This window comes from Melanotaenia boesemani, chromosome 4, assembly GCF_017639745.1.
Source record: "Melanotaenia boesemani isolate fMelBoe1 chromosome 4, fMelBoe1.pri, whole genome shotgun sequence".
Classification (NCBI taxonomy): domain Eukaryota; kingdom Metazoa; phylum Chordata; class Actinopteri; order Atheriniformes; family Melanotaeniidae; genus Melanotaenia; species Melanotaenia boesemani.
This window is the reverse complement of record NC_055685.1, coordinates 542,957-615,045: the sequence shown is the minus strand read 5'-3', so window position 1 is coordinate 615,045 and position 72,089 is coordinate 542,957. Positions and strand designations below refer to the sequence as shown.

The window sequence follows — 72,089 nt, the reverse complement described above, 5'->3', positions numbered from 1 at the left end:
CTGTAGGCAATGACATGCCCCAGAACAGCAAATTAAAAAAAAAAAAAAGGAGCTGGTACCACTTGTGTAATGGATAACTAACTGGGTAACTAATATTACAACATGTGACAGACTTGGACACGGTTGATGCTGTTTTCACATTTTTCCTGAGCAATAAAGTGTTTGTTCTGGTTTCCAGCCTTTGTGTTGTGGCGATCATTACCAGCTAAGTCAAGATAAAAACCTAGCAATGAAAATAAAAACAGGGGCAATGGGGTTTCATTTACATCAGAGCTGAAATAGCATGACGCTCATATTTATTTATTTACTTTTTTGATTGTTTGTTATCCGAACAGGCATGAAACCTCATTCCCTCAGCTCCTGGTCGACTGGAAGGGAGCTGAGGTTCCCAGAGACCATTGCAGTGACCTCTCTCTGACCAGACAAAGTCTTGACACCCACAGCAAGCAAACAGGTGGTGTTACTCGAGCTGACTGTCCCCTGGGAAGAACGAATGGAGGAAGTCCAGGAAACGAAGAGGGCTAATGGCCACAATAGTGGGTGGAAGGCCTGCCTTGAGCCTGTTGAAGTGGGCTGCAGGGGCTTTGCAGGCTAGTATTTACACCGAGTTCTGGGTCTCTTAGGGATTCTGGGCTGCACAGGTGAAGAGGCATCAAGAACATCCTGGAAGCTGAAAAGGCTTCATGGTGGCTCTGATCAAGGAGGGAAGGAGATGTGGAGTAGTGCGCTACTTGGGTCACCCCAGTCTGGGTCACACGGGTGAGGGTGTTTGATGTAAGTCCCGAAAAAGCATATGACCCTGACAGCACCACTGACGATGCGTTCAGGTTGGACCACAAGGTGTATTCAAGGATTGACACAGTCATGCTGACTACAATCTGCATTCTTTTAAAACTAGTTACAAAACAAGTTGGCTGCGTTTGCTTATAAACACGTTAACTATTGCTGCCAGTACCGATGATAACAACGTAACCTGCAGTACTTTGTGCATGCAACTGTGGAAATGTTTTCAAGGACAGAAGTTTGAGAGTAGTGTGGGCTGCATCCACAGCTTTTTTTCTTCATACGAGCAATGCAACCATGTTGGATTTTGAGGTTGGAATTTGTAAGATTCCTTTATCAAAAATCCAACGTGAGATTTTAGTTTAAATTGGCCACAGGAATTTTACAAGTTAAAATTTTCCAGTTCAAATTTTATGCTGTCTTCAAAGTAAGCAAGCAGACATGTGTGCCATTTCTCACACAAATGTCAGTACTCAGTGCAGCTTGTGACCATTTCACACGTTATGCTGTAAACAACAGAGCCATGGAAACGTCAAACACCTCCTTTGGCAGGCTGGTGCGGTCGGGCAGGTGAGCTGTCAGACACACACCTTGGATCAGGCATGTCAAACTGGTCCAGCAAAGGGCTGTGTGGCTGCAGGTTTTTGTTCCAGCCAGCCAAGAGCACACAGTTTGACCAATCAGCTGTCTGAAGACTGAGATCAGTTGATTGAATCAGTCAAATCTGGTGTGCTGCTGCTTGGTTGGAACAAAAACCTGCAGCCACACGGCCCTTTGCTGGACCAGTTTGACATATGTGCCTTGGATAATCGACGTGCTAGATCTGGTTTCCTTCTATCATCCAATCCTCCTTCTTGGGAAGCTTACTCCTGGTGGAGAAAACACTGATATAGAGAGCAAAGACAAAAACCATGTCCCAAACCTCATCCATACAGGATGCAGCTGTTTATCCTAACAAAGTTCTCCAACTATAATGGAAGTAAAACCTTAAACAGGCAACACTTTAAATACTGTATGTAGGAAAGAAACACAGGTGGAGTGAATTAAACGGTTAGCTCTGTGTGTGTCACAGTCTGTCCTGCCACTCCTCCATCAGCAGATCCTCCACACCTGTCCCTGATCCCTGCTCTCCAATCAACCCAACCTGTCACACCTGTCCTCCATTGACTCACCAGTCCTCATATACACCAGCACCACAGTCACTCCCTGTCGGACCTTAAACCTGCATATTCCATGGACTCACCCCTTCTCCATTCCTGGTTCCTGTCCCTCCTTCAGTCCTGTCTGAGTAAGACCTTCACCTGATGTTCCTGATGGTTAAATAAAGTATAGTTGACCTGCCCTTGTCTCTGTGGAGTCCATACGTAACAGTGTGAAACCTGATATATAGAATATCTTATAACTTTCTGTTATAATATGACAAATCACAGCTCATCCACAGAAGAATCTGCTTGTTGCTGATTTGCATTAACAGGACATTTTCAGCAAAACATCCATTCAGTGATTTGACAATTTGATTATGATGCAAGAAAAGTTCCAGTAACCAGAGCTGAGTACAGTGTAGGTGCCATGCTTATGCAGTCATTAACAATTTTTGCTTTTTGTCATCATAATATGAGGTTTATTTTTCCCGGAAGTGAATCTATAACATGCATGCTTAAAGGAGAGGCAGGGTTAAGTTTTACCAGGTAAGCTGTAAACACCACACATGGCTGAAGTGAGATGGTCAGCCTCCTACATCCAGCAGGAACAGAACAATATTATCACCCAACTGAAGTGGTGCCTGTTGTCATGAACCATGAAACCAAGAAAGTAGCTGCAAGTAAAACTAAGGTACTAAGCTGAAAGAAGCTGTCAATGAAATGATAAACGGTTTAAACTGTATGTTCAGATTTGATTTCTTATTATAGAAAAATACAACATCTTATAGTTTAATTTCCTTTTAGACACTTGTATGGCAGCCTGTTGGTCTGACACTTTAATCAGGACCGAAGTTAATGCATGGACGATAGTTAATAAATTTAATCTTAGGCTGGCTTACACCAGAAGACTTTTAAAAGATTTGCACAAACTACCAGCTCACATCTAAAGACAAATGTTTAGAGTCTTAAGTCTCAGCCTGAGATTTGACTGTGAATCTTTTGGAGTCACTATTTACAAAACTAGATTCTTTTAGCATTTTTTGTGACATGTTGGACGGTTGATTTGGAACAGGGCTGATCTGCACACAGCAAAGCAAACAAGGGGAGAGTTTCCCTCCAGGAGGGAATTACACAGCATCATTATTAAGCTGGGCTTTATATCTCCACCAGGTTTTACACCGACTCATCAGAATCTGGAGGATGAACGAGTTTCTAGTCTTCTCTCATCTGTTAGATCATGATACTGTAACACATAATGATCCACAGCAGACGTTTACTTCTTAATAACCATCTGCTCTTTTTTCTCTGCTTTTAAATTTTTATTTTTTATTTTTTTTGTTTCATCCGTTTTTACTGGTGTTCTGTCGGGATATGGCAAGCCAAAGGGGCCATAATTCGCCACTTTATTGATGCGTTTGTAACAAAACGGCGTTAAATACACCGTTTTGTGGTAAAAACGGCGTGATTTCCTAAAGACTTCCGTTTTTAGTCTGCGATTGTGAAAATGGTTTGGCGTGAGCCCAGCATTAGTCAAGAAAGTTTCAAGCTTAAATTTAAATGATCTTAATACTTTAGACACCAAATAATCTGATAAACTACAATAAAAACCAAGCCAACTTTATTTATAAAGCTCTGTACAACAGCAGCCACTGAACAAAGTGCTGAGCATAAAACAACTAGAAAACAATAAAACATTAAATAGTAAAAGTCAAGAAAATAAAATCATTAAAACAATAAAATCAATACAAAATAAAAAGAATACAAGAAATAAAAACAAACTCACTGGCTTCCCACTCACTGGGTGGAACACCAGTGAAAAGAGGTGAGTCTTAAGAAGGGCTTTAAAACTGGACAGAGGTGAAGCTGGTCTGACCTGCAGCTCCGGTCCCGCCACAGACCCCGTTCCCTCCGGTTCTCGGCACCTCCAGGAGCGGCTGATCCGCTGACCAGAGGGAGCGGAGGGGGAGTACGTGTGAAGCGGCTCAGAGAGGTAGGGCGGGGCAAGGTCATTTAAAGACTCAAAAACAAATAAAAGAATTTTAAAATGAACCCTAGAAAGAACAGGCAACCAGTGCAGTGTGGCTAAAACCAGCAGAGAGGCAGTTAAAAAAGGATGTGCAGTCATGCAAACATGTTAAACCAGTATAGTGACTTAAGACGGTAAACCTGCAAAACATGTAAGCATGATCACAGTGAACATGCTTGTTAATTTTGCATGTAACCCAAAGCCTTGCGGCACCAAGGTGGGGCTGTGAGCGCTTTGTTTTACTGTGAAACTATATTTACTGGCCACTATATTAGATCCGCCTGTTCAACTGCTTGTTAACGCAGCTGTTTATTCAGCCAATCACATGGCAGCAGCTCAACACATGTAGTCATGCAGACATGGTCAAGACGACTTGCTGAAGTTCAAAACGAGCATCAGAGTGACAAAGAAAGAGGATTTAAGTGACTGAACGTGGCCTGGTTGTTGGTCTGAGTATTTCTGCTGGGATTTCACACACAACTAGTGATGAGCACGTGAAGCCTCATGAAGCACTGAAGCTTTTCATCTACTTGGTTCAGTCAAGGGCAGAGCTTCTTAAACTTCATCTCTTCTACAGACCCATCTACTGGACAGAAGATTTAAATATCTTAAGCTAATATGATGGCATGACGTGGTTTATGTATACTTTATACACTCAATGGAATAAATCTAGTTTCTATTATATCAGCAAATAATTATAGTGTTTATTGTCCTGAGATTTAAACCTTTACTTTTACATGGAGAAATTGAAATAATAAAATAAGGGATGAGAGTAGTGAAAGTGCTTGTGAAAGTAGAACAATGATGTACAGTATAGTTTTAATTAAATAATTGTTTTAAATTGGGGTTAGGTTTAGTCCTTTTCTTTAATGTGAACTGAGGGGGCGACTTCACCAGCCTCCAAAAACACTATTTTGTATGGCACAGATGATCGCAGCGAGATCTGAACCACTTTTCAAACCAGTCATGTGATACAGCCAGGCAGCGAGGCTTCGGACGTAATTAATGATGTCACTCTTCTGATACTAGCCCCCATACGCTATATGGGAAATACTTCCTGGATTACTCGACACAGACTCCAAAGACTTTGTGCAGTATAGTCCATCACTACACACAACCATCTCTAGGGTTTACAGAGAATAGTCTGAAAAGAGAAAATATCCAGTGAGCAGCAGTTGAGACCAAATTGTCTTGTTGATGTTAGGGGAGAATGGGCAGACAGGTTGGAGATGATAGTGTCATGGTTTCCAGTCTGGCTCCCTGACCATGCCTTATTTAGTCACGTGTCTTATCCACCCTCTCTCTGTCCACAGCAATCAGCCACTAATTACCAAATCAGTGGCACCTGTCCTTCTCTTTACAAGCAGGAACGTCAACCCCAGTCCCACGCCAGATTTCCTGCAAACCTGTTTACAGTCAGTGACCTTCCAGCTTTCTGAATCCTGCCCTGAACGTCTTCTCTGAGCTGTTCTGGACCTGACCCTGATCTCTGCGTCTGGCTACATTGGTGTTGTGAGTTCATTGTCTCTGTGTGGCCTGGCTCTGACTGTGGATTTGTTCTCATTCTGTCTAAACTGCATTCCCCATCATTCCCTATGCCTGCTCTCCTCCAGACTCCGGCTCAAGACCTTTCTTGCTCTGGCTACCCATATCACCTCCCTGTTGCTGCGGGATCCTGTATCATATTTCTGTTTTTTTACAACTCATCTGCCAGCATTCTTAGCTACATCTCAGTTCCTGATCATCAGCCCTGTGTACCATTCCATCTGTCTATCAACCAATTAAAAGCTTATCCTTTTTATTCTGTTGTCACTGACCCTCTCTGAATCCATCAAAACACTCACATGTTACAGATAAGTAACGGTGACGAGCACAGGTTCCTACCAAGATCTGCAGAACATCATCTCTGAACACACAACACGTCCAGCCTGGAAGCAGATGGTCTACAGCAGCAGAAGACCACACCAGACCGGGTTCCTCCTGCCAGCTAAGAACAGGAAACTGAGGCTACAATTCACACACACTCACCAACACTGGACAACAGAAGATGGAGAAACGTTGCTGGTCTGATGAGTCTCCATTTCAGCTCCACATTCAGATGCCAGACTCAGAATTTGCTGGAAACATCATGAAAACATGGATCCATCCTGCCTTGGATCAACGCTTCAGGCTGCTGCTGGTGTAATGGTGGGGGAAGATTTTCTTGGTCTACTTTGGGCCCCTTAGTACCAACGTACTCAACTCAGTACTTGTACTTACAGAACACCTGTAGAAGCAAGGTGGACCTAATTAATGTAGAACATGTGTTTCTACAAAGAAAAAGAAATTTTTTTTTCAATATAGAGATGCCACATGTCAGAATCATAGATGTTTGAATGAAAACAAGCCTAAAAAGCAGGGTTCAGTATCATGCCCATGTGGTAAAACAAAGTCACTTTGATGGTGAATTTGAAGATTTAAAGAAAAAAGTGAAATTGACCTTTATGAGCTCAGAGTTGCTAATGACCAAACTAAAGAGGCAGAATAAGAATCCTGTCCAGGTTCTGGTCTTCCCAGGCTGGTGCCCCACCCTGCTCTCTCGGATTCAGTTTCCACAGAAAGATGCAACCTGAGCTGCAAGTGAATTCCTCTTTCTCTCCTCTGCTCTATTGTCCTACTGATGGTGTTATCAGATAGCACATATCTAATCTGCAGGTCAGTTAGCAGAATGGTCAGTACTTCATGATGAAATGATCATATCAGCCAGCTCTAAACTCAAGTCAGCAGAAGAGATTTTTGTCAAACCATTTGGTCTTAATGACAAATAATGGTTATTCTGTAAGGAGTAAATGCAATAATAATCTAAAGTCTTCACACAGAAACATGACCTGAGCGTGATTTATCAACACCGTCTTGCACTGCTGATGCCTCTGTTAAAACTATGTGCGGGAACTATGTAAAGCATCTAGTTTCTCTGAGTTGATAAGTTGTGCCTCACATGTTGACAACTCCACTGCTTTCATTTAAAAGGTTACAGAGTTCACATTCAGAGCAGAGCTCTTTTCTTTGGTTCCCATATTAATGAACCTGATAAGCTACCAATCAGAATGGGGGTTGCCAATGAAATTTCAGTGGGGCTCCTGATTGTCTGCTGTGTATTCTTACAGAGACCGTTGGAAGTTTTCTGTTTCTTTACAGGTGTAGCAGCCGGTTGCTGGAGCACCGAAAAGGGGGGGTAAAGGGGAAGGATCCTAGGGGCCCTTGATTGACAGGGGCCCAGAAGGGCAATTCAGCGCAATTGTAATACTAACAAAATGATCTAATACTCAATGATAAACTTACAATCACGCAAACATTTTAGTTACAATGCAGCGGTATCACTAGTTTCTTTGTTTTGGAAACATTTCTGAACACCCACCCCCCCCTCTATGGTTCCCTTAAATGGATCAGTCCACCTGCTCCATCAGCTGCTCCATCAGCGCTACAGACAGCAATGGATGGTAAGACAAAGCCGAGACTGGAGAGAGAACAGAGGGGTGGACAGTACGTCACCCAGTTCTTCCAGAGGCGAGGTGGTTGGTTAGTTCGTCTGATGGACAGGAACATCAGCTTGTTGTCTCTTCTAAACTTTGTCCATATAAGCTAGCTCACTGTGCTCCATATTAGCTCATATTCCTGAAGAAACTCTGGATTTTATTTCACTGTTTCAGTCCAATAATCAACACAGGCAAATGATTAGCAAGCTGCTAAAAACAAATCGTGCATGTTCCGAACAGACACGAGAGCAGCCGAAGCAGATGCTGCCAGAGCCCCCCTCCCCACCTGGACATGCCCCCCTCCTCGCCCCACCTGAACATGTCCCCCTCCACACGACCCCTGAACAAGTCCCCCTCCCCTCCCGGACATGCCCCCCTCCTCGCCCCACCTGAACATGTCCCCCTCCACACGACCCCTGAACAAGTCCCCCTCCCCTCCCGGACATGCCCCCCTCCTCGCCCCACCTGAACATGTCCCCCTCCACACGACCCCCGAACAAGTCCCTCTCCAAGCCCCACCTGAACATGCCCCCCTCCTCGCCCCACCTGAACATGTCCCCCTCCACACGACCCCCGAACAAGTCCCTCTCCTAGCCCCACCTGAACATGCCCCCCTCCTCGCCCCACCTGAACATGTCCCCCTCCACACGACCCCTGAACAAGTCCCCCTCCCCTCCCCGCCTAATCATGTCACCCTCCTCGCCCCTCCTGAACATGTCTCCCTCCTCCCCCTCCTGAACATGTCCCCCTCCACACCCCGCCTGAACATGCCCCCCTCCTCGCCCCACCTGAACATGCCCCCCTCCTCGCCCCACCTCAACATGTCCAGGTGGCCCCTGAGGAAGGAGGTGAGCAGCTGACTGTTGAATTAATTGATTATTGTGGAGAAAAAAACATAATATATTAAAAAAATAGTTTGTATCTTTTTTAGATCAATTTAAATGGCTGAGAAAATGCTCAGCTATCTCTGTAATGTAGGTCAGGTCAGTAGTTTGGGACTCGTCCTCCTGCTTTGCAGCAGGAACAGAGCACATTTTTAGTGCAGCAGACTTTCAATCCAACCAGAGAAATATTTACATTTTCTAGAAGATTAACTAGCAACAACCATATAGCATCATATATGTTCCCCCACTAATCTAAAGCTTCACCTGTGAGTCTACAGATGTGGAGATAAATTAGACTTCATGTGTTGCTACATGAGGGAGATGATGACGTGGAGGATTGGTAGTAAGATCAGTTTCCCTTCACATTGTTGGTGAAATCACTGAAAACACCTTTAAGTAAACAAATAGTGGGAGGCCACCGGAAATAATGATTGAGATGCTGTTATACATGACATTACATAACTGGAGATATTATATAATAGAACAGCTGATAGAATAGAAAGCTGGACTTCAGGACTTGATAAGTTATTTTCCAGGGAGAAAACTCCATGTTGGGCTCTTGGTGAAAAACGCTGAGTAAGGACAGTGATGGTGAATGAGATTACAAGCATGACTCAGCAATAGTGAACCTTTACCACTCATTGATATCTTATTACACAAAGTTCTACCTTTTAAAATGTGATTATTTATTTTTAAAGATGCTCCCAGCCGTTGTTTGGCTGTAAATCTCCACAGTGGTTTGCTTGTGACCGTTTTACACTCATGTAAAACAATAAACCATGTGAGGTCCTAGTTTCTGTTTCTGAGCCTCATTTATTTTACCATTTGCTTCTGGTTTTATCTATTTATTTATTTTTATTTATTTATTTATTGTTGCCTTTTATTTAGTGATAATGTTCAATAATAATGCTCACAATACAATAAATCCTAAAAAGGAGCGGCCATTTTGTTTTTGATGGTTTTGCTGAGATTTGATTTGCTTCTCCACAGACTATAAATGCATTTCATTTTCATGCAAGAGGTTATTTTGTTTTTAAGTTTTGTATTTTAAGTAATTGATCTTGAGATAATTGTTTAAGTATTTAAAAAAAGAGAGATGGGTTTTTAAATATAAAGTATCAGTCTTGGAGAAAATAACTGAATCTAAATTAACTTTTCCTTTTCACAAATATATGTATGATGATAAAAATATCATTAAAATGGCTAATTTTATGTATTACAGTATCAAAATGTGAAAGGGGGCGGGCACTTCAATTTCTTTTCATGGAGCCCAAAATCCCTGGCTGCGCCCCTGGCTGGTGGTCCCATGTATTCTGTTTGTGATTGTTTTCTATCTTTTGTATCTTAGGCCCTGTTTTCAGCACAAAGCTGAGATCATAAAACATAAAGGTTTTGCTTAAGAGGATAAAACAACCACCTGGGTCTGTCCTTACAAAGTTTTACTGCCTTCTAGAGGCCTGGCATGCACACTACATTGTTTCTTGTCCTGTTTGCATTTTCTCTGCAGAGATAGTTTTCATTCTGTATTTAAATGTTTTTTCTTTAATATGCAAAGCAAACGTTTTTACATTTTGCATGGAAACGTGCTGTAAACAGGGCCTTTGTCTCCTCTGCCCACTTTTTACTCTCCTTTTCTCTTCAGTTTACTCTCCTGTCTGATGTCCTTCTGTCAGGTCCAGCCTTAATATGTAAATGCAGCAAGCAAAGAAAAAAGTTAAAATAAATAAGCTCACCACAACACAGCAGCCAGACCATCATTCTGCTCGCTGGACAGGACAAGGAAAAAAAAAAAAAAAAGAGAAAAGAAAAGAAATTTTAGAGGTGGCCTCATTTTTCCACACCTGTCATGTGACTAGTGTATCATCTGGCCTGATGCAGCTTCAATGAAAGCAAGACTCAATGTTTCTTTGCTGTTTGCGGTCAGGTGTAAAGTGATTAGTCGCTGACGGCTGAGCCTTTATGTAACGAAGCTATCACTAACTGGGGATGTAAGAATAAACTTAGGACTTTGTCAGTGGATGCTAACAGCTCTAGGAAGGTTCCACTGTTTTCTTTGGGGTGTATACAAACACACTAGTTTAATATGAATAAAGTATTAGCTGATCCTGTTTGAATACCACCCTTCACCTTTATCTGTGTGGTTTGAGGAATCTGCTGAATGAAACAGGAATTCAGTCATCATCAAATTTAAAAGTAACTTCACTTTTTTCTCCACAACATTGCTTTCAACACAGATGTGTTTTTTAAAACTTTTTCTTTCCTTTGGCACTGACTCTTTCGCGGTAAATGGTAATCCCACCGTCATTATATTAGTGCCACTCGTGGCGCACGCACACACTCGAACATCAGGCCCAGCTTTCTAGCACACATTAGCTCTTTGCATGATTCACACAAACACATACACGCATTGTATGAGGGAACAGCACACACAGACACATATACACACATCCATGTCACACACTCAGCTGGCAGACACACATGCACATGGAGAGACAGTGAAACGCACACGCATGCTTCACTAGGCATGTAGCTCTCTTTTTATTTATCAGAGACTTTGAGGTGTGTTACTTGGAATGTGCGTGGAAATGGTGCAGGGGAGAATGAAGGCAGACGTCGTCCTCCTTCAAGAAACTCATTTATCAAACTCAACAAATGATCTTCTCTCAACAACCCAGTTTCCACACGTGTATTCAGCTTGTTATAATTCTAGGCAGAGAGGAGCAGCAACTCTTATTAATAGAAGGTTAAACTCTGACATTGATAAACAATCATAGATCCAGGAGGCAGATTTATAATAGTTACATTATCTATTAAAAATGTTAAGTTATCTATTGTAAATATATCTGGTCCAAATGTAGATGATCCTCCTTCTTTCACTCCCTCTTCACCTCTATGGTCACTCAGATAACACACTAATTATACAAAATGACTTTAACATTATACTGGACAAACACAGAACCACAGGAGCTCATCGAGTCTGGAAATCCTCAGAAACTGTTAAACATGAAGGATTTTGGTCTCTGTGATGCTTGGCGCTCTCACCATCCCACACTAAGAGAATACACCTTCTTCTCTTCAGTCCACCATTCCTATTCTAGATTAGATTATTTCTTAACTAGCAGCTCGCTGATGAATGACATGTCAGAAATCAGAATCCATCCTATTAGCATTAGTGATCACGCACCAGTATCATTCACTCTGAGAAGTAAGAGCAATAAACCAGCAACTAGAAACTGGAGATTTAATACGTCACTACTTAAAGATCCTGAGTTTATCAGCTACTTTAAAAGAGAATGGTCCTTATATCTAGAAAATAACGACTTGCCAGAAACTTCAGCGTGTGTTCTTTGGGAAGCAGGAAAAGCAGTAATGAGAGGGAAAATAATTTCCTTTTCTTCTCATAAGAAAAAGGAGGCTTTGAAAATTTCAGAGTTAGAATCAGAATTAAATCCCTAGAGGAGCTTACCATGTCTCCCCAGAAGAACACACGCTGAAAGCTTTCAGAGTTAGAAATAAATCCCTTCTTAGTAACATCAATCTTCCAGAATTAAAACGTGAAAATAAAATGACCCTGGATTCACCTCTTTCAGTCCATGAACTCCATGAAGCTCTCCAGCATGTGCCCAACTATAAAACTCCAGGTCCAGATGACTCAGGTCCAGATGGTCCAGATCCAGATGACCCAGGTCTAGATGACCCAGGTCCAGACGTTCCAGGTCCAGATGGTTACTCGGCAGAATTCTACAAAGAATTCTGGACAATGCTGGCACCCACTTTCTACAATATGATATTAGAAATAAAGGAAAAACAAAAAATACCTTCAAATATGAACCTAGCCAATATTACTCTACTATTAAAACCAGGTAAAGACCCGACACTTCCATCCAGTTACCGTCCAATTTCATTAATAAATGTAGATCTCAAAATAATTAGCAAAGCTTTGGCCAGAAGAATAGAAAAAATAACCCCTCTAATAATACATCCTGACCAAACAGGCTTTATTAAAGGTAGACATTCCTCTACTAACATGCGTAGATTAATTAACATCATAGATTATTCTACTCTACATAACCTGGAATCTACAGTAATTTCTTTAGATGCAGAAAAAGCGTTTGACCGAGTAAACTGGAAATTTTTATTTGCAACGTTAAACAGTTTTGGGTTTGGGTCATCTTACATAGATTGGATAAAAATATTATATAACAACCCAAATGCATGTGTGAAGACCAATGATCAAACCTCTCCAAGCTTCTGTTTGCAGAGAGGCACCAGACAGGGCTGCCCGCTTTCTCCATCACTCTTTGCTATTTTTATTGAACCCCTAGCTGCTGCCATAAGACAAAATAAAGAGATTAAAGGAATCCATGCCAAAAATATAGAACATAAGATAAGTCTTTATGCTGATGATGTAGCGATCTGGTTATCTCTGACCTGCTATTCATCAGCTCAGCCATCAAACCACATCAGTGTTTTAAAAGCATCAACATCAGTTAGATGGCATCATGTTAGATGTTAAAATCCAACATTGTTTGACCCGGGTCATGTTGACATTCTGGATCTGGTGATCTACTTGAACTCAAATACATGCACTGTACCGTTGGCAGATTAGCTTCATAGGTCAGGTCGTTATTCCCTCTTTAATAATAATCTTTCTTTAGAGATGTCTTTACTGTCGAGTGGATTTCTAAGTGGGATTTTATGACTGTACATGGTCCTACTTTTTGTAGTGCATTGAATGTTTTTTTTATATGTTTTAGAACTTACTAGGAGAAGCATCTCAGTTTCATTGTGTTCAATTATGTAATGACAATAAAGGCTTCTGTTATTTCAATGAACCAAAATCCTATGTCCGCCTGCCTCCTACCACTTCACCCTGACAACCTTTTCGTCTCTAAAAAGGTAGCTTGCTCATGTTATTCCAACAAACGCGCTACCAGTTTCTTGAGAGCTGTACTTGTTTGTCCTCCGTCCTACGCCTTCATTCAGGAACTTATGCTGTATTGATTTTGGAATCAAAGCAAAGAAGCTTCTCATCACAACAGACATATTTCAGATAGTTTGTGTTGTTGTCTGTGAACAAAGCATGAATGCACAGCACACATTCTTTACATCTGCTAGCCCCTCCAGCTTCATTGTCTGCTTGGAGGCTGCGTCACTGTGTGTGCTGATAACTCGCATTCAGCAGACGATCTTCTGTTAACAGAACACAACATCAGTTTTTTTTAAATAGGTCAAATTCCTTATAAATGAGGATAAGAACATTGTGTGTGTGTTTTATTTATTTTTTTGTTGTTGGTTCACGTTACTCTGATGTCACACAAACTTATCACACTCTGATTAGAGATTAGATTTGTGAGCAGTTTCTCATGCAAAGTGTTTTTGGTCTAAGTCACAGAAATCAATGTGCATTTGTCAGTATTAGGAGAGATAAGGCTACAACAGTTCTTACATTTCTTTTTTATTTTATTTAGAAGCCCCACTGGATTATATCATCTTAAACATGCCAGTGTGATCATAGCCCCTCTTCTTGCCATCTGTTTTACTGGCTTTATGTTTCATGGCTTGTTGCCAGACTCAGTGTTGTTAGTTCTGTTGGTGTCGGTCATTAAGGTTAAGGCTGGTTAAGTAGGTAGTTCAGATAATTACAGACCTATTGTTTTAACTAGTATTCTGTCAAAGGTCTTGAGAATATCATTTTAGATAGATTATATAAGTTTATTTTTTCAACTGATAACCTCTTTGGTTTTAAAGCAAAACATGGAGTTAATTTCTGCATATATGCCGTTAAGAAGACCACAGAGAGAAAAACACATTGTTCTTTTATGCTTTATTGATGCCGTAAAAGCTTTTGATCTTGTAAACCATAGGAAGTTATTTGGAAAATTGTCCAAAGAGGATTTCCCTAATGTAAGAATTCTGTCTTAGTGGTATGCTCATCAGACCATGCAGTAGAAATGGGGTACCTGTGTTTCTGCCCCATTTGGAGTTGGCAATAATGTCAGACAAGGAGAGATTTTATCCCCAGTTCTTTTTACATTGATGATCTCTCCAGGAAACTGAAAGCTGCTTAAGCTGGGTGCATGGTTGGTGATTTATTGGTGAATCATATTATGTATGCAGATGATGTTGTAGTCTTCAGTACGAGTAGGGCTGGTCTCCAGCAGCTCCTTGCTATCTGCTCTGCTTATGGAGTAGAATATGATATTAAATATAGCAAGTATGTTGTCACGATCTGCAGAACTAATGAAGATAAATGTCAAAAATACCCTGATTTTGAAATGTCTAAAAATAATCTGACCATCTGCAATAAAGTTAAGTAACTTGGACGTTTTATTATAGATCAATTGACAGATGATGAGGACATCTACAGGAATGTTGTATGTGCAAGCAATCATTCTCTTTCATCATTCTCTCACTTTAGTGCACGTACAGATAGAGGGAAGGTGTCTTAGTTGAAGACATATTGTACTCCACTCTATACTGCCCACTTGTGGTCAAACTACAGAGACTTAGAGTAGCTTATAATGATGCCATGAGGCTGCTGTTGAAGAAACCGAGATGGTGCAGTGCAAGTAGCATTTGTGTGGCTGCTGAAGTCAGTACTTTTCAGATGGTTTTAAGAAATAAATGTTTCAATTTATTTGTCGCCTACGTTCTTCAGAGAATCAAATTATTATGGGATTAACTAGTGTACAATTTGGTACTATACCATACCAATCTCAACTGTGGAGGCACTGGTACAGTTGTCTTCTTGTGGGTGCTGATATATCAATGTATATGTGTAGGAGCCAAGATTGTATTAAGGATAGCTGAGATTTTTATTGTAGGTTACAGTGTATTTTGTTACTTTTTTGTAGCACCTGAAGTAGGCACTAAGTATGGAAGGAAAGTGTTGTGATATTAGTGCGTGGATGAACAGGCATGCTGAGGCACAGAGGTTGTTTGACCGTCACTAAGTTATGTTACTGAGAAGACGTTGTTACAGTAAGTGTCAACTGAGAACTGTTGTGAAACCCAAGAGAAGCTCAGGTGTGTACCAATTCTTGGAACAACGTAAAATAAAACCCCAAAACACAACCTGAGTCTCCGGTGATTTGTCAGTAAGGAAAGGTAACATATTACGAGTCAAGCCGATCTATCCTCGCCTCCTTGCCACTACAATATGTGTGTGTATGTACTGTATGTATATGTATATATGTATGTGTACGCCTGTATATATATATGTGTATATATATATATATATATAAATATATATATATATATGTATTTTATGTATGTATATAATTTGTTTTTGTTATCTGTGGTTTTATCTTTTTTATTCTGGACCCTGAGTCTAAAATAAAGATTGGACTGGATAATGGAAATCAAGAAAGGTTATAAATCGCATCCCCAACTCTAGGTTTAGTTGCAGTATACAGCTATGAATAATTAAATATGAATATGTTCACAGTATGCATTGTTTAGTATGTGGCATTAAATACAGATTTTTGTTTGAGGATAGAAAGAAAACAAAAACTATTTGCAATGCAACAAACCTTGTCAGACCAGGAAGAGGACTTTTTTGTTAATCTATTTATTTATTTTTATCTTTATTTAACTTTTATTTAACCAGGAAGCTAAATTGGGAACCAGTTCTTATTAGCAAAAACAACATAGGCCAAAGGCAATGGTTAAACATACAATGATACATACATATAGCAGTGACACGAGTCTAAATACAATGTACACTTTGCATAAAAAGTAAAACTAAATTAAAAGTGCAATAAAACAATGATTCTACAAAGTCTAGGGAGAAATTAAGTACAGGAGATGCAGTCACAGACAGTTGTATGCAAGTTTGTAAAAGAGGAAAATGTGATGACACGTTTTAATTTCTGTTGTAACTGGTTCCAGTCACTGGAAGCTGCGAACTGGAATGAAACTGGTTCCAGTCACTGGAAGCTGCGAACTGGAATGAAACTGGTTCCAGTCACTGGAAGCTGCGAACTGGAATGAAACTGGTTCCAGTCACTGGAAGCTGCGAACTGGAATGAAACTGGTTCCAGTCACTGGAAGCTGCGAACTGGAATGAGACTGGTTCCAGTCACTGGAAGCTGCGAACTGGAATGAAACTGGTTCCAGTCACTGGAAGCTGCGAACTGGAATGAGACTGGTTCCAGTCACTGGAAGCTGCGAACTGGAATGAAACTGGTTCCAGTCACTGGAAGCTGCGAACTGGAATGAAACTGGTTCCAGTCACTGGAAGCTGCGAACTGGAATGAAACTGGTTCCAGTCACTGGAAGCTGCGAACTGGAATGAAACTGGTTCCAGTCACTGGAAGCTGCGAACTTGAATGAAACTGGTTCCAGTCACTGGAAGCTGCGAACTTGAATGAAACTGGTTCCAGTCACTTGAAGCTGCGAACTGGAATGAAACTGGTTCCAGTCACTGGAAGCTGCGAACTTGAATGAGACTGGTTCCAGTCACTGGAAGCTGCGAACTGGAATGAGACTGGTTCCAGTCACTGGAAGCTGCGAACTTGAATGAGACTGGTTCCAGTCACTGGAAGCTGCGAACTGGAATGAAACTGGTTCCAGTCACTGGAAGCTGCGAACTGGAATGAGACTGGTTCCAGTCACTGGAAGCTGCGAACTGGAATGAGAAGGATGCGCCAGCTTTTAGAAAGAATAAAAAGTTACAGCGTAAGTTACAGTCACTGTTTTGAATAATGAGTAAGGAGGTAAGCTGTTAGTTTGCCAGTTGGTTTTATAAATAAACTGATACCAATGGATTTGTCCACAGCAGTGTTTCTCAAATGGAGAACACAAACTCCTTTAGTTACACTGCAGGGGGTACATGACACCATGAAACAGGGAGGGTAACTTGTCCTAGCTTTCTTATATTTCTAGTGAGTCAGTTGAGGTGGTGAGGATTAATACACACATGTGGAAATGTACACGTATGTGCATTTAAAGTAATGTCTAGCTCTTGAAAAGTTACTGTAATAATGTGAAATATTTTTTTTAATGTCTAGATACCTGAGATTAAATTTTTTTGTGATTTTGTAGACCCTTTGTGATTTGTAAGTTGTAAATGTAAAATAAATAAAATTTGTTACAAAAAAAATCAAATGAAGATGAAACAAATAAAAAAATGTAAATGTATTTAATAAAATTTTAAATATATTTAATATACATGAGGTTGATACAAAATCTAGTAAATTAATCCATTTTATAAATTTATTTCAAATAAATAATATACTTTTTTTTCTACGTTTATGTTGTTATAAATGTATATATATATATATGTATATATATATATATAGCTGTATACATCTATGCATCAGCATCGACCATGCAAGAGCTAAATGCTGTCCTACAAACAGAGTTAAATGCTGTGGTGGATTGGATTAATAAGAACCATTTAATTTTAAATTTATCAAAAACACACTGCATAGTATTTGGTTCTAACTATACAATAAATCGAAATCCATCCCTAAAGATAAAAGCCCAAGAAACCCAAATTGAACAAGTCCACAAGGCTAAGCTCTTAGGAATCATAGTAGATGATATCATGGTCAAAACATATAGATAGTATGTGTGCCAAAATGGGTAGGGCAGTTCCAATAATTAAAAGATATTTGCATGTATTTATTTAAAAGGGACAGGACAAGAAAACATTGTTACAGTTTCAAATGAAACCGATGTCCACAGGCCATCTAGCTAACAGCTAATTTGCAGACCAAGTCCCTGAGACAAAACAAAGAGGATCAATTAAAAATACAGACATACAGATATGCAAAGTTCTTAACATTTAAAACAATCAAAGTAATTTCACAAGCACTGATATTGTCAAATCTCGACTATTGTCCAACTGAATGGTCAAATGCAACCGCTGAAAAGATAAGAAAATTACAAATAATACAGAACAGAGCAGCAAGAATGGTTCTTCATTGTGACTATTACACCAGTGTAAAGCTCATGCATGAGAAATTAAACTGGCTGTCGGTTTATGACAGACTTTTATATTCATTATTGACATTTGTTAGGAATATTTCGGTCACTAAAACTCCTCAGATCCTCCACCAAAATCTACTGTTTAGTGTAGACATATATAAGTATGATACTAGACATGCCTCTGTAAACAAATTTATTTTACCCAAAGTAGTAACAACTTATAGAAAGAAAACATTCAGTTATAGAGGAATGCAGGAATGGAACTTACTCCCTAAACAAATAACACAAATAGAAAACAGACTGAATTTCAAGATTCAATTAAAAAAGTCAATTCTACAAAATTCAAGTGAATCATTAGCATAATTGCCCAGACTGACCTATGACTGAAAATGCATTTTATTATTACAAATATCCTTTTAATAATGAATTTGTAAATTGTTATTTAAAATGATATGATGTTTATTATCGTAAGAATATGGTTTTAATATTGCTGAGTACTATTTTACATTATTTGTGCATGGTAATGAAATTTATGTAATGTCACAATATGAAGAGACACAATGAAACAAAATAAATCTATTTAGATACAGACTATTTAGATAAGCACTAAACTAATTTTATATAAAAATGAACATGTGTATATTTTATTTATTTATATTTTTTATTTCCATTTAAATACTGTTTTGGGGCTGAACTGTGGTCAGCACCACTGAAAGTCGCTGGTTTGAGCCTCGCCTTGCGGGAGGTACAAACACTGGCCTTTCTGTGCAGAGTTCTTTCATTTTCTCCCCGTGTATGTGTGGGTTCCCTCCGGGTACTCCAGCTTCTTCCCACCTTCCAAAGACATGCATGTTAGGTTAATTTGTCATGCTAAATTGTCCCCTAGGAGTGAGTGTGAGCATGAATAGTTGTTTGTCTCTCTGTGTTGGCTCTGTGATGGACTGGTGACCTGTGCAGGGTGTCCCCTGCCTCTCGCCTGCTAAATGCTGGAATGGGCTTCAACTTCAGCAGACAAAAATGATATGAAGATTTGCATGTTGCACATAATAATAATAATAATAATACATTTTATTTATAAAGGCGCCTTTCTCACACTCAAGGTCACCGTACAATAAAAACACAACAATGAATAAATCCAAATAAAATACAAGAAAAACATAAAACAGTGATTGCAACAATGTACATATTATAGTGAGTAAGCCAGTTTAAACAGATGTGTTTTCAGTTTGGATTTGAACAAATGAATAGAATCAGAGTTGCGGAGGTCAGGGGGGAGTGAGTTCCACAGATGAGGAGCAGAGCAGCTGAAAGCTCTACTCCCCATGGTGACAAGGCGAGCGGGGGTGAAGATGAGGTGAATTGCAGAGGAGGATCTGAGGGAACGGACCGGTTTGGCAACACGGAGGAGATCAGAAAAATATGGAGGGGCGAGGTTGTGTATGGCCTTAAAGGTTAACAGCAAAATTTTATAGTGAATGCGATGGGTGATGGGGAGCCAGTGGAGCTGCTGTAAGATGGGGGTGATATGATGGATGGATGGGGTTCTAGTGATGATTCTGGCTGCTGCATTCTGTACCAGCTGAAGTTTATGAATTGATTTCTGGGGAAGACCAAACAGAAGGGAGTTGCAGTAATCCAAGCGTGATGTGACCAGGCTGTGTACAAGTATGGCGGTGGTGTGAGGGGTGAGAGAGGGGCGTAGGCGGTTGATATTGCGGAGATGGAAGTATGCGGACCGTGTTATGTTATTAATGTGTGATGTGAAAGAAAGAGTGCTGTCGAGGATGACACCCAGACTCTTTACCTGAGGGGAGGGAGAGATGGAAGAGTCATCAATGGGAATGCAGAAACTATCAGATTTAGAGAGGGTGGATTTGGTGCCAACTAATAACATTTCGGTTTTACTACTGTTTAATTTGAGAAAGTTTGAAGTGAACCAGGACTTAATGTCATGAAGACAATCTGTGAGTGAGGTAGGTGGGAGAGTGGAGTTTGGCTTTGTGGAGAGATAGAGCTGGGTGTCATCCGCATAACAATGGAAATGTATGTGGTGTTTTCTGAAGATATGACCAAGGGGGAGGAGATAAATGATGAACAACAGGGGCCCCAGGACTGAGCCCTGGGGCACACCTGTGGTGACTGGGAGTGACTGGGAATGGGATGATTTCAGCTGTACGAACTGAGTGCGGCCAGAAAGGTATGATTTGAACCAGTTAAGAGGAGTGCGGGTAATGCCAATAGAGGAGAGTCTAGTCAGAAGGATGGAGTGGGAAATAGTATCGAAGGCCGCACTCAGATCGAGAAGGATAAGAATGGATAATAAACCAGAGTCAGCTGCTAGAAGGAGATCATTGGTGACTTTTAGTAATGCTGTTTCAGTGCTGTGGAGTGGACGGAAACCAGATTGAAATTCTTCATATAGATTGTTAATGGATAGATGGGCTCGGAGTTGTGAGGAAACTATTTTTTCCAGTAGTTTTGAAATAAACGGCAGATTGGAGATGGGACGAAAGTTATTAAGGTTGTTAGGATCCAAGCCGGGTTTTTTAAGTATTGGGGTGATGGCAGCAGTTTTTAACATGTACATGTTAATGTACTGAATTGTGAACATTGTAATTTCTGAATTTATTGTTTAAATATTTATCACTAATACAGTGAAAATGACAGAAAATGTAAATATTTGTTATGCAAGGCGATTTCAGTGTGCGCCCCTAAATTTTCTGCTTGTGAAGTATCTTATTCTCAGCATTTTATAGTTACACTTAATTAAAATGACATAATCTGGGATACAGTTTAAGCAGACTGCACCGTGCTAAGGGTAGTGAATTTTAGAATTTTAGAGATGCATTTCTATTTAAGATGTCACTTTTTGTAATAAACCATCGTTTTTTATACATCAAGCTGATGTCCGGAGCTCTTCTTTTTACCTGAAAGTATTTTTGTCACATCACCTGCTTCCACAAAATAAACAACACTTGCGCTCCTAAAAATTTAAGTTAGGAGCCACTGGGCTCCTTGTAAAGAAAAAAAAAAGTTACCCAGCTCTTCTGTTTCCCGGACTGTTCTTTGGAGGATTTAATCATCTCTTGAAGAAGTTTAATAATCTTTCGCGAGAGGTTTGCTTTACCATAGACCTCTGAGCTATTTCCAACTCCTTCTTCAGCTTTTTATTTTCACAGCTTAACGAGAAACATCTTTTTACCATATCATTATATTCCTTTAGTTGCTTTTCATTGCAATAACTATCTTCAACATAATCGTTTGCTTGCCTCCAGTGCATTATTTCATTTTTGTGCGCTGTGTGGATCCGGTCTATACGATCTCTTGTTTGCTTTATCACTTCTGTGAAATGCTGAGACACTCCTGCGTATTCTGAAACATCAGCTCTGTTTAAGCATTTCTCCACTAACTGACCGAATGCTTTAGGAAATTTCTTTGGATTACCGTAAACATTTTGGCATTGCTGCACGTTTCGTTGTAAAATCAGGGCTTTGTGAGACACACTGTCTATGGCAGCTTTGAACTCCTTAATTTTGGTCTGACAGACGCGATCAGCTGACTTTAGACGTTCATTTTTCTCAGTGAGATCTGAATTAACCTTGAATAAATGTTCGATCGATTTGACCATTGATTCATTTTGATCTTCCAAAGTTTTCTTTTCTTTCTCAAGTTTTTTCACGTAATCTTCCACTGATTTTCTTAGTTCATTATCAGCGGTGTTTTTAAATTTGAGACATTCTATGTGCTTTAAAAGTTGTACTTGATCTGCTTTCTCATATTTCATCTTTCGTTCCATGAACTTTATTTCTTTAACCAAATCTGCGTTTTTGCTTTCTAATGATTTCACTTTCTCTGTAAGATCATTCCTCCTCAGATTTGTACATTCCTTGTTCAGATCGTCTATTATCGTAGACTGTTCCTTGTTTTTTATTTTCAGGGAATTTATGTGGTCATCCTGTGCATTTATCTGTTCTTTCAGTTCCTTTGTTAGTGTTTCCAGATCTTGGATATTTTTTTTAGCTGCACTGGCATTTGATTTAAATTTCCCTATTTCTTCGAGATATTTCTTGTGAATTTCAGTGAATTTATTTTGTTCCTCTGTCCGTGAGTTTGAAGAGAATTCCTCTAATCTTCCGTACTTTTCCTTTCCCACGCTGATTTCTGCTTCCAGGCGTAACACAGTTTCTTTGTGTTTTGATTTAGGCACACGTTCTTTCAAATCATCTTGACTTTGTTTTAATTGTTCTTTCAATTTGATTATCTCAGAATCAGCGTTTTGAATTTTCTTGAGTAAAGTATTGTTTTTAGTGTCTTTACTTTCATTTTGATGTTTTAATTGTTCATCCTCCTTAATTAAGACTTTATTCTTTTCCAGCAGAAACTTGTTAGCCTTTTCTAATTTGTCGGCATGTTCTTTGAAGTGTTTTTGTTCTTTCAAAAGTTTCAATGTTTTTGCTTTAAGATTCCCATTTTGTTCGACCAGTGAGCAATTTTGTTTCCTATACCTTGATATTTGCTCCTCTATTTGTGTGAATGCTGTTAAGCATTCACACTATAGTTTTCCTGTTTTTCTTTATTATTATTATTGTGTGAATGCTGTTAAGCATTCACACTATAGTTTTCCTGTTTCTCTTTATTATTGTGTGAATGCTGTTAAGCATTCACACTATAGTTTTCCTGTTTTTCTTTATTATTATTATTAGGGTCCGAGCCATACAAAGTATGGCAAGGCCCTATTGTGGTTGAAATGTTTCTCCTCCTAAGCATTTCGACGCCAAATTTGACCCCCTAAACACCCATGAAAAGTTGTGAAACTTGGCACACACGTCAAGCCCGGCGAAAATCGGATATTATAAGGTCCGCATACTATTCAATGCAAAATTGGCTCAACAGCGCCACCTACAGTCACCAAAAATCACCACATGAATGGGGTCCCGAACGTCTACTTCGACGTAGGAAGACGAAACTCGGCACACACGTGTAACACCCCGAGTCGAGCAAAAATGTCAATCTAACACCTGTTGCCATGACAACAGGGCGCCCGCCATCTTGGCGTGTATGGCCATTTTTTTGCCATTTCTTGTACTTTACACACATCGTATTTGAACGAACTAGTCTGAGGGGATTCGTGCGACTGACTCCAAACTTGGTGGGAAGCTTCCTGACAAGTTGGGGACCAAAAATTGTTCAAATCTTTCTAATAGCAGGAAACGTGTTACCGTGGCAACCGACGGGAAAACGCCTTCTCGCCATGAAACACGGTTTGCTCATATCTCCATAGAAATACGTGGGATCTCCACCAAAGTTCACAGGATTCAAACGTGTGACACCCCAAGTCCAGCAAAGAAGTCAATAAAACACCTGTTGCCATGGCAACTGGGTGACCGCCATCTTGGGTTTCTCTGCCATTTGAACGAACTAGTCTGAGGGGATTCGTGCGACTGACTCCAAACTTGGTGGGAAGCTTCCTGACAAGTTGGGGACCAAAAATTGTTCAAATCTTTCTAATAGCAGAAATCCTGTTACCGTGGCAACCGACGGAATATCACCTCGCCATGAAACACGGTTTGCTTATATCTCCATAGGAATACGTGGGATCTGCACCAAACTTGACAGTATTCATACATGTGACACCCCAAGTCCAGCAAATAAGTCAATCAAACACCTGTTGCCATGGCAACGGGGTGGCCGCCATCTTGGATTTCACTGTCATTTGAACGAACTAGTCTGAGGGGATTCGTGTGACTGACTCCAAACTTGGTGGGAAGCTTCCTGACAAGTTGGGGACCAAACGCTCCTCAAATCTTTCTAATAGGAAAAAGCGTGTAACCGTGGCAACCGACGGAAAAAAGCCTTCTCGCCATGAAACACGGTTTGCTCATATCTCCATAGGAATACGTGGGATCTGCACCAAACTTGACAGGACTCATCCTTGTTCGGTCCTTAACGCATTACAACACCTGTCATGGCAACATCGGGTGGCGGGGTCCAGGCAGCTCGGACCCGATGGATGCCGCTTGCGGCTTTAATTATTATTGTGTGAATGCTGTTAAGCATTCACACTATAGTTTTCCTGTTTTTCTTTATTGTGTGAATGCTGTTAAGCATTCACACTATAGTTTTCCTGTTTCTCTTTATTATTATTATTATTATTATTATACCGCATTTTTCGGCACCTTTCTCCTTCCGCATTTTTTGGGCTATTTCAACAATTTTGGTATCAAAACGTTCAGCTCGTTCAGGACATTTATGCTCTGACTTTTGGTATTTATAACTTTTATACTTTTTAAAATATTTAACTTTAAACAAAAAAATTTTGCCATTGAAATCAATGGAAAACGTTTCAGCTCATTCAAAAACTTCCGCTTCTTTCAACTCCTACTACTTTTACATACTTTCAGCTAGAAACACCATTCAAACTTTAAACAACTCACAATGGATTGGGCTATTTAAAAATGACTTTTTTTGCCGATATGTTTTACGGTTTTGGATTTATGGAAGTTTAAAAATCATCAAAATCTTGATTTTCAACAAAATCTCTTGTCACTCTAGCGCCCTCTAGCTTTTCAGCCTGTTCCGCCACTCAAACAAATTCTCATAACTCCTACAATTTTCATTGTAGAGACATACATTATACATCAAAACGGAGGAATTTAAGTTGACTTCGAATAGAACCAAGCACGACAGAGCTGGGACTTATAGATTTTGAGTTACGCCTCTCCAAGCGAGCAAAAGTCAACTTTTGCTCCTATACCCTTCCATTCAAATCAGAGGCAGGATTCTGGGTCAAAGTGCATTTCTCCTCTGTTTTTAACTCGCCACCATTTAAATTCTGTTCAAAGTAGGGATGAATAAATTACATCCCTGCCTTCCTCAGACCCTCCTGGCGCTCACGGTGAAAGAATTATTTGGATATCTCCTAAAGTTTTCTGTCAGGAGCGAGGAGTTCGAGAGGTGCGCAGAGTGATTCGGCAGTTCTGCTCTGCTCTTTTCCCAGTCTGTGCCTGTCAGTTAAGTGAGGGGCTGTTGTCATGACAACTCACTGAGTGCTCTCAGCTGTTAGGAGCCAGCTGACCTTTGACCTCATACATTCAGTCTTATTGATCCAGATTATGGATTTCTCACCTGGTTTTGTCCTCCTAATGAGTCCACATATGTCTCTGTCCTCTTCTCATGTCTCCTCCTTGTCCTTGAGGCCACATGTCCTCCTCTATCTCTCCTCCTCTGTCTGTCCTCTCACCATGTCCTTTGCTGCTCACTTATATGATTGACTGTGTTTCAGCTGCCAGTTCACCTCTTTTTCAGCTCTTTCTGCCTTTTACAATCATTTGCTCTACATTCAACCATTTCAGCACCTTTAACATTCAGTTTCAGCTTTAAATACTTTAACTATTGACTTCAGCTTCATGATTACTTCAGCTGATGTTTCAACACCCAGACTTCAGCCATTTTCAGCCATGTTGAACTATCTTAAGCACATTTCAGTGCAGCTTTCCACCTTTTTAACTACATTAAACACCAGTTTGAGCTTCAAATCCTTCCAACTATTGACTTAGGCTTCATATATACTTCTTCAACAACCATATTTCTGCCCTTTTCAGCCATCTTCAGCAATCTTAAGCACATTTCACTTCAACCTTTCAGCCTTTCAGCACCTTTTAACTCCACTTTGAGCTTTAAATCCTTCAACTTTTCACTTCAGCTTAATAAATACTTTTTCAAAAAAGACATTTCAGCCTTTTTCAACCATCTTCAGCCATCTTTCAGCATTTTATTCCAATCATTCAGCATGACAGCATTCACACTTGCTGTTATGCTAATAACAGCCTTTTCTAGTTGTGTGAATGCTGTTAAGCATTCACACTATAGTTTTCCTGTTTTTCTTTATTATTATTATTCCATATTCTTCCGCCGTTTTTCGGCACCTTTCTCCTTCTGCATTTTTTGTGCTAATTCAACAATTTTGGTATCAAAACGTTCAGCTCGTTCAGGACATTCCTGCTTTGACTTTTGGTATTTATAACTTTTATACTTTTTAAAATATTTAACTTTAAACAAAAATATTTTGCCATTGAAATCTATTGAAAACCTTTCAGCTCATTCAAAAACTTCTGCTTCTTTCAACTCCTACTACTTTTACATACTTTCAGCTAGAAACACCATTCAAGCTTTAAACAACTCACAACGGATTGGGCTATTTAAAAATGTCTTTTTTTGCCGATATGTTTTACGGTTTTGGATTTATGGAAGTTTAAATATCATAAAAATTTTCATTTTCAACAAAATCTCTCCCACTCTAGCGCCCTCTAGCTTTTCAGCCTGTTCCGCTACTCCAAACAAATTCTCATAACTCCTACAATTTTCATCGTAGAGACATAAATTATACATCAAAACGGAGGAATTTAAGTTGGCTTCGAACAGAACCAAGCACGACAGAGCTGGGACTTATAGATTTGGAGCTAGGCCTCTCCAAGCGAGGAAAAGTCAACTTTTGCTCCTATACCCTTCCATTCAAATCAGAGGCAGGATTCTGGGTCAAAGTGCATTTCTCCTCTGTTTTTAACTCGCCACCATTTAAATTCTGTTCAAAGTAGGGATGAATAAATTACATCCCTGCGTTCCCCAGACCCTCCTGGCACTCACGGTGTAAAAATTATCTGGACAACTCTTACAGTTTTCTTTTAATGAACAGTGGTTCGGGAGGTGCGCAGAGTGATTGGAACAGTGCAGCTCTGCCCTCTGCTTGTCAGTTAAGTGAGGGGCCGTCGTCATGACAACTCACTGAGTGCTCTCAGCTGTTAGGAGCCAGCTGACCTTTGACCTCATACATTCAGTCTTATTGATCCAGATTATGGATTTCTCATCTGGTTTTGTCCTCCTAATGAGTCCACATATGTCTCTGTCCTCTTCTCCTGTCTCCTCCTTGTCCTTGAGGCCACATGTCCTCCTCTATCTCTCCTCCTCTGTCTGTCCTCCCATCATGTCCTTTGCTGCTCACTTACATGATGGACTGTGGTTCAGCTGCCAATTCAACTCTGTTTCAGCTCTTTCTGCCTTTTACAATCATTTCTTCTACATTCAACCAGTTCAGCACCTTTAATATTCACTTTCAGCTGTAAATCCTTTAACTATTGACTTCAGCTTCATGATTACTTCAGCTGGTGCTTCAGCAAGCACACTTCAGCCATTTTCAGCAATGTTGAACTACCTTAAGCACATTTCAGTTCAACTTTCCACCATTTTAACTACATTTAAACAACTATTGACTTCAGCTTCATATATACCTCTTCAACAACCATAATTCAGCCCTTTTCAGCCATGTTGAACTATCTTAAGCACATTCCAGTTCAGCTTTCCACCTTTTAAACTACATTTAAACACCTGCTTGTGCTTTAAATCCTTCAAACTATTGACTTAAGCTTCATATATACTGCTTCAACAACCATAATTCAGCCCTTTTCAGCCATGTTGAACTATCTTAAGCACATTTCAGTTCAGCTTTCCACCATTTTAACTACATTTAAACACCTGCTTGTGCTTTAAATCCTTCCAACTATTGACTTAAGCTTCATATATACTGCTTCAACAACCATAATTCAGCCCTTTTCAGCCATCTTCAGCAATCTTAAGCACATTTCAGTTCAACATTTCAGCCTTTCAGCACCTTTTAACTCCAGTTTGAGCTTTAAGTCCTTCAACCTTTCACTTCAGCTTAATAAATACTTTTTCAAAAAAGACATTTCAGCCTTTTTTAACTATCTTCAGCCACTTTTCAGCATTTTATTCCAATCATTCAGCATGACAGCATTCACACATGCTGTTATGCAATAACAGCTTTTTCTAGTTGTGTGAATGCTGTTAAGCATTCACACTATAGTTTTCCTGTTTTTCTTTATTATTGTGTGAATGCTTTCAAGCATTCACACTATAGTTTTCCTGTTTCTCTTTATTATTATTATTATTATTATACCGCATTTTTCGGCACCTTTCTCCTTCCGCATTTTTTGGGCTATTTCAACAATTTTGGTATCAAAACGTTCAGCTCGTTCAGGACATTTATGCTCTGACTTTTGGTATTTATAACTTTTATACTTTTTAAAATATTTAACTTTAAACAAAAATATTTTGCCATTGAAATCTATTGAAAACCTTTCAGCTCATTCAAAAACTTCTGCTTCTTTCAACTCCTACTACTTTTACATACATTCAGCTAGAAACACCATTCAAACTTTAAACAACTCACAACGGATTGGGCTATTTAAAAATGTCTTTTTTTGCCGATATGTTTTACGGTTTTGGATTTATGGAAGTTCAAATATCATAAAAATTTTCATTTTCAACAAAATCTCTCCCACTCTAGCGCCCTCTAGCTTTTCAGCCTGTTCCGCTACTCCAAACAAATTCTCATAACTCCTACAATTTTCATCGTAGAGACATAAATTATACATCAAAACGGAGGAATTTAAGTTGGCTTCGAACAGAACCAAGCACGACAGAGCTGGGACTTATAGATTTGGAGCTAGGCCTCTCCAAGCGAGGAAAAGTCAACTTTTGCTCCTATACCCTTCCATTCAAATCAGAGGCAGGATTCTGGGTCAAAGTGCATTTCTCCTCTGTTTTTAACTCGCCACCATTTAAATTCTGTTCAAAGTAGGGATGAATAAATTACATCCCTGCTTTCCCCAGACCCTCCTGGCACTCACGGTGTAAAAATTATCTGGACAACTCTTATAGTTTTCTTTTAATGAACAGTTGTTCGGGAGGTGCGCAGAGTGATGAGAACAGTGCAGCTCTGGTCTCTTCTCTGTGTGCCTATCAGCTGAGGTGGGGGCCGTCGTCATGACAACTCACTGAGTGCTCTCAGCTGTTAGGAGCCAGCTGACCTTTGACCTCATACATTCAGTCTTATTGATCCAGATTATGGATTTCTCACCTGGTTTTGTCCTCCTAATGAGTCCACATATGTCTCTGTCCTCTTCTCCTGTCTCCTCCTTGTCCTTGAGGCCACATGTCCTCCTCTATCTCTCCTCCTCTGTCTGTCCTCTCATCATGTCCTTTGCTGCTCACTTACATGATGGACTGTGGTTCAGCTGCCAATTCAACTCTGTTTCAGCTCTTTCTGCCTTTTACAATCATTTCTTCTACATTCAACCAGTTCAGCACCTTTAATATTCACTTTCAGCTGTAAATCCTTTAACTATTGACTTCAGCTTCATGATTACTTCAGCTGGTGCTTCAGCAAGCACACTTCAGCCATTTTCAGCAATGTTGAACTACCTTAAGCACATTTTACTTCAACTTTCCACCATTTTAACTACATTTAAACAACTATTGACTTCAGCTTCATATATACCTCTTCAACAACCATAATTCAGCCCTTTTCAGCCATGTTGAACTATCTTAAGCACATTTCAGTTCAGCTTTCCACCATTTTAACTACATTTAAACACCTGCTTGTGCTTTAAATCCTTCCAACTATTGACTTAAGCTTCATATATACTTCTTCAACAACCATATTTCAGCCCTTTTCAGCCATCTTCAGCAATCTTAAGCACATTTCAGTTCAACATTTCAGCCTTTCAGCACCTTTTAACTCCAGTTTGAGCTTTAAGTCCTTCAACCTTTCACTTCAGCTTAATAAATACTTTTTCAAAAAAGACATTTCAGCCTTTTTTAACTATCTTCAGCCACTTTTCAGCATTTTATTCCAATCATTCAGCATGACAGCATTCACACATGCTGTTATGCAATAACAGCTTTTTCTAGTTATTATTATTGTGTGAATGCTGTTAAGCATTCACACTATAGTTTTCCTGTTTTTCTTTATTATTATTATTATTATTATTATTATTATTATACCGCATTTTTCGGCACCTTTCTCCTTCCGCATTTTTTGTGCTATTTCAACAATTTTGGTATCAAAACGTTCAGCTCGTTCAGGACATTCCTGCTTTGACTTTTGGTATTTATAACTTTTATACTTTTTAAAATATTTAACTTTAAACAAAAATATTTTGCCATTGAAATCAATTGAAAACCTTTCAGCTCATTCAAAAACTTCTGCTTCTTTCAACTCCTACTACTTTTACATACTTTCAGCTAGAAACACCATTCAAACTTTAAACAACTCACAACGGATTGCGCTATTTAAAAATGACTTTTTTTGCCGATATGTTTTACGGTTTGGGATTTATGGAAGTTTAAAAATCATAAAAATTTTCATTTTCAACAAAATCTCTCCCACTCTAGCGCCCTCTAGCTTTTCAGCCTGTTCCGCTACTCCAAACAAATTCTCATAACTCCTACAATTTTCATCGTAGAGACATAAATTATACATCAAAACGGAGGAATTTAAGTTGGCTTCGAATAGAACCAAGCACGACAGAGCTGGGACTTATAGATTTTGAGTTACGCCTCTCCAAGCGAGCAAAAGTCAACTTTTGCTCCTATACCCTTCCATTCAAATCAGAGGCAGGATTCTGGGTCAAAGTGCATTTCTCCTCTGTTTTTAACTCGCCACCATTTAAATTCTGTTCAAAGTAGGGATGAATAAATTACATCCCTGCCTTCCTCAGACCCTCCTGGCGCTCACGGTGAAAGAATTATTTGGATATCTCCTAAAGTTTTCTGTCAGGAGCGAGGAGTTCGAGAGGTGCGCAGAGTGATTCGGCAGTTCTGCTCTGCTCTTTTCCCAGTCTGTGCCTGTCAGTTAAGTGAGGGGCTGTTGTCATGACAACTCACTGAGTGCTCTCAGCTGTTAGGAGCCAGCTGACCTTTGACCTCATACATTCAGTCTTATTGATCCAGATTATGGATTTCTCACCTGGTTTTGTCCTCCTAATGAGTCCACATATGTCTCTGTCCTCTTCTCCTGTCTCCTCCTTGTCCTTGAGGCCACATGTCCTCCTCTATCTCTCCTCCTCTGTCTGTCCTCTCATCATGTCCTTTGCTGCTCACTTATATGATTGACTGTGTTTCAGCTGCCAGTTCACCTCTTTTTCAGCTCTTTCTGCCTTTTACAATCATTTGCTCTACATTCAACCAGTTCAGCACCTTTAATATTCACTTTCAGCTGTAAATCCTTTAACTATTGACTTCAGCTTCATGATTACTTCGGCTGGTGCTTCAGCAAGCAGACTTCAGCCATTTTCAGCCATGTTTCACTTTCTTAAGCACATTTCAGTTCAACTTTCCACCATTTTAACTACATTTAAACACCAATTTGTGCTTTAAATGGTTGAACTCTTCATTTCAGCTTCATATATACTTCTTCAACAACCATTTTTCAGCCATCTTCAGCAATCTTTCAGCACCTTTTATCTCCACTTTGAGCTTTCAATCCTTCAACTTTTCACTTCAGCTTAATAAATATTTCTTCAACAAAGACATTTCAGCCTTTTTTAACCATCTTCAGCCATTTTTCAGCATTTTATTTCAATCATTCAGCATGACAGCATTCACACATGCTGTTATGCAATAACAGCTTTTTCTAGTTATTATTATTATTATTATACCGCATTTTTCGGCACCTTTCTCCTTCCGCATTTTTTGTGCTATTTCAACAATTTTGGTATCAAAACGTTCAGCTCGTTCAGGACATTCCTGCTTTGACTTTTGGTATTTATAACTTTTATACTTTTTAAAATATTTAACTTTAAACAAAAATATTTTGCCATTGAAATCAATTGAAAACCTTTCAGCTCATTCAAAAACTTCTGCTTCTTTCAACTCCTACTACTTTTACATACTTTCAGCTAGAAACACCATTCAAACTTTAAACAACTCACAACGGATTGCGCTATTTAAAAATGACTTTTTTTGCCGATATGTTTTACGGTTTGGGATTTATGGAAGTTTAAAAATCATAAAAATTTTCATTTTCAACAAAATCTCTCCCACTCTAGCGCCCTCTAGCTTTTCAGCCTGTTCCGCTACTCCAGACAAATTCTCATAACTCCTACAATTTTCATCGTAGAGACAGAAATTATACATCAAAACGGAGGAATTTAAGTTGGCTTCGAATAGAACCAAGCACGACAGAGCTGGGACTTATAGATTTTGAGTTACGCCTCTCCAAGCGAGCAAAAGTCAACTTTTGCTCCTATACCCTTCCATTCAAATCAGAGGCAGGATTCTGGGTCAAAGTGCATTTCTCCTCTGTTTTTAACTCGCCACCATTTAAATTCTGTTCAAAGTAGGGATGAATAAATTACATCCCTGCCTTCCTCAGACCCTCCTGGCGCTCACGGTGAAAGAATTATTTGGATATCTCCTAAAGTTTTCTGTCAGGAGCGAGGAGTTCGAGAGGTGCGCAGAGTGATTCGGCAGTTCTGCTCTGCTCTTTTCCCAGTCTGTGCCTGTCAGTTAAGTGAGGGGCTGTTGTCATGACAACTCACTGAGTGCTCTCAGCTGTTAGGAGCCAGCTGACCTTTGACCTCATACATTCAGTCTTATTGATCCAGATTATGGATTTCTCACCTGGTTTTGTCCTCCTAATGAGTCCACATATGTCTCTGTCCTCTTCTCCTGTCTCCTCCTTGTCCTTGAGGCCACATGTCCTCCTCTATCTCTCCTCCTCTGTCTGTCCTCTCATCATGTCCTTTGCTGCTCACTTATATGATTGACTGTGTTTCAGCTGCCAGTTCACCTCTTTTTCAGCTCTTTCTGCCTTTTACAATCATTTGCTCTACATTCAACCAGTTCAGCACCTTTAATATTCACTTTCAGCTGTAAATCCTTTAACTATTGACTTCAGCTTCATGATTACTTCGGCTGGTGCTTCAGCAAGCAGACTTCAGCCATTTTCAGCCATGTTTCACTTTCTTAAGCACATTTCAGTTCAACTTTCCACCATTTTAACTACATTTAAACACCAATTTGTGCTTTAAATGGTTGAACTCTTCATTTCAGCTTCATATATACTTCTTCAACAACCATTTTTCAGCCATCTTCAGCAATCTTTCAGCACCTTTTATCTCCACTTTGAGCTTTCAATCCTTCAACTTTTCACTTCAGCTTAATAAATATTTCTTCAACAAAGACATTTCAGCCTTTTTTAACCATCTTCAGCCATTTTTCAGCATTTTATTTCAATCATTCAGCATGACAGCATTCACACATGCTGTTATGCAATAACAGCTTTTTCTAGTTATTATTATTATTATTATTATTATTATACCGCATTTTTCGGCACCTTTCTCCTTCCGCAATTTTTGTGCTATTTCAACAATTTTGGTATCAAAACGTTCAGCTCGTTCAGGACATTCCTGCTATGACTTTTGGTATTTATAACTTTTATACTTTTTAAAATATTTAACTTTAAACAAAAATATTTTGCCATTGAAATGAATGGAGAAAGTTTCAGCTCATTCAAAAACTTCCGCTTCTTTCAACTCCTACTACTTTTACATACTTTCAGCTAGAAACACCATTCAAACTTTAAACAACTCACAACGGATTGGGCTATTTAAAAATGACTTTTTTTGCCGATATGTTTTACGGTTTTGGATTTATGGAAGTTTAAAAATCATCAAAATCTTGATTTTCAACAAAATCTCTTGTCACTCTAGCGCCCTCTAGCTTTTCAGCCTGTTCCGCCACTCAAACAAATTCTCATAACTCCTACAATTTTCATCGTAGAGACATACATTATACATCAAAACGGAGGAATTTAAGTTGGCTTCGAATAGAACCAAGCACGACAGAGCTGGGACTTATAGATTTTGAGTTACGCCTCTCCAAGCGAGCAAAAGTCAACTTTTGCTCCTATACCCGTCCATTCATTTCAGAACCAGGATTCTGGGTCAAAGTGCATTTCTCCTGTGTTTTTAACTCGCCACCATTTAAATTCTGTTTGAAGTAGGGATGAATAAATTACATCCCTGCGTTCCTCAGACCCTCCTGGCGCTCATGGTGAAAGATTTATTAGGATAACTCTTATGGTTTTCTGTCAGGACCAAGGAGTTCGGGAGGTGCGCAGAGTGATTCGGCAGTTCTGCTCTGCTCTTTTCTCAGTCTGTGCCTGTCAGTTGTCATGGGCTGTTGTCATGACAACTCACTGAGTGCTCTCAGCTGTTAGCAGCCAGCTGACCTTTGACCTCATACATTCAGTCTTATTGATCCAGATTATGGATTTCTCACCTGGTTTTGTCCTCCTAATGAGTCCACATATGTCTCTGTCCTCTTCTCATGTCTCCTCCTTGTCCTTGAGGCCACATGTCCTCCTCTATCTCTCCTCCTCTGTCTGTCCTCTCACCATGTCCTTTGCTGCTCACTTATATGATTGACTGTGTTTCAGCTGCCAGTTCACCTCTTTTTCAGCTCTTTCTGCCTTTTACAATCATTTCTTCTACATTCAACCCTTTCAGCACCTTTAACATTCAGTTTCAGCTTTAAATACTTTAACTATTGACTTCAGCTTCATGATTACTTCAGCTGATGTTTCAACACCCAGACTTCAGCCATTTTCAGCCATGTTGAACTATCTTAAGGACATTTCAGTGCAGCTTTCCACCTTTTTAACTACATTAAACACCAGTTTGAGCTTCAAATCCTTCCAACTATTGACTTAGGCTTCATATATACTTCTTCAACAACCATATTTCTGCCCTTTTCAGCCATCTTCAGCAATCTTAAGCACATTTCACTTCAACCTTTCAGCCTTTCAGCACCTTTTAACTCCACTTTGAGCTTTAAATCCTTCAACTTTTCACTTCAGCTTAATAAATACTTTTTCAAAAAAGACATTTCAGCCTTTTTCAACCATCTTCAGCCATCTTTCAGCATTTTATTCCAATCATTCAGCATGACAGCATTCACACTTGCTGTTATGCTAATAACAGCCTTTTCTAGTTATTATTATTGTGTGAATGCTGTTAAGCATTCACACTATAGTTTTCCTGTTTTTCTTTATTGTGTGAATGCTGTTAAGCATTCACACTATAGTTTTCCTGTTTTTCTTTATTATTGTGTGAATGCTGTTAAGCATTCACACTATAGTTTTCCTGTTTTTCTTTATTATTATTGTGTGAATGCTGTTAAGCATTCACACTATAGTTTTCCTGTTTTTCTTTATTATTATTATTGTGTGAATGCTGTTAAGCATTCACACTATAGTTTTCCTGTTTTTCTTTATTATTATTATTATTATTATTATTATACCGCATTTTTCGGCACCTTTCTCCTTCCGCATTTTTTGTGCTATTTCAACAATTTTGGTATCAAAACGTTCAGCTCGTTCAGGACATTCCTGCTTTGACTTTTGGTATTTATAACTTTTATACTTTTTAAAATATTTAACTTTAAACAAAAATATTTTGCCATTGAAATCAATTGAAAACCTTTCAGCTCATTCAAAAACTTCTGCTTCTTTCAACTCCTACTACTTTTACATACTTTCAGCTAGAAACACCATTCAAACTTTAAACAACTCACAACGGATTGCGCTATTTAAAAATGACTTTTTTTGCCGATATGTTTTACGGTTTGGGATTTATGGAAGTTTAAAAATCATAAAAATTTTCATTTTCAACAAAATCTCTCCCACTCTAGCGCCCTCTAGCTTTTCAGCCTGTTCCGCTACTCCAAACAAATTCTCATAACTCCTACAATTTTCATCGTAGAGACATAAATTATACATCAAAACGGAGGAATTTAAGTTGGCTTCGAATAGAACCAAGCACGACAGAGCTGGGACTTATAGATTTTGAGTTACGCCTCTCCAAGCGAGCAAAAGTCAACTTTTGCTCCTATACCCTTCCATTCAAATCAGAGGCAGGATTCTGGGTCAAAGTGCATTTCTCCTCTGTTTTTAACTCGCCACCATTTAAATTCTGTTCAAAGTAGGGATGAATAAATTACATCCCTGCCTTCCTCAGACCCTCCTGGCGCTCACGGTGAAAGAATTATTTGGATATCTCCTAAAGTTTTCTGTCAGGAGCGAGGAGTTCGAGAGGTGCGCAGAGTGATTCGGCAGTTCTGCTCTGCTCTTTTCCCAGTCTGTGCCTGTCAGTTAAGTGAGGGGCTGTTGTCATGACAACTCACTGAGTGCTCTCAGCTGTTAGGAGCCAGCTGACCTTTGACCTCATACATTCAGTCTTATTGATCCAGATTATGGATTTCTCACCTGGTTTTGTCCTCCTAATGAGTCCACATATGTCTCTGTCCTCTTCTCCTGTCTCCTCCTTGTCCTTGAGGCCACATGTCCTCCTCTATCTCTCCTCCTCTGTCTGTCCTCTCATCATGTCCTTTGCTGCTCACTTATATGATTGACTGTGTTTCAGCTGCCAGTTCACCTCTTTTTCAGCTCTTTCTGCCTTTTACAATCATTTGCTCTACATTCAACCAGTTCAGCACCTTTAATATTCACTTTCAGCTGTAAATCCTTTAACTATTGACTTCAGCTTCATGATTACTTCGGCTGGTGCTTCAGCAAGCAGACTTCAGCCATTTTCAGCCATGTTTCACTTTCTTAAGCACATTTCAGTTCAACTTTCCACCATTTTAACTACATTTAAACACCAATTTGTGCTTTAAATGGTTGAACTCTTCATTTCAGCTTCATATATACTTCTTCAACAACCATTTTTCAGCCATCTTCAGCAATCTTTCAGCACCTTTTATCTCCACTTTGAGCTTTCAATCCTTCAACTTTTCACTTCAGCTTAATAAATATTTCTTCAACAAAGACATTTCAGCCTTTTTTAACCATCTTCAGCCATTTTTCAGCATTTTATTTCAATCATTCAGCATGACAGCATTCACACATGCTGTTATGCAATAACAGCTTTTTCTAGTTGTGTGAATGCTTTCAAGCATTCACACTATAGTTTTCCTGTTTTTATTTATTATTCTTATTATTCTTCCGCCGTTTTTCGGCACGTTATAACTTGAGCTAGCTTCAGCCGATTTCAACAATTTTGGTATCAAAACGTTCAGCTCGTTGAGGAGAGGGGTGCTTCTTTTCAAATTTTTGATATATGTTCAACTTTTTAAGTTATTGATCATTTATTGATTTTCAGCTCCCATTGAAATGAATGGCATTTCAGCTCTTCAGCCTTCAACTGCTTCAAAACTTTCACCTCTTTCAGCTCTTATAACTTCAGCATACTTTCAGCTAGAAACACCATTCAAACTTTAAACAACTCACAAGGGATTGGGCTATTAAACTTCTATTCAACTTTTTAATATCTTTTACCGTTATTGATTTATGGCAGTTTAAAAATCAATAACTTTTAGAATGTTCACTCCACTATCTCCCACTCTAGCTCTCACTCTAACCTTTCAGCCTGTTCCACTACTCCAAACAAATTCTCATAACTCCTACAACTTTCGTCGTAGAGACATAAATTATACATCAAAATGGAGGAATTTTAGTTGGCTTCGAAGAGAACCAAGAATGACAGAGCTGGGATGTACAGATCTCGAGCTATGCCTCTCCAAGCGAGGAAAAGTCTACTTTTGCTCCCATAGACTTCCATTCAAATCTGGATTCTAAGAGGAAAATGCATTTCTCATGTGTTTTTAACTTGTCCCCATTTAAATTCTGTTCACATTACAGTAAAATAAACCACATCCCTGCGTTCCCCAGACCCTCCTGGCGCTCACGGTGAAAAAATTATTTGGATAACTCTTAGAGTTTTCTTTTAATGAACAGTTGTTCGGGAGGTGCGCAAAGTGATTGGAACAGTGCAGCTCTGCTCTCTGCTTGTCAGTTAAGTGAGGGGCCGTCGTCATGACAACTCACTGACTGCTCTCAGCTGTGAACAGCACGCTAACCTTTGACCTAATTCATTCAGCTTTATTGATCCAGATCATGGACTTCTCACCTGGTTTTGGCCTCCTATTCAGTCCAGGCATGTCCCTCTGTCCTCTTCTCCTGTCTCTTCCTTGTCCTTCTCATTACAACAGGCCACATGTCCTCCTCTATCTCTCCTCCTCTGTCTGTCCTCTCATCATGTCCTTTGCTGCTCAGTTACATGATGGACTGTGTTTCAGCTCTTTCTGCCTTTTACAATGATTTATTCTACATTAAACCAGTTCAGCATCTTTAACATTCACTTTCAGCTTTAAATCCTTTAACTATTGACTTCAGCTACATGATTACTTCAGCTGGTGCTTCAGCAAGGAGACTTCAGCCATTTCAGCCATGTTGAACTATCTTAAGCACATTTCAGTTCAACTTTCCACCATTTTAACTACATTTAAACACCTGCTTGTGCTTTAAATCCTTCCAACTACTGACTTAAGCTTCATATATACCTCTTCAACAACCATAATTCAGCCCTTTTCAGCCATGTTGAACTATCTTAAGCACATTTCAGTTCAGCTTTCCACCTTTTCAACTACATTTAAACACCTGCTTGTGCTTTAGATCCTTCCAACTATTGACTTAAGCTTCATATATACCTCTTCAACAACCATAATTCAGCCCTTTTCAGCCATGTTGAACTGTCTTAAGCACATTTCAGTTCAGCTTTCAACCTTTTTAACTACATTTAAACACCTGCTTGTGCTTTAAATCCTTCCAACTATTGACTTAAGCTTCATATATACCTCTTCAACAACCATAATTCAGCCCTTTTCAGCCATGTTGAACTATCTTAAGCACATTTCAGTTCAGCTTTCCACCTTTTAAACTACATTTAAACACCTGCTTGTGCTTTAAATCCTTCCAACTATTGACTTAAGCTTCATATATACCTCTTCAACAACCATAATTCAGCCCTTTTCAGCCATGTTGAACTGTCTTAAGCACATTTCAGTTCAGCTTTCCACCATTTTAACTACATTTAAACACCTGCTTGTGCTTTAGATCCTTCCAACTATTGACTTAAGCTTCATATATACCTCTTCAACAACCATAATTCAGCCCTTTTCAGCCATGTTGAACTATCTTAAGCACATTTCAGTTCAGCTTTCCACCTTTTTAAGTACATTTAAACACCTGCTTGTGCTTTAAATCCTTCCAACACTTGACTTAAGCTTTATATATACTGCTTCAACAACCATAATTCAGCCCTTTTCAGCCATGTTGAACTATCTTAAGCACATTTCAGTTCAGCTTTCCACCTTTTAAACTACATTTAAACACCTGCTTGTGCTTTAAATCCTTCCAACACTTGACTTAAGCTTTATATATACTGCTTCAACAACCATAATTCAGCCCTTTTCAGCCATCTTCAGCAATTTTAAGCCCATTTCAGTTCAACCTTTCACCCTTTCAGCACCTTTTAACCCCACTTTGAGCTTTAAATTCTTCAGCTTTTCACTTCAGTTTAATAAATACTTTTTCAACAAAGACATTTCAGCCTTTTTCAACCATCTTCAGCCATATTTTCAGCATTTTAGTACGATCATTCAGCATGACAGCATTCACACATGCTTCATGATTACTTTAGCTGAGGCTTCAACAAGCAGACTTCTGCCATTTTCAGCCATGTTTAACTATGTAAAGGCCATTTAAGTTTAACTTTCCACCTTTTAAACTATGTTAAACACCTGTTAGAGCTTTAAATTGTTCAGCTCTTCATTTCAGCTTCACATATACTACTTCAACAAGCACATTTCACCCATCTTCAACTAGCCTAAGTACATTTCTGTTCACCGCTCCACCATTTCAGCAACTTTAAAGTCCAGTTTAAGGTTTAAATGCGTCAGCTGTTTATTTATACTTCATACATACCTCTTCAAGAATAACACTTCAACCATCTTTATCTGTTATTAATGCTTGACATACATCTTAAATCATCATACACCAGTTCGAGCTTCAAATCTTTAAACTATAATAAGTTAATTTCAGTTCTTTAAACCATTTTTACTCACATTTAAAGACCAATTGTAACTTCTATTCCTTCAGCTAAATTTTTCAGTTAATTCTCTTCGGCCCTAACACACACATTTCACAAACTATAGACCAAAGTTCTTCTTCTTCTTCTTAGCTTTCAATAAGCCCATTCAGCAGTCTCTGACCTAATCACCAATTATCTGTCTACTTTTTTACAGTGATTGATTTATAAAATTAATTTTGAGTGTTTTGGCACCTTTATCAGATTTCACTAGAACTTTAGAATTATTTAAGTCTGTTCTTTTCTTTAAAAAAAAAGGTTTGGACATCTTACATAGTAATTTTGTTAAATTTAGTCTGATTCATGGAGTTCCTCTTTAGCTGCAAAGCTAAGCAAAGCCAGCTACCACTACCCGGTAGTTGTTAACCAGCCATCATCTTTCATGGCTTCAACTGATAAAATTAATTCATGGAATTCCTGAAAGGGAAAGCAGAGCCAACTACCATTACCAGTTGGGATAGAGTTATGGCTGACTTATGTACCATAACAATATCCACACATATCACAAAATCATTTAAATATTAACACCACAGTTAAAAAAAATCATTATCTTATTCACTAATTCAACTATCAACATGTTTCTCATTAGTTTTAAAGAGAAGTTCAAGGACTTAACAGTGTTCGGACACCTTACAATGGTTTATATCACTCTGCAGTCATCCTAATTAGGGTCCGAGCCATACGAAGTATGGTGAGACCCTATTGTTCCTGAAATGTTTATTAGGGTCCGAGCCATACAAAGTATGGCGAGACCCTATTGTTTTCCAAATGTTTATTAGGGTCCGAGCCATACGAAGTATGGCGAGACCCTATTGTTCCTGAAATGTTTATTAGGGTCCGAGCCATACAAAGTATGGCGGGGCCCTATTGTTATTGCTATGTTTATTATTAGGGTCCGAGCCATACGAAGTATGGCGGGGCCCTATTGTAGTTGTAATGTTTATTAGGGTCCGAGCCATACAAAGTATGGCAAGGCCCTATTGTTCCTGAAATGTTTATTCTCCTTCTAAGCGCTTCAACCCCAAATTTGACCCCCTAAACACCCATGAAAAGTTGTGAAACTTGGCACACACGTCAAGTCCTGCGTAACTCGGATATTATAAGGTCCGCATACACTTCAATGCAAAATTGGCTCAACAGCGCCACCTAGACACCCCAAAATTCCCCTAATGAATGGGGTCCCAAAACTCTACTTCGACGTAGGAAGACGAAACTCGGCACACACGTGTAACACCCCGAGTCGAGCAAAAAAGTCAATCTAACACCTGTTGCCATGGCAACGTGGTGCCCGCCATCTTGGCGTGTGCGGCCATTTTTTTGCCATTTTTGGCACTTTACACACATCGTATTTGAACGAACTAGTCTGAGGGGATTCGTGCGACTGACTCCAAACTTGGAGGGAAGCTTCCTGACAAGTTGGGGACCAAACGCTATTCAAATCTTTCTAATAGCAGAAAGCGTGTTACCGTGGCAACCGACGGAAAAACGCCTTCTCGCAATGAAACACGGTTTGCTCATATCTCCATAGAAAAACATGGGATCTGCACCAAACTTATCAGTATTCATACGTGTCACACCCCAAGTCCAGCAAAGAAGTCAATTGAACACCTGTTGCCATGGCAACGGGGTGCCCGCCATCTTGGATTTCATTGCCATTTGAACGAACTAGTCTGAGGGGATTCGTGCGACTGACTCCAAACTTGGTGGGAAGCTTCCTGACAAGTTGGGGACCAAACGCTATTCAAATCTTTCTAATAGCAGAAAGCGTGTTACCGTGGCAACCGACGGAAAATGACCTCGCCAAGAAACACGGTTTGCACATATCTCCATAGGAATACATGGGATCTGCACCAAAGTTGACAGGATTCATACCTGTGACACCCCAAGTCCAGCAAAGAAGTCATTCCAACACCTATTGCCATGGCAACCGACGGAAAATGACCTTCTCGCCTTGAAACACGGTTTGCTCATATCTCCATAGAAATACATATGATCTGCACCAAAGTTCACAGTATTCATACCTGTGACACCCCAAGTACAGCAAAGAAGTCAATCGAACACCTGTTGCCATGGCAACGGGGTGCCCGCCATCTTGGATTTCATTGCCATTTGAACGAACTAGTCTGAGGGGATTCGTGCGACAGACTCCAAACTTGGTGGGAACGTTACTGACAAGTTGGAGAACAAACGCTATTCAAATCTTTCTAATAGGAGAAACCGTGTTACCGTGGCAACCGACAGAAAAAGCCTTCTCGCCATGAAACACGGTTGCTCATATCTCCATAGGAATACGTGGGAACTGCACCAAAGTTCACAGTATTCATACTTGTTGGGTCCTAAACACAGTACAACACTTGTTGTCATGGCAACATCGGGTGGCGGGGTCCAGGCCGCTCGGACCCGATGGATGCCGCTTGCGGCTTTAATTAGGGTCCGAGCCATACGAAGTATGGAAGGACCCTATTGTTTTCCAAATGTTTATTAGGGTCCGAGCCATACAAAGTATGGCGGGGCCCTATTGTTTCTGCTATGTTTATTATTCTCGTTCTCCTAAGCGCTTTGACCCCAAATTTGACCCCCTAAACAACCATGAAAAGTTGTGAAACTTGGCACAGACGTCACGTCCGGCGTAACTCGGATATTATAAGGTCCGCATACACTTCAATGCAAAATTGGCTCAACAGCGCCACCTAGAGTCACCAAAAATCACCACATGAATGGGGCCCCGGAAGTCTACTTCAACGTAGGAAGACGAAACTCGGCACACACGTGCACCACCCCGAGTTGACCAAAAAACTCAAAGTAACACCTGTCGCCATGGCAACAGGGTGCCCGCCATCTTGGCGTGTGCGGCCATTTTTTTGCCATTTTTTGCACTTTACACACATCGTATTTGAACGAACTAGTCTGAGGGGATTCGTGCGATTGACTCCAAACTTGGTGGGAAGCTTCCTGACAAGTTGGGGACCAAAAATTGTTCAAATCTTTCTAATAGCAGGAAACGTGTTACCGTGGCAACCGACAGAAAATGACCTTCTCGCCATGAAACACGGTTTGCTCATATCTCCATAGAAATACGTGGGATCTGCACCAAACTTGATAGGATTCATACTTGTGACACCCCAAGTCCAGCAAAGAAGTCAATAGAACACCTGTTGCCATGGCAACGGGGTGCCCGCCATCTTGGATTTCACTGCCATTTTAACGAACTTGTCTGAGGGGATTCGTGCGACTGACTTCAAACTTGGTGGGAAGCTTCCTGACAAGTTGGGGCCCAAACGCTCCTCAAATCTTTCTAATGGGAAAAAGCGTGTAACCGTGGCAACCGACGGAAAAATGCCCTCGCCATGAAACACGGTTTGCTCATATCTCCATAGAAATACGTGGGATCTGCACCAAACTTGATAGGATTCATACTTGTGACACCCCAAGTCCAGCAAAGAAGTCAATAGAACACCTGTTGCCATGGCAACGGGGTGCCCGCCATCTTGGATTTCACTGCCATTTTAACGAACTAGTCTGAGGGGATTCGTGCGACTGACTTCAAACTTGGTGGGAAGCTTCCTGACAAGTTGGGGACCAAACGCTCCTCAAATCTTTATAATAGGAAAAAGCGTGTAACCGTGGCAACCGATGGAAAAATGCCCTCGCCATGAAACACGGTTTGCTTATATCTCCATAGGAATACGTGGGATCTGCACCAAACTTCACAGGATTCATACTTGTGACAACCCAAGTCCAGCATTGATGTCAATAGAACAACTGTTGCCATGGCAACGCACTGCCCGCCATCTTGGATTTCATTGCCATTTGAACGAACTAGTCTGAGGGGATTCGTGCGACTGACTCCAAACTTGGTGGGAAGCTTCCTGACAAGTTGGGGACCAAACGCTATTCAAATCTTTCTAATAGGAAAAAGCAGGTAACCATGGCAACCCTTGGAAAACAGCCTTCTCGCCATGAAATACGGTTTGCTTCTATCTCCATAGGAATACGTGGGAACTGCATCAAACTTGACAGGATTCATACTTGTTGGGTCCCTAACGCATTACACCACCTGTTGTCATGGCGACATCGGGTGGCGGGGTCCAGGCCGCTCGGACCCGATGGATGCCGCTTGCGGCTTTAATTATACTTCTCCTTCTAAGCATTTCGACGCCAAATTTGACCCCCTAAACACCCATGAAAAGTTGTGAAACTTGGCACACACGTCAAGCCCGGCGAAAATCGGATATTATAAAGTCTGCATACACTTCAATGCAAAATTGGCTCAACAGCGCCACCTAGAAAAAAAAAATACCCCAAAATGAATGGGGACCCCAACGTCTACTTCGATGTAGGAAGACGAAACTCGGCACACACGTGTAACACCCCAAGTCCAAAAGAAAACTCAATGAAACACCTGTTGCCATGGCAACGGGGTGCCCGCCATCTTGGCGTGTGCGGCCATTTTTTTCCCCTTTTTTGCACTTTACACACATGGTATTTCAACGAACTAGTCTGAGGGGATTCGTGCGATTGACTCCAAACTTGGTGGGAAGCTTCCTGACAAGTTGGGGACCAAACGCTATTCAAATCTTTCTAATAGCAGAAAGCGTGTTACCGTGGCAACCCACGGAAGAACGCCTTCTCGCCATGAAACACGGTTCGCTCATATCTCCATAGAAATAGATGGGATCTGCACCAAAGTTCACAGTATTCATACGTGTAGAACCCCAAGTCCAGCAAAGAAGTCAATCGAACACCTGTTGCCAAGGCAACGCCGTGCCCGCCATCTTGGATTTCATGGCCATTTGAACGAACTAGTCTGAGGGGATTGGTGCGACTGACTCAAAACTTAGAGGGAAGCTTCCTGACAAGTTGGGGACCAAACGCTATTCAAATCTTTCTAATAGCAGAAAACGTGTTACCATGGCAACCGATGGAAAAACGCCTTCTCGCCATGAAACACGGTTTGCTTATATCTCCATAGGAATACGTGGGATCTGCACCAAACTTGCCAGGATTCATACTTGTGACAACCCAAGTCCAGTATTGATGTCAATAGAACACCTGTTGCCATGGCAACGCACTGCCCGCCATCTTGGATTTCACTTCCATTTGAACGAACTAGTCTGAGGGGATTCGTGCCACTGACTCCAAACTTGCTGGGAACCTTCCTGACAAGTTGGGGACCAAACGCTATTCAAATCTTTCTAATAGCAAAAAGCGTGTTACCGTGGCAACCCACGGAAAAACACCTTCTCGCCATGAAACACGGTTTGCTCATATCTCCACAGGAATAAATGGGAACTGCACCAAACTTGACAGTATTCATACTTGTTGGGTCCTTAACGCATTACACCACCTGTTGTCATGGCGACATCGGGTGGCGGGGTCCAGGCAGCTCGGACCCGATGGATGCCGCTTGCGGCTTTAATTAGGGTCCGAGCCATACAAAGTATGGCAAGGCCCTATTGTTCCTGAAATGTTTATTATTATACTTCTCCTCCTAAGCGCTTCGACCCCAAATTTGACCCCCTAAACACCCATGAAAAGTTATGAAACTTGGCACACACCTCAAGCCCGGCGAAAATTGCAATATTCTATGGACTGCATACACTTCAATGCAAAAATGGCTCAACAGCGCCACCTAGAAAAAATAAATTACCCCCAATATAATGGGGACACAAACGGCTACTTTGACGCAGGAACACGAAACTCGGCACACACGTGTAACACCCCGAGTCGAGCAAAAAAGTCAATCAAACATCTGTTGTCATGGCAACGGGGTGCCCGCCATCTTGGCGTGTGCGTCCATTTTTTGCACTTTACACACATCCTATTTGAACGAACTAGTCTGAGGGGATGCGTGCGACTGACTCCAAACTTGGTGGGAACGTTACTGACAAGTTGGGGACCAAACGCTATTCAAATCTTTCTAATAGGAACAAGGCTGTTACCGTGGCAACCGACTGAAAATGACCTTGTCGCCATGAAACATGGTTTGCTCATATCTCCATAGAAAAACATGGGATCTGCACCAAACTTTACAGTATTCATACCTGTAACACCCCAAGCCCAGCAAAGAAGTCAATCGGACACCTGTTGCCATGGCAACGGGGTGCCCGCCATCTTAGATTTCATTGACATTTGAACAAACTAGTCTGAGGGGATTCGTGCGACTGACTCCAAACTTGGTGGAAACCTTCCTGACAAGGTGGGGACCAAACGCTATTCAAATCTTTCTAATAGGAGAAAGCGTGTTACCGTGGCAACCTATGGAAAATTACCTCGCCAAGAAACACGGTTGCTCATATCTCCATAGAAATAGATGGGATGTGCACCAAAGTTCACAGTATTCATACTGGTGACACACCAAGTCCAGCAAACAAGTCAATTGAACACCTGTTGCCATGGCAACGGGGTGCCCGCCATCTTGGATTTTACTGCCATTTCAGCGAACTAGTCTGAGAGGATTCGTGCGACAGACTCCAAACTTGGTGGGAACGTTACTGACAAGTTGGGGACCAAACGCTATTCAAATCTTTCTAATAGGAAAAAGCATGTTACCGTGGCAACCGACGGAAAATGACCTCATCGCCATGAAATACGGTTTGCTCATATCTCCATAGAAAAACATGGGATTGGCACCAAACTTTACAGTAGTCATACCTGTAACACCCCAAATCCAGCAAAGAACTCAATTGAACACCTGTTGCCATGGCAACGGCCTGCCCGCCATCTTGGATTTCACAGCCATTTGAACGAACTAGTCTGAGGGGATTCGTGCGACCGACTCCAAACTTGGTGGGAACCTTCCTGACAAGGTGGGGACCAAACGCTATTCAGATCTTTCTAATAGCAGAAAGCGTGTTACCGTGCCAACCAACGGAATATGACCTTCTCACCATGAAACACGGTTTGCTCATATCTCCATAGGAATACATGGGATCTGCACCAAAGTTCACAGGATTCATACTTGTTGGGTCCTTAACACACTTAACACATTACAACACCTGTTGCCATGGCAACATAGTGTGTTGTCTAACATATTAGCATGATAGCAAAAAATGCTAACTAGCTATATCAAAATGCCCATTTCTCAGCTAGCACTTACCTAAATCGCCTAGCAGGTTAGCACATTAGCTAACATGCTAACAAGTTAGCATGCTATCAAAAAATGCTATCTAGGTACATCAAAATTTCTGTTCCTCAGCTAGCCAGTTTACTAAATTGCCTATCATGTTAGGTAGCATGCTAGCATAAAATGATAACTAGGTATATAAAATTTTTGTTTCTCAGCTAGCCATTTCACTTAATTGCCTAACATGTTAGGTAGTATGCTAGCAGAAAAATGCTAAATTCTCAGCTACCCATTTTACCATGTTACATGGCATGTTAGCACATTATCTAGGCTGCTAGCAATACATGTTAACTACGCACAATTGCATGCCAGATAGATGAAGGTATTTTAGCGTATCACACAAACACCCCATAAAACATGCTGTATAGATTCAAAGTAATTTATTCATACTGCAACAAATTAGAACACAAGTTAGTAAAACACTGTCTTCCGTCTGGTTGAACAACTTGCTGCCAACTGCGACATCAGTCTCCTGGGGAAAGGACAAAAAGGAATCAGTGTATGCATATGTGTATATACATACATGCACGCGCACACAATCACATTCCAGAATGTATTCTTCTGAACATCAATTCTCTTCTAAATCTAGTAATACATCATCAAAACAGGTTTGGATCATAATAACACAAGCAATACTATTGCTGCAGGCTGGTCAAGGCCTAACAAGTACACAGCTACTGTGCCTCTGTAATAACAGTACACACTGCCACTATTGAATATTAATTTATGAAGCCTCAGGTTACAGCTTTTTTCATGCTCTTCTTAGGCTCAATCACAATCAGCACTTTGGTCCAACAGAGCTCAGCATTAACTGTTCATCATTGGCTTCTGTCAAGTGAAAAATAACTGCTAAAATCTACAAACTGTACAATAAATAAAACAGACCCAGGCTACAATACATATAAACCAGACAGATAGAAACAAAAAACCTGAACCTAATTTTTTTTTTAATTACAAAGACTTTCTGAAGAGTAAAGAGTGTGTGTGAATAAACTAACTGTGTGTGTAGGATAGTGAGTAGTTAAATTTACTTTTACGTACCTTAGCCGGCGTCACTTGATTATCCCTGTAATTAACCTTAAACACAGTAGTTACATACAACTAAAATGATATAATTCAATAAAACCCACAGAATAAGAGGCACAATCCTAACACAAAATATAACTACATAACCACACTGAGGGCATGAGCTACAAAGCCTGTATTGCCAACTTTGCCATTTGGTCACTAGATTGCTAAACTTTTCAGGCCCTTTTTAACTATTTCTTCTCAATACAAACAAAACAAACAACCAACAAGAAATCTACTCACTATTTTCACATTTTCACTACCTTCTCTGGACAGGAAGCACAGAATACCTTTGAACATGGACTAACGTAGTACTGGTGTAAAGGATATCAACAGGGGACAAAATTTACTGACTACATACAAATGACTCATGACAGGGAACTCAGGTGAAGAACAGCACATCTCGATTCAATTTATTTAAATAAAAAATTCTTAAATTTGAAGCATTTGACCTGTCTTACTTAAAAGAACATAGAATGCCCTCGTGATCACTAAAATATGTAGGCACCACTAGCGCTTCTACTCTATAATTACTATTTTTAACGTAAACATGATCAATTAAGGTGCCCTTCTCTGTAGTGGCTGTCGACACATGTTGCTCATATCCTCTGTCTGTCATTTTCTGACAAATTGTTGAGGACTTCAAAATGTCCTCATTGAAATCACCCAAAACAACAATGGTTCCACTTTGTGACTCTAACACATTTAACAATTCTTCAAAATGCCTGAAAAAGAGAGACACAGGATATGATGGTGGCCTGTAAATGGCTGCTATTAAAATGTTGTATGTGACACATTTTACAGCTAAACACTCAATATTTAAACCTGCAACTGTGACACTTTCAAATTCTGCATTACTGTCACAGTACATGCCAACGCCACCATGTTGTTGGCCTTTAAGGGAAATTAACACTGGATTATCGCTATGATAGGCTAAACTACGTGGGGCATTACTAAACCTATAACCAGTGATTTCTACAGAATCTAAGCTAACATCAGCAGGTATCCATGTCTCTGTCACAGCAATACAGTTAGGCTGCAAATGCTGTGCACAGTGGGCCAAATCTGAGACATGGCGATTTAAACTTTGAACATTCATTAGAAATACTCTAAAACCCTCTTTTACTACTGTGTGGCTTTCAGTTATAAATGGTGGCATATTAGCAATCGCCTGTTCAATGTTGGCATTACAATAAACAGCCTTCTCTTTAAAGTCCTGAATAATTAAACCAGACAGGCTTCTAACTCTGCTTAATGCCACATATGCCTGTCCTGGTGCAAAGACCTTAGCTAAAGAGACAACAGCACTATCTACTGTAAGGCCCTGTACTTTGTGTACAGTACAGGCCCAAGCTAACTTTAAAGGAAACTGTCGTCTCAGGCCTTTTTTATTGGCTCTCTCTTCCTGAGGTTCAATTGGTACTGAACCCATTAACTCTGCTGATGGATAAATGGTTTGTTTCCTCGTCTTTATGCCTACCTTATCATCATCAAATTTAACATATACTTTGAGAGGAAACGTATTTTTTTCAGGCTGTTCTATGTATATCACTGTGCCACATACACCATTTACTAAACCGTCATTTACATCGATGTTTTGAGACAACATGACTCGAGCATTTTTACCCAATAACAGCTCTCTTTGTAAAGCTGTTTTCTTGGCCCTAATATGATGATCTGGCTTTAACTCTAATTTACCAGTTTTTTTATTATAACCAAAGTCCTGTGCAGTTATAACTATGTGGTCAGGACATATGCTCATTAACTGTTCCTCATTATATTCATCAACCTGGGAATTTGTAGCAAAGATGTGTAAGGCTGTGCTCTCTTCACCTGTTTCACACCGTTTTAAGACGTTTATATCGTCTGCTAACATTGGCGTACCTTTTCTATGCGTTCGCATTCTATTTAATATTCGCGCAAACTCTTCATCTTTTTGCCTAACGATTGTTTTTAACTCAACAAGCTCAAATAAACTAGACCACAAGTTCATTTGTACGTCTTGTACATACAACGCTTTCCCCTTTACTGGGGGCAACTGATAAAAATCTCCGACCGCGATTATGCTCACATTACCGAAAGGGTTATAGTCACCAGTTTGTTTGATTTGTCTTAACCTGCCATGGACATAAGCCAATAGATTATGATTGACCATGGAGATTTCATCAATTATGACTATCTGCAAATCACTATATTTAACACGCAAAGAATTGAGCTTTTCCTCACTCAAAGGTGTGTAAGGTAGGCTCACGTCTTTGCCAATGCCAAATGTACTGTGGATAGTCGCTGCCTTTAAATTATAAGCAGCTATTCCGGTCGGAGCCGTTAATAAAACACAAATGTTATCTGGATTCTGACAAGTTGGTGACAATAACCTTGTGGCCTCGTATTGAATCGCTTTAACTAGGTAGCTCTTTCCAACTCCAGCTCCTCCAGATATAAACACATGGAGGGGTTCTGGGTTTCTACCATTGACTTTATCCAAACACCAGTTACGGATTTTATAGAAGACTGACAGCTGCATCTCATTCAGAGATCTAATTAATTCTAAGCCCTCACACCTACTAATTACATTATTATTCTTTTCTAACTGACACACCTGATCATTCCTAACAGCCAAATCTGGAATGTTGTCTACGAGTTCCCGACCTATTTCTTCTGCATCTTCCGCAGGTGTCTGTTCTTTTTCTCTAATTTCTTCTTGACACTCTAAACGCTCTACTTCTTTTTCGGGGCACAGATTTCCCCAGGCAACTTCAGGACCACCCTCATTTTCAAGTTTCTTTTGCAACTCTTCTAATTCTTCTGAATCTTCTACCTCAAATTTGTTCCTATTCGTATCGACGACAGATTTCACGGTGTGTTCTGATCCATCACTAAAGATCACGGAACCATTTTCATAAAATTGTTCAAATGTTTCGCAATCAGCAGCTTTTAAGTCATCTTCTACGCGGTACGGCAAAAACAACTGTAACTGGCTTTTAAAATATAATTCGGGGTTTTTTGTTTTTGAAAAGCGCGCATAACGAACTACAGCGGGTTTTGTTCGTGTTCTTTTAAGAATTAATCCTAATCCCCTTTGCAATTGAATTGCATTCTTTGATTTTTCATTTCGGTTTAAAAGACGATATTCTGACACAAACGTTGCTATGCACATGTCATTAAAAGTGCTATTATTGGGCCTACTTTTATAACGGTCTACGATACTAACCATCCACACATCATCTCCTGTTAGCCCACTTTCTTGGATAACACTAATTGGTTTACTCATTTTAACTATTTTGTCCCCTGTTGGTATAAACTCTACTTTACGCGAATTCTCTTTCAAATGCATTCCCGTTAATCTATAAACTGCTTCTTGAGCAGACACGTCGCGACTGTTTAGATAAACGCTGCCAATTTGTTTCAGTGCCTCTTTTGCACTGACGTTGTCATCTTTTGTTGCTTCTTTATGAGCTTTACTAAGCAACAATCCTACCTCTTTTTCTGATTTGCTAATGTATGAAATAATATAAACTATAACGGCGTACGCGTCTGTCACAAATTGAATATCTAAATTTGCATTCCAGCATTTTAATAGAGACTTGTTATATGGATTAATCCATGCTTCGTTAATGTCTCTTTTATATACAATTTGGGTTTTATTCATATTTAGACGTTTGTAACATATTTCAAATATTTGCTGATTGATATTTAAACTATGAAACAATTCATCTAAACTATTAAACGTCTTGTTCTCATCTTTTAACGCATTTTTCACTGACTCCAGAGTGCGTACTGCCAAATCCTTATCAACCTTTAGCAGATTATAGTAGTACTCATTTCCACATGTGCACTGTTTTCCTTCGTATTTTTGATCGAACCTATTCTTACATTTATCACACTCATTTGTAGTATTCAAATGAACATTAACAAGAAATGTCCTACCTGACACTGGTCTGGGAAAATTAAAGCGACATTCAGTGCCACCTTTCTTACAGCTTTTTGAATGCCTCTTTGAATGTTGCTGCACAGATGTGACCATCTCCAATAACGTCTCATCCTGTGCTGGTAGCTCACATGTTACGTACTTATCAATAAAAGCTACCACTTCTTCGTCTTTGTTTGTATTAATTTTAGGCGCATTTTCAATCCAGAAAAGACAGTGCACATGAGGACTCCCGCGACACTGAAACTCCACCCGATAAAAGTAATCAATAATTTTTCCTATGGGATTTGAAGGAGACATAAGGACCTCCTTCAGAAAACAATGCCAGCGGAAATCAAACATTCTGGCGGCAGTGACAGGATTACGACGCAACAGATCGCATCTATCAGTCCACTCTAACTCTTCGAATGTCTGTGTTCGACCTTCCTGTTTTAAAATAGTTTTAAGAAGGTTTTGCCATCTCAGATCCGCAGAAGAGAATGAACAAAACCACGTGGGAATCCCAAGTTGCCGAACACAAGCCATCAGGTCTTTCTGTACTCCCTGCCAAAATGCTGGAGTCCCTCTAATAGGCTTAAGAAATCTAAAACCGTCATCTACATCCAACAACTGCTTCAAGGACTCTTCCTTTTCTACGTTAACCTCACCTCCTTTACCTTTTCTTAATGCTATACTTACTTTGGAAACAACCTGATCTACCTCAGACATGTACTGAGCAAAGAAAATATACTCTACATTCTGAGCAAACCTTCTATCCGCATGTAAAATTCGGTTATTAAAATAACGGCACAACGACAAATTATATACACGGCTTTCATGATACATATTACGACCTCGAGGAAACAACACTGGGAAACACCTTGCTTCATTTTCTCGATCTCTCAGCAACTTAACTGGATTATTACCCTCAGCTGGTGCAACATTAACTATACTGTCAAAATACTGATCTAGAACTTCCTGACCAATATCTACAGGCATCAGACACGTATCTGAAAACATGCAATGTTGCTGTCGATCATGCAGCAACTCATCATCTTCAACATCATCCCCTGTATTCTCAACTACTTCTGCTTTGTCCTTCTCTTCATCCTCAGGATGGTCTAAGACACTCAACTCATTAACCCATTCCTCATTAAAATCTATGTCTTTATAAAACTTATTTGATTGCTTTAAAAACCGTAAAGCTTGCCTAATATGCATCGTATCCACAAACTCATACTGATAATGGCCTTTATAAGTTAACTTACGTTTTAATTTTACTGCCAATAAAGAGCCCTCCATATTTGATCGGGGCAACATTTTAGATGTTTGAACTACATTCGATGGAACGCAGGTTACTGGTCCATGAACTCCATTTTGGCCACCTTTGGGTAATGCAAGCATTTTCATGAATGGAATATTTAAAGCAATCAAATGTTGTTCTAACCTATTCAAACAAGCCAATTCTGGGGGAACTGGATCTACTATCAAATTATTTGTTACACTTTCAGCAGGCATTTGCTCATGTGAAATTTTATGATGACAAGTGTAACAAATCCAAAGATGCCCTCTACTTGAAGCCATTATCTGACACGGCTGAACACAATCCTCCCTACATCCATGTAAATAGTCAGTTCTAATACACCTATCAGCTAAAGAAGCTATGGCCGCAGTCTTGTTATAAGCATCCTTTCTACAACTTAACACCTGATGTGGAAACAACAGCCTGAAACACACACAACAGATATACTCAGGACCATGTTCAACTTTGTTTAAAAACCTCTCAGTGAAAAACTCAATATTCTGTGTTTTGTCTTTATCTTTAATTTCTTGCCTCTTTGATTTCACAACTCGTTTAACTATTTCTCTGTGACGCGCATCTATTGCATACTTTATTTTACTTTGATCTTTAACATTTTCACGATGACGCGCATCTTTTGCATATTTTATTTTGCTTTGATCTTTAACATTATCACGATGACGCGCATCTTTTGCATATTTTATTTTGCTTCGGCCTTTCTCATTATCACGATGATGCGCATCTTTTGCATATCTTATTTTTCTACCGTCTTTCATATTTTCACGGTGACGCGCATCTTTTGCATATCTTATTTTTTTACGGTCTTTCACATTTTCACGGTGACGCGCATCTAGTGCATATCTTATTTTTTTACAGTCTTTCACATTTTCACGGTGACATGTATCTATTGCATATTTTCTTTGATTTATATTCCTAATTTGGTTTTTTCTCATTACCTTCTTATATTTAGAAATATATAAAGCTCTGTCGCGCTTTATGTCCTTTTTGCAAACTGACGTGTCACTTTCGGATGAAACATCTCTAATTAAATCTTTGCCTGACAATCTAGTACGATACGCTTCTGAAAAGTTTACTTTACAGTACTCGTAACAACTTTCTTGTTTAGGTTCTTTAACGCAAACTACAGTTTCATAATGATTACCAAGGCAGTTTTCTAAATAAATGGATTTTTCTGACACACAACTGCTACTGCATCCGTATTTTAGCCAATGACCACCAATAAATGTAAACACATTAATACCCAATAAATCTGCTGTGGCTTGTATTTCTAATTCTGTCGCCCAGCTGCTAACGTAACGCATTTTTGATTTGTCTACATAATCTGCCACAGAGGAATAACCTTCTCTCAAACTACTGTTATATTTCAAATCATTTTTCACTAAATATTTTACAACCGCTCTCCTAATTTTGATGTGATGCTTTTGTGTGCCACTCACTGCCTGAGAAACGGCCCTAAAATAGCAGCTACCATCACCAACTATGTCTCTATTTTGGCATGGAACGCCTAACTCGCCAACACGACTAGACGCAGCGCTATTTACACTTTCATACTCTATATTTAATTTGGTACACAATCTTTGACAAGTATTTTCACAGAGAGGGTTAAACATAAGCTTTTCATGTCCTTCACTGACCACTTCCACATCTGAACTAACCTGCCGACTTAACAAAACCTGTTCCTCAACAGCAAACTCATCATCTGAAACAACCAGCGAAACATTAAGACGGCCTTTCTTTGGCGTATGTTTAGATGGGCTGGAAAGGCCAATTTCATCACAATCTGCTGACAGCTGACGTTTTACACGTTGCTTATTGCCATCATCAGATTCACCAACAAATAAGCTACTCGACACATCACACTCCCTACTCACATCAACACCATTTATTTCAAAAGGCTTGCTACTACCACCAAACATCACTGCCAAACAACTAAAGTGATCAAAAACTTCCCTGATGGAACCAAAGTACAAAACTACACTGGTACCATTAACATCCACCATGCCAGTAGCACTGCGTGAATGAGAATCAACAACAGCAAACCTACCACTAGCAGAAATTACAGCACATGTATTTGAACACAAGGTCAAAAGACATGTCTGGTACTGAGATAACATCCTTTCCAGCCCATGTTCTAGAGTCACAAATGCTCCACACTCAATGAACTCTCCTTCAGTCACAGTGACATCACCACTAACAGTCTCAGGGAACGAAAACTTAAAGTTCTGCCAGTATAAAACGTGCTCTTTCGGCAACTCTGGGATCATCAAAAAGTCTTCTCCTGGAGGAATTAGACCATGGTCCTTCAGATGTGTATAGAGCTGATCTCCTAACCACAGAGCTAAATCTAGATCTTCTGTCTTCCAATTAAACACACTAGACACCATATGTCTGGCCAAACTAACCAACCCTATCGCCATACACTGAACTCCCGGATTCCTAAACCGACTGTGCCCCTGGTGAACTGAACCCCTAACAACATCAACATTACTCATACTCACCTCACTTACCTTCGCAGTAGTTTCCTCATCTTCATCAGTAGAAGACAACACACCCGGGCTCTGTGTTGTCTCAACCTAACCATAAAGGATATCAACATGCAATGGGCTCTAATCACTGTCATGTGTAATAAACTGCTGTCTGTGCACTGACATTTGTTCTCTGTCATGCTGAGTATGTGCAAAATTGATACTTTAAAACAATTTAGCAAAACCCCTAAATCAGGGGTGGCCAACGTCGGTCCTCGAGACCGGTTTTACATGCATCCCTGCACCAACACACCTGACTTAAACTAATGAGTCATTGTGCAGATCCTTTTAGGCTGTAGGATTCATTTAATTTGAGTCAGGTGTGTTGGTGCAGGGATGTATGTAAAACCTGCAGGATTGTGGCTCTTGAGGACCGACGTTGGCCACCCCTGCCCTAAATACATGAACAATGTGTTTTTTCCTTAATTAACAAATAATATATACTTTACAGATATTGTTCATGTAAATGGTACTCACCGTCCTCTCGTCAGTGCGGCCAGAAGGGACCGGATGCCTGGACGTTGCCCCGACCTCAAGACAGAAATTGCAAAAACACATCTTCAGAGATGATACATACATATATATATGATACATGTATACATATATATACACATATACACACGCATATAAAAATACACAAATCTTAAGCACAATTACATTTCTTACCTTCTTCGACTCCAGAGCGGCCTTGGAGTCAGAAGAAATCCCTTGGCTGGATGCGGTCTCAAATAGAAAAGAAACGAAAACAAAGTTTATTTCACTTCACAAACACAGGAAAAATAATAAATACAAAGATTTATTTCCAAAATCTACTTACCCTTCGAGTCCTCTTGGAGTGGTGTTTCACACGCAGCGTCTGTCCAAAATGATATGGACACAGAACACATTTAGCGTTATAGAAGTCTACCGTTAATCATTTAGACTTTCAGAATAAAACATTTTATGATAACCCCTAAACACATGTTTGTCTGGATGCAATTTACCTTTGGCGGTGAAACACCAGCAAAGTCAGCAGGAGACGTCAGATTTGATGGAGAAACCTTCTCCATCTCCTCCAACATCTCACTGCTGAACAGCACAGGATTCAGGGGGATACCAGCCGGCTAGAAATACAAAAAACAGATATACACAAGCATTGAATTTTACTGCTTTAACCATTTAACTTCCAGCAAATACTACACTTCATGTTTTTCTATACAAATATCATACAAACCTCCCGCTGAACTGCACTGCATCCTCCAGAGGACTGAAAGAGAAAAAATATATAGACAAAATAAACAAAGGGGATTTTATTCTGTGAAAAATCAATCAAATGCGAGTCTGACAGCTGTGACATTTCTTGCCATATTATTACCTTGCCGCTCGGACCAACGACAGTCCACTCCTCGGGGCCAGGGCTGTGACGCACCCTCACCTCTCCCTTCACAACCACACGGGGAGTGAAGCGAGAAGGTGGGGATGGACGACACACCGGCGGGGCTGGCGGCACGGTCTCCAGTTGCTTCAATCAAAAAATAAAGACAGAACCATAAACAATGTGCCTTTTCCACACTTGGTCAGCAGCCAAAATTACATCAAGTGAACGCCTGCATATATTTCATAAGACGATTTAACTGTTTAAAATTAAAAGAACAACCGTGTAAGCAACCGTCCACAGCAGCTGGGCGAAGATCTCCATTCCGATGTCATCACTCAGGTGGACCTACGAGGACGACATTCATGAAATGTATCTTTTTCCACAAAATCTCTCACTAGATATACACAGCTCTATTCAGATAGTCTATCATCTCAAGATCAGAAGGTCCTGGATTCCCTCTCAGCCTCTGACATGAACACGAGTGCAACAAACCATGACAAGAAAAATGCTCTACTTACACCATCGCGACTCCACAGGTTGAGACACTGCCGGGGGAAGTGGTCCGCGATGTGGAAGTACTTCACAGCTTTAACAAAAACACATAGCAGAGCTCTTTATGCTTGTAAAACAACAGAATTTAGACATCTATATACCACTACACTGAAGATAAACTACAGCCATATTTCTGATGTAATCTGCGATAAACATGCAACAGCGCAGGCACATATTTTCACGTACCCATGCGGGCTGCCACCCGGTGGAACTCCTGGCGGTAGAGCTCTTGCAGGGAGTCCTCAACGGTCAACCTCGGAGGAAAGTCCAGCACACACACCTTCGGCCAGCGACTGCAGACGGTGGCTAGGTACCGCTTGAAGTCTGCAGCCGCACGACCGATGGTGTGCTTGGCGGTCAAGTCGTTGCTCGGAGCCAAGACGCACACCAAGTCGGGATCCTGAGGCACCTCAGCATGAAGCACCTCAGTTCTCAACTCGGTGGCGCTTGCCCCCGGCGTTGACATGAACCCCCACGCCAGACGACCCTCAGGCAACCGCACGATGCCATCTAAAAGACAAAGAAAGTTTCTACTCTATTTGTTTCTGTCTGTGTAACATTTTATAAAATACATTAATACAGTACATTAATACTTCATTGAACATAAAAATATAAGTAAATACCTGCAAGGCTTCGAAGATGGGAGTCACCAATAGCAAAAACCACCTGAATGAAAAGATGTTGGTATTTTTAGCACCGTGTATTGTTCACTTGGGTTTTTATTACGTTAGTATATTTCAAACACAGCATTACCTTTTTGCCGTGGGACTCCGGCGGAAGAACCAACTTGTGCTGCCGCCCTGTGAGCACCGACACCTCCCACCTCCTCACCTTGTGCCGGTACCCAGTGCCATGCGCTACAGACATACAGAAAAAGAATAGATCAGTACAATCACAGAATATGTGCACACTTGATTGTCAATCACTGAATCACAACCAATTAAAAATGCTTGGATACATACGTGCACAGCGGTCCATGGGAACCTGAGGAGAAACGTCAAGGGTCCGTCTGTCCGCAGCCCTCCTCCGAGCCGCCTGCGAAATCCTGAAGTTCTTCTTCCTCGGCATCTCTAGAAAAGAAAACAACCCACACACACACGCACCCTGGCACGCACACACAAACACACACCCAGCAGAGAGCAACACACCCACTCACACAAACAATCTTACACAAGTACTGGAAAACAGAGACAAAATAAGTTAGACTGGATGTATATATATATATATATATATATATATATATATATATATATATATATATATATATGATAGATATTGATAATTGTCAAAACATTTAAAAACATATTTTAAGTATTGGTCTGGCCATTTTATGCTATTGCGCAATAGGGTTGTGCATCTTCACAGTCCATCATGAAGCTTAAAACTACAGTTATTACTTCCTCCTAACCAATCACAAACGGAGACCCAGGCATGTTCAATCATCAAGCCATACCCTTCTCAAAACACAACAGACATGTGAATTGCAAAAGATGTCAAAAGAGTAGGAGTGTTGAACCTATTGTTTCTACGATACATGGAGATGCAAGAATGGATGAAACTGCATTGATGTAGAAACAAACCATAATAGATTATATTAATGTTATTTATTTCGTTGCTGCTTGCGTTTGTGTGTAACCCAGGTTGCTGCCACAGCTTGCCAGATTGATAAGTGTCCCAAGAATGATTCAAGGCTGAATCCTATGGAAGACCAGTAGGGTGATGTAATATATACATTTTCATAAGAAGTGATAAATTGTTTAAAAAAAAAGAGAGAATAGATTAATTCATATAATTTTAAATTTAAAAAGTTAATTTATACAATAAAAAGATCAATTTGAAAAACATTTATAATTATTTCATAAATAATTATATGTTTTTACATATATTCATTTGTATTTTAATTAATTAAAGATACATTTAATAACACATTTATGTGTTTAATAATCATTTTCATTATTTAATAACACATTTATGTATGTCATTATCATTTTAATTATATAATGACACATTTAAGTAATTATTGAATGATATATTTCATTAATTTAATTGTGTACCTTTACGTCCTCCATAAATCAGAAGTAGCAAATTCATAATTAAATTATATTGCCACTAAGTAATGCTTGTAACACAGAATGATCGAACCACGAACTTGTATGTCACACCTCACTAATCTAAGTGTAATAACTATCATGATAAAGTATTTTAGGAGAGAGAATCACCCTATTATCACAGTAAAAACGGCATTAAATGTTTAGCAAATAAGGAGCTTAAATCAGAAACACACCGGAATAAACCAGCAAACATGATCCTAAAAAAACATATAACACCAGAGAAATAAATAGTGAAATAGTGAAAAAATTATATGTTTTTACACATATTCATTTGTATTTTAATTAATTAAAGATACATTTAATAACACATTTATGTGTTTAATAATCATTTTCATTATTTAATAACACATTTATGTATGTCATTATCATTTTAATTATATAATGACACATTTAAGTAATTATTGAATGATATATTTAATTAATTTAATTGTGTACCTTTACATCCTCCATAAATCAGAAGTGGCAAATTCATAATTAAATTATATTGCCACTAAGTAATGCTTGTAACACAGAATGATCGAACCACGAACTTGTATGTCACACCTCACTAATCTAAGTGTAATAACTATCATGATAAAGTATTTTAGGAGAGAGAATCACCCTATTATCACAGTAAAAACGGCATTAAATGTTTAGCAAATAAGGAGCTTAAATCAGAAACACACCGGAATAAACCAGCAAACATGATCCTAAAAAAACATATAACACCAGAGAAATAAATAGTGAAATAGTGAAAAAATTATATGTTTTTACACATATTCATTTGTATTTTAATTAATTAAAGATACATTTAATAACACATTTATGTGTTTAATAATCATTTTCATTATTTAATAACACATTTATGTATGTCATTATCATTTTAATTATATAATGACACATTTAAGTAATTATTGAATGATATATTTAATTAATTTAATTGTGTACCTTTACATCCTCCATAAATCAGAAGTGGCAAATTCATAATTAAATTATATTGCCACTAAGTAATGCTTGTAACACAGAATGATCGAACCACGAACTTGTATGTCACACCTCACTAATCTAAGTGTAATAACTTTCATGATGAAGAATTTTAGCAGAGGGAATCACCCCATTATCACAGTAAAAACGGCATTAAATGTTTAGCAAATAAGGAGCTTAAACCAGAAACACACCGCAATAAACCAGCAAACATGATTCTAAAAAAACATATAACACCAGAGAAATAAATAGTGAAATAGAGAAAAAATTATATGTTTTTACACATATTCATTTGTATTTTAATTAATTAAAGATACATTTCATAACACATTTATGTGTTTAATTATCATTTTCATTATTTAATAACACATTTATGTATGTCATTATCATTTTAATTATATAATGACACATTTAAGTAATTTTTGAATGATATATTTAATTAATTTATTTGTGTACCTTTATATCCTCCATAAATCAGAAGTGGCAAATTCATAATTAAATTATATTGCCACTGAGACATGTAACACAGAATGATCGAACCACGAACTTGTATGTCACACCTCACTAATGTAAGTGTAATAACTATCATGATAAAGTATTTTAGGAGAGGGAATCACCCCATTATTACAGTAAAAACGGCATTAAATGTTTAGCAAATAAGGAGCTTAAATGAGAAACACAGCGCAATAAACAAAGCAAGCAGAAACATGATCCTAAAAAAAAAAAAAAAAAAAAAAAACACCAGCTAACCTAGCTTGCTTCTCCTAAATATATATCCTTGGGATTTATTTTACTAAATATTCGATTGCTTTGGACAGTAGTGTTAACACATTATTATTTTAGTTCACTTTAAATAATAATAATAGTGATAAACTATCATTTTAATGCAGAGTATTTAACAGGTTACACGTCACATTAATCCACTTCGACCTGCTGTAAGCTAACAGGGTGTAGAAAAAAGTTTCTTTTCCATTAATAAAAATCTTAAACTTACCAAGCAAAGCCACAAACACGTCCGAGAAGCTGAATAGGTTGTCCTGGATCGAAAAGGTCGAAGCTTGCTGGATAAATCCACAAGAGTGCAAAAGTTTTTCAGTCTGCTTTCAACTAGACGTCCTGTCCGGTCAGAGCTGAGCTGAAAAGACCGAGGCTCGTTTACAGTCACACAAAATGTCCGACGGAAAATGCATCTTTCAAAAATCATCCAATCAGAGTTATGATCCTTGTCAACACGCAGTCACTTGGTTCGTGTAGCCCCTAAAAGCCATGCGCATAAAGTCCGTTTTGATTTGACAAATAGACACGAAGACCGGGAGAGAATTGCGGTGTGGAGGTCCGAACAGTGCAAGAAAAAAACAAAGAGGCTGATTAAACAAAACGCCGCAAAAAATGGATAAACAAAAAAGAAATGATAACATACAATATAACGAAATATTTTTTAGGTTGCTGTGGTGACTGCAGGTAGTCACGTGATCTGCGGCAGTGTAATGTTTTAGATTACATTTTACCCCACTTTCAGGTCCTCAACTTGGACAAGTGGCTGCAGATGCTTCGAATGATGACATGCCATTTTATTACCCTAATGTATAGAAGGCAACACTATTATATCACTATATAATACCTAATACCATTCACTTTTTCTTATGTGAGCTTAATAATAATTACATCTGTAACCCTGTTTATTGTTCTAACCATAAAACTAAATAAATAAAACTATTGTTAAATATGAACTGACATAAGCAGAATAACTGAATAATTAATATTTTTTTTTACAATCACATCTTTTTTTTTTTTTTTTAACTAATATTATGACTTATATCCAGCAGGACCAAGCTGTCTTTTCATTAATCTTGCTGTTGAGGCATTGTCTGTTAAAGGATGTGTGGTGTGTGTCTATGTATGTACACACATGTATACACACACACACTAAAAACTGCTGGGTTCAAAAAGAAACCAATCTTAACCCTGCTGCTGGGTCAAATATGGATCGACTCAGCACTGCTTTATTCTAAATCAGCAGGAATGGGTTATGTGTTGGACCCAGCACATATTTTCTACTCTAAAAATGGATTAAAATGACCTGGCTGTATAGTTATATGTATATATATATATATATCTATCTATATATATATATATCTATATATATATAGATATATATATATATATTAAAATATGGGTTATTAAACTACTAACAATTGGTTTAAAATGACCCAATATATTTATTTTAAATCTGCCTTTATAAATGGAATATAATAATAAAACACGTTTCAGTCATTTACTGGAAAACAAGGCACATGATCTCAATTTGTAAAAAGTGCAGAAATACAATGGAAAAAACTAAAATGAAAAAACATAATAGCTATTTAATATCTGGTCCTCTTCAGCTGATTTACAACGCAAATGTTCTGAAACACTCATCGAATGTACTCAAAAGAGATGGGTCTTCAATGGCTGTACTATATATATATATATATATATATATATATATATATATATATATATATATATATATATACATATGTATATATATACACATATACATCCCTTAAATCCACAACAAAACTGTGGATTTAAGGTAATGAGGAAGCTTCTATGCATCATCTATTTAATGTCATCCACTAACATTTTCTCTCTATTGAAGCAAAACTGTAATTTTTCTAGTGTCTTTGGGCTTCATACAGTAGTTTGTCTGTTATTTCTCTATCAGCAGTGTCAGCTTGTCACTAATTTTCAACTTCTTATGACTGAGTGAATTGTCCATGACACTAACTGCACAATGATTTGTGATGGTTAGCTCATATCTGCAAACAAATACATGGGATCTGCACCAAAGATGACAGTATTTATACTTGTTAGGTCCTTAACACATGAAAACACCTGTTGCCATGGAAATAGGTTCCCTCTGGATGGAGAGTTGAAGTGCTGGCTTCCTACTGTTTAGGACTCAGCTACCTCCATGTACATTATTTGAAAACAATCACACAGGTACACCGTGCTGAGTTAACCCATCTATGCCTGTCCCATGAAAAAATGGTAAGAAAAGTACACATTTTGAAATATGATTTGGCCCTTTAACAAAATGTAAATAATGGTATCTACCATTTATTACCATATGATATATTAAAAATAATATAATATGGTTTTCTCCTTCTGGGTATCTATTAGGGAACAGAGGACAAGTATGACATTGTGTTCAACAGGATTTTGAACAAACTTTATTCCATAAACTGAAACAAACTGTCTCAGAAACTGTATGTGACACATATGTCACGTCAGGCTCTTATGGCTTGAGCTAAAAAGGTGAATGACACGGGTGGCGGGGGCCAGGAAGCTCGGACCCGATGGATGCCGCTTGCGGCTTTAATTATACTTCTCCTTCTAAGCATTTCGACGCCAAATTTGACCCCCTAAACACCCATGAAAAGTTGTGAAACTTGGCACACACGTCAAGCCCCGCGTAACTCGGATATTATAAGGTCCGCATACACTTCAATACAAAATTGGCTCAACAGCGCCACCTAGAAAAAAAAAAAATCCCCAAATGAATGGGGTCCCAAAAGTCTACTTCGACGTATGAAGACCAAACTTGGCACACACGTCTAACACGCCAAGCTGAGCAAAAAAGTCAATCAAACACCTGTTGCCATGGCAACTGGGTGCCCGCCATTTTGGCGTGTGCGGCCATTTTTTTGCCATTTTTTGCACTTTACACACATCGTATTTGAACGAACTAGTCTGAGGGGATTTGTGCCACTGACTCCAAACTTGGTGGGAAGCTTCCTGACAAGTTGGGGACCAAACGCTATTCAAATCTCTGTAATAGCAGAAAGCATGTTACCGTGGCAACCGACGCAAATTTACCTTCTCGCCATGAAACACGGTTTGCTCATATCTCCATAACAATACGTGGGATCTGCATCAAACTTGACAGTAATCATACGTGTGACACCCCAAGTCCAGCAAAGAAGTCAATCAAACACCTGTTGCCATGACAACGGTGTGCCCGCCATCTTGGATTTCACTGCAATTTGGACGAACTACTCTGAGGGGATTCGTGCGACTGACTCCAAACTTGGTGGAAAGCTTCCTGACAAGTTGGGCACCAAACGCTATTCAAATCTTTCTAATAGCAGAAAGCGTGTTACCGTGGCAACCGACGGAAAATGACCTTCTCGCCATGAAACACGGTTTGCTCATATCTCCTTAGAAATACGTGGGATCTGCACCAAACTTGACAGGATTCATACTGGTGACACCCCAAGTTCACCAAATAAGTCCATCGAACACCTGTTGCCATGGCAACGGGGTGCCCGCCATCTTGGATTTCACTGCCATTTGAACGAACTACTCTGAGGGGATTCGTGCGACAGACTCCAAACTTGTTGGGAAGCTTCCTGACAAGTTGGGGACCACACACTATTCAAATCTTTCTAATACGAAAAAGCCTGTAACCGTGGCAACCGATAGAAAAACGCCTTCACGCCATGAAACACGGTTTGCTCATATCTCAACAGGAATGAATGGGAACTGCACCAAACTTGACAGGATTCATACACGTTGGGTCCTTAACGCATTACACCACCTGTTGTCATGGCGACATCGGGTGGCGGGGTCCAGGCAGCTCGGACCCGATGGATGCCGCTTGCGGCTTTAATTATGGTTGTAATTGTATTAAATTTGTCTACATTACTTAGAAAATATTGTTAGCGGGCTGATAAGTTTGAGAACTTCACTTATTTATATTTTACACTGTCTTCAATCAAGCACTGGAATTTCTGACTTCACGTGAACTCACCACAGCGTTTCTACGAGGCGCTCGCGCTGCGCTCCCTCCTCCCCTTTTGCTGGCTTCGTCCGACGGTGAGTACACGAGAGTTTTCTCACGGTTAAATGATTAATATTTTAACTATAAACACCTGTAAACGTCCTCTAACATGTCCGGAGATGTTGTTGAACTGTAAGCGAAGTAAAAACAATCCAAGAACGATCGAAATTAATTACTATTTTAACTGTATTAATCGAAACGGACCGGAAGTACATCCATTTTGCTTCGTCACGCTAGCGGAGATTAATATCTAATGTCCTTCGGTTAAATGATTCATTTATGAACTATAAACACGTTTAAGCATCTTCTAACATGTCCAGAGATGTTGTTTAATGGTAAACGATGTAAAATCAGCCAAAGAATAATCGAAATTAGCCATATGAACAAGTATATTTTTACAGTATGAAGCTAGCTAACCGTTCGGGTGGCTAACGCTAACGGCCGCTAACGGCTAATTTTAACACCATAAATATGCTTCCAGCTCTTGTTAAACTTAAAACGAATTCAAACAAACCAATGAGCCACCAGATTTATTTATCCTTTAACCACAGTGACGAAGTTAAATGACCTGGCTAATAACAGCTAGGGAGAAAGCAACCAAACTCATTATTATCCCACTTATAGTAACTAGGCTTGTACAGTAAGCTAGTGGTTAGTATTATGTTAACAGCTAGCTGTCTGTTCAACCACACCTGTAGATAATTAGGTGTGTTTTGTCTGAGGGATTCATATACAGTTAACTGCTAATGCTATCCTGTCTGGATGAAATAATCAGTAAAAAAACTCTCATTCTTAGTTAAAAGGTTTAATATGTACAGCTGTATATTTAATAATGTTATAACTGAGTTAACTGTTAAGCTGACAGGAACCAAAACATACAGAGATGAGATGTTTTCTCTGGTGGCACAGACAGGTATGAGGATTTTTACTGAAACCAGAATAAACATAGAATAAACAGTCTGACTACAGCTGTGTCTTACAGATGTTTACTGTCTGTAAAGGTGAGACACATCAGATTGACCAGGTGGAAAATTAATTACTTGTATTTATCACTGATTTTATGTCCACATGACTTTTAACATACTACTCTACATAGAAATGAAATGACTGCTTGAGTGACTTTTTTTAAAATTATTATTATTTATGGTCAGGTTATTATTCTGTAAGAACTTGTTTAAATGAAACTGGTACAATTAAACTGGACTCTTCATACAGCAGATCTGTTTGAACTGGATACTATATTTAAACTGAACTGGACTGTATCATTAAAAATGTCCTGAGAGGACCTGCTCATTATCTGGTGTTTTAGAAATTAGCTGCATTGAAGATTTTACCGTAAAATAAAATGGAAATGTGGTATCATCAGTATTATGTGTGTGTGTGTGTGTGTGTGTGCTGGGGTTCTGACAGACTGACTCCTCTCAGCTCAGATAATAAACTGTTTATCTGTTTTTCTCAGACTAGAGAGAAAACCTCCTGGTGTTTATCGACTGTTTGGTAAGTATAGACTGATTTAAAGCAGTGGTTCTCACTGTTTTAGAAAAAAATGTAAATTAAATTAAATTCAGACTGAGAAATGACTTAATAATCACCAGTAAATTATTTATTTATACATATTGTAATAGCTGCAGCTATAAAACCAGCATCAGAAGAGATTCAGTGTTCCTGAGGTTCCTGACTCTAAAACAACCAGAAGAAACCACGGCTTTAAACATTTTCATGTCATGTTATCAGGATTTTACAGTCATGTGAAGCAGACAGTCCATCTTCTTCCAGTTCACAGGTGTAATTTATCAGGACATAATGAGAAGTTATCTGGTCCTCACCAGCTCTGAAAATGAACTTAATACACCATCAGATAAAAAAATTATTTAATGAACAAAAACATGAAATCTGGTGAAGACCAAGTCACATTGATCTTGTCCTGATATGTTAAACCTTAGAAATGAAAGAGTGGACTTTGTTTTACCAGGACTGTTAAATCCACTAGGTCCTGATGGCCTGAATGGAGTTAAATGTGATGGAAGAAATGTTCATTTTCATGGATGATGTCTTAAAAAAATATGTTCTGATCAGTCAAACTGTTCATTTTATATATTAAGATAATATTTTACATCCTGGTATCACAAGTAAAACTACAAACCAGTCTAGATGTGGAAAACTCAGTGTGTGTAGTGGTCAGGAAGCTGGAAGCTGATCAGGTATTTTATAAAGCCGACTGTCTCCAGAGAGCAGAAGATGATCTCACACTGAAAGTCTCTGTTTTTATCCACGTATGTTCTCCTGAATTCATCTTTCTTCTGGGAGAAATTCCTGATTCTGGATTTTTTATGACTATTTTTGGTTTGCTGTGAAACACTTTTAACATCTCAGCCAATAGAAACAGACGTGATGCTGACATCACTACCAGCTCAGAGTAACCAGACCCAGTAACCAGTAATCAGAGTAACTAACACGTGTTGACTTTACAAAGTGAGACATGAGTCAGTAAATCCACCATCATGTGATCAGCCAGACTGACTCAGGCCTAAACTGTAGATTCACTTCTAAACTTAAACATGATGATTTATCCTCTGACTCTCTGAGCTGAGCTGGTCCAGGTGATCTGCTGAAGCCAGACTCTCCTCACCTGGAGGAAACTCTGTCAGTAACACAGACAGAACCACAATGAGACACCTGGATGAGCTTTGACTGACATTTCTGTTTCACAGCAAGCTGAAAACAAGCAGAGACAATCACAGATTACAGGTTTTTACTTAAGAAAGTTCAGTTTTAGGAGGAGAGCAGGATGTTTGTTCAGTCAGTCTGAGCAGGAACAGATCAGACGTGAAGCAGAATAAACCTGGATGAAGGTGGAAGAGGAAGATAAATGGTTCAGTTTTACTTTATCATCACATCTGTGTTTGTTTTAAAAGCTGCTTTAGATTTCTGACATGAGATTTAACTAGCGGTCATACAGACGTCTTCCTCCTCCGTCCAGGTGATGTTAGAGCAGCAGATTTAAACATTTCTTCTTCTCAGGTTTCTACATGTTAACACACTGTGTGCTTCCTGAACTCAGACCTGATCAGACTGGTCCAGTTCTCTGCTGCTGGCTGGATTTAACAGATATCAGGTCTCCCTCTGAGACTCTTTCAGCCATAAACACTGAATCAAGGAGCTGCATGGAGCTCTACAGTAGATCATTTCACTGCTTTGTTTACTTAAAATCACACAGAAGAAATGTCTGACTTTACTGGACACTAATGAAAGCATCACAGGTTTTTTCTAGAAGAGTACAGACACGACTGTCCTCATCATCTCCAGTAAATAACGTCTCTGTAATGCTGCTGCATTCTGCTTCAGTGGCTCCTAAAGACACTTTGTTCTCATTTAAAGATGATGAATCCTGTTTTATTTACCACCAAACATGACTTATGGTTCTCAGGGATGGAAGAGATGAGACATCAAGGTGGAAAATATAGAAAATATTCAGGTTAATTTAAGTGGAACTTCAGTTTTCTGCTGTTTGTAGAAAAATATGATTATTGATTATTGTCATGGGTTTTTAGTTTGTCATTGTTTCCCTAACAGTACACAGTATTAAAGCTTTAAACACAAACACCAGCAGCTACAGTCCAGCAAACACAGGTTATCTTAGTAACTGAAAAGCTGTTTTACCTCCACAGCTGGTTACTGACTTTAACCAGAAGAGATGGATCTGGTAACTAACCTGTCGTCTCTTTTCTCAGGCTGAGAGATTGTTGGCTGCTTCCTGTGCTTCTGCTGCGGTACGTATGATCATGTATGAAACATGCAGCGTTCCTGTGTTCTTACAGAACTCGTATCAGACGCCTCAGAGGAGAGTCAGTAAAGTTTAGATGAGTTCCTGTAAAGTGGAGGATTGAACATCTGTAGTGGAGCTGGACAGTTTTACCAGCTTTCAGTGATTGTAGGAACACAGACATGTCGGCCACCATCAGCTCATACAGTCTCTGATTAATCTGCTCATATCTGTGCAGTTCAGACACATTCATGTTTCTTCTTAAACTACAGGAATGAGCTGTAAACATTAATAATTAGTCCAGCAGCTTGTAGAGAACCAAGCAGCTTCCACCACAGATGTTCATGTTTCACATGTAAACAGATGTTTCTCTGAGGATCCTGACATGTTCCTGGAAAGCTTTTAGTTCAGAAGATGTAGAACATCTACAGCTGTTAATTTACATCTGGACCATAAACACTTGGAGCTTCTGAGATGATGATCAGAGCTCCAGCCTCCAGTAAAACCAGTCAGGTGTCCACACTCAGCCAGTGGGACAGGATTGTGGTAAAGTTGTACTCAGACCTGTTCCTGCTACTTCCTGTTTACCTGCTGTCAATCATCCTGTCAGCGTGCAGCTGGTTAACATCCAGACCAGCAGACCTGGTCCTCTCAGACTGGATCCATGAACTGGAACATCCATCATCACACAAGATGTTTCACAGCTGATCTGCTGCTGCTCTGCTTTCCTTCTGACCTCTGATCACTTCTGTATTGATCAGCAGCTGGACTGATGTCACCTTGTAGAAAGAGGACATGATATTTTTATCTTTGATCATGAAGCTTCCAGCCTCTGAAATGATCATCTACCAGCAAGTTAAAGTCCAGAAAAGTCTGGATCAAAGCTCATCCTGTTCAGACCAGAGCAGAAGCAGTCAGCTGTGAGATCAGATGATGTGATGGTTTCTGGCAGTGAACTAACTCCTCTGTTTCTCCTCTCAGACTCCGAGAGAACGGGGTTCAGGATTCCTGCTTTGTCTGGTAAGTGTTTATAGTAGATGGAGGTTGAGTCCATCACATGACTGAATGTATGAGGGTTTCACATTTAGACCTTTTCATCCTGCTTAAGTTCAGTAAATATTGTTATTGATCAGAGCTGCCGAACCAGGTGAGTTCCTACGTACGTGTCAATAAAAACACATCTAGAAACATTAAACTGAAGTCAGACATGAGAGACGAGCTGTTCTACCTGTAAATGGATCAGACCTGGTCCAGCAGCAGTGGGCGGAGTCCACCAGTGTAAAGCTGACAGTTTCCAGTTGGAACTTCCTGTTAGGTCCAGTTTAATGGATTTAACGACCACAGCCAGAAAGCAGCATGTGTTCATGTAATTATGACACGTTATTATGATCCGTGTGGTCCAGCTTCATCCTGGTTCCTACATTTAATAAATGAATCAGACCAATAAGCAGCTGCTGACTCTTCCTCTCAGACCACATCCAGGAGCTGAAACATGGATCATCATGTTACAGAACACCTGCAGCTCTGATGTTTTCTCTCTGCTCATTTATGATGTGTGATGGTCAGTTTAAGCTCTGTCATCAGTAACATGTAAACATGACGTCTCCATCTGAGTTAATCAGCTGTTGGATCAGGAGAGAGCAGGTGAGTCCTGTCATCCAGAGGTGGGACTGGACCAGAACAGCTGGATTGTTCTGGTCTAGAAACTGCAGCTGCTCTGTGTTGAACTTGTTTCCTGGTCTGCATGACATCAGAGGAAGTCCACATCTACCTAGACTAGAATCTGCAGTGATCACCTGTGTTTAGTTCTGGACTGATCTGGTTTATGTAGACCAGCACTACACAGTTTGGTCCTGTGAGGGCAGCAGTCCTGCAGGTTTTAAAGTCTCCCTGCTCCAACACACCTGACTGAGTTGTTGTGTTGGATCCATGTCAGTAGTCTGGTGTGTTGGAGCAGGAAACACTGAAAACCTGCAGGACTGCAGCCCTCGTAGGACTGAACCAGCAGCCCTGATGTAGAACAAGTCAGAGAGTCTGAGTGGGTTCTACGTTTCATGATGCCATTTATTTTCACACAAACCGCTGGAAATAGTGCTGCACAGAGATTTATTAAACTTGGTTTTTCTTTCAGCTTTCTCTTCATTTGAAGATCTGGGATGTAATTTTCTATTTTCATGTGTAAAGTGAATGATTGAACATCTGCAGCTTTAGGTCATTACAGACCTGTTACTAAACCCACATATCAGCTCATTCAGTCTCATATTGATCTAATATCTGAAGCTTAATGAACCTAGATTTAATCTGCCTTCATGTGGCCTTTTTCAAACTGCAGGAATGAGTTAAGAGATATGACTAATTTAGTTAAATAATATAAGCAGGAAAAAAAGTGAAACAACTTTCAGAACATTTCTATAACAATGTTTCTGTAAGAATCCTGAAG

The 72,089-nt window shown here is 39.4% G+C and overlaps 1 protein-coding gene and 3 long non-coding RNA genes across 4 annotated transcripts; all 4 read right to left on the bottom strand.

Moving 5' to 3' along the window:
* Positions 1-36,976: 36,976 nt before the first annotated feature.
* On the bottom strand, positions 36,977-48,724 carry LOC121638055. The gene is made up of 3 exons (XR_006009982.1): positions 48,550-48,724; positions 43,674-43,679; positions 36,977-36,995 (listed from the first exon to the last, which is right to left on the bottom strand). It is a non-coding gene; the product is annotated as an uncharacterized LOC121638055 (long non-coding RNA).
* Positions 48,725-55,518: 6,794 nt separating this feature from the next.
* LOC121638054 lies at positions 55,519-56,787 on the bottom strand. Its single transcript, XR_006009981.1, has 3 exons — positions 56,745-56,787; positions 56,556-56,609; positions 55,519-56,126 (listed from the first exon to the last, which is right to left on the bottom strand). It is a non-coding gene; the product is annotated as an uncharacterized LOC121638054 (long non-coding RNA).
* Positions 56,788-56,874: 87 nt separating this feature from the next.
* Positions 56,875-59,135, bottom strand: LOC121639036. The gene is made up of 10 exons (XM_041984187.1): positions 58,950-59,135; positions 58,741-58,844; positions 58,611-58,653; positions 58,174-58,497; positions 57,954-58,021; positions 57,715-57,780; positions 57,433-57,579; positions 57,292-57,324; positions 57,062-57,181; positions 56,875-56,934 (listed from the first exon to the last, which is right to left on the bottom strand). The coding sequence occupies exons 1-10, from the start codon at positions 59,053-59,055 to the stop codon at positions 56,875-56,877; spliced, it is 1,071 nt and encodes a 356-aa protein (XP_041840121.1). The 5' UTR covers positions 59,056-59,135.
* A 6,294-nt stretch (positions 59,136-65,429) lies between these two features.
* LOC121638056 lies at positions 65,430-71,670 on the bottom strand. Its single transcript, XR_006009983.1, has 3 exons — positions 71,550-71,670; positions 69,531-69,537; positions 65,430-65,439 (listed from the first exon to the last, which is right to left on the bottom strand). It is a non-coding gene; the product is annotated as an uncharacterized LOC121638056 (long non-coding RNA).
* Positions 71,671-72,089: the final 419 nt, after the last annotated feature.

Bases quoted from the DNA above. Each gene is read 5' to 3' on its own strand.
- LOC121639036 (XM_041984187.1), bottom strand. From the start codon at position 59,055: ATGCCGAGGAAGAAGAACTTCAGGATTTCGCAGGCGGCTCGGAGGAGG. The intron at 57,580-57,714 runs GTTGTTCTTTTA...TTTTGATTGAAG, and splicing joins TGTGGACGGTTGCTTACACG to CAACTGGAGACCGTGCCGCC. The intron at 57,182-57,291 runs GTTTGTATGATA...TTGTATTTCTAG, and splicing joins GCAGTGCAGTTCAGCGGGAG to CCGGCTGGTATCCCCCTGAA.